Genomic DNA, 72,089 nt, shown 5'->3' with positions numbered 1-72,089 from the left:
TCGCTAACAAAATTTCTGGTATCTGTGTTATTTCTTTTCCACATTATATTTGATTATATAATTGAAATATCACAGGTTGTGCGTTAAGTTCAATCAGTTATTGAATTCGGCCTTTGGGTTGTTGATTGAATTGATTGACACTTGGATATTGGTTTGTGATTCCGTCCAAGTTATTTCTCTTATTCAATCGGGCTCGCAAATGCCTATTTGTTTGATTGCGGATTTAATTGATAAATTGAGATATAACTCTTTGATATACTTTTCTAAAGATTGAGTATGAATGTCTAGTCGATTCTCTTGAAAGTATATTGGAGTTTGTTCATACAGATTTCCAAAACAAAATATTGGGTGTGGTTGTTAGACCCACACTTTTTCAATTGGTATCAGGCGGGCAAACACGTTTAAGACCTCAAAATATGTGTTTGTAGCAATCTGACTCTATGGACAGAAGTTTTATCTCTATAAACGTACCACCAGTCTTCGATGGCTCAAATTACTTGTTGGGGAAAATTGCTATGCATGCCTTTATTTAAGCGTGTGATTTTCAATCATGGGTTTGGGTTGTTAATGGCTATGATCCTCCCTTAGTTATGGTGGATGGTGTGACTACTCCAAATTATATTGGTGAGTATGATCCTTTAGAAGTTCTTGCTGCAAAGAAAAATTCTGACAGATTAAATGCTATCATCCATGCCATTACCCTAGATCTCCAGCATCATGTGACTACTTGCACGAAGTCTAAAGATTCTTGGGATATCTTAGAAACCGTATTTGAAGGGAATACCTGTGAAAAACAAGCTAGGCTTCAAAACCTAAATTATGATTGGGAAAACCTTCGTATGACAGATAAAGATACATTTGATGAGTTTAACCATAAAGTTTCTGAAATTTTTAATGCATCTGTTGCGTTGGTTAAGACTATTCCTGAAAAGGACATTGTGATGAAAATTCTCAGATCGTTCCCATCAAGATACGATTCTAAGAAGCATGTCATCGTTGAGGGAAATAACCTTGATACACTTTCTAGAAATACTCTTGTTGGAAAGCTAAAGATTTTTTTATCTTGAACTGAGTACAAGAGAGAAACGTCACTTGTTAGAAAACTCGGTTTCTACATCTGATAAAAAATCTCGACGTCCTAAAGTGATTGATACAAGGGATGAGAATTGCTTTAATTCAACTCTTTCACTGTTGTGTTCAACAGTTAAAAAAAAATCTTAGACAAAGTAAAAGAAAGTCTCAAAAGAAAGCGCATTCAATCAATAAAAAGGATGGAGAAGTTCAGAAAAACTATGATAATAGAACTTGTTCTAAGTGCTATAAAAGTGTCCATAATACTTTCAAAAAATCTGTTGAGGAGGTTAGTGAGTTAACTAAAGCATGGATGACAACTCTTGACTATTGTCTAGAGGAAGATGTTTGAGAAAGTTCTCTTAACTACTTTGCTGATAATCATACTTGTCCTTCTAATAGCTCTGATCATTCCATGATATACAATCTTACTTCTCCAGAAGAGTTTCAACTGGAAAATGAAGCCTTGATTAAAAGGATTGAATGTTTGGAATGTCAAATGCTTAATCTAAGACAAGAAATTGCTATCTCTCGCAATTGTGATCCTAATAAGAAATGTCGAACTTCTTCGATAAACTCTTTTAAGTACTATCAGCAGGTTACTCCTGAAACTATGTCATTATCAAATCACTCTGACAAAAAGGATGATATAGAAAAAACACATGGACATACCAAATGGTTCGTCTCTCGTGTGTGAAAATCAGGATCATCTAGGAACAATGTGCACAAAGGATCAAGAAAATTTCTCTTATGTTAAACCATGTTGTCAGAAGATGAAAAGGAAATCTCTTAAGAATCCTTCATCAAAAGAGATTTCCAAAGCCATTCATAGTTTGTGAAAATCGATAAACAAGATATTATGAGTTGTGCTGGAAAGGAAGGTTGTTATTCGTGATCCTTTGTCCATGAAGAAAAATCAGAAACAATGAATAACAAATACTTCATCCCTTCGTAAGAAACCACCCCGTCCTGTTTTGGTTTGGAGAAAATACAATATGTAGTAAGGTTTAAGATTGTTCTTGTGTTTTCCTTGAGCAAGAACAATAATCTTCAAGAGGGTTGTGATAAAATATCTCTGTTGTTTTTTTAATTTGTTTCTATTTTTTTGGTGCACGATTTTGATTATTGTGCCAAGAGCCGATTCTGTACATGAACGGTTTTTCTAATAAGACTTTTTTCTAGGGATATCCAAATTCTGTTAGGGTTTTTGGTCAAAGGTCTTTTTGGAAATTTATCCCCTATCTTCCTTCTTTTTAAGATGAAGATTAGCATTTCATTTATCTCTTATATCATGTCCTCATCTAGTCTTTCAAGCAAATAAAGTAATGTCTGGAATGTCCTTTTTCCCTCTAAGAAGGTTCGTTTCAATTCTTCTGAGAATGAGATGTGCTCCGACAAACATGATTCCTCCCTTGATGGGAATCCTTCTGCTTCTCATTTTGATAAGCTCTCTTTAACCATAAATCCCGTCTTGGAACAAGTTCATGCATTGAAGAGTGAACTTGAATATTCTTCCAAAAGACTTGAAGAAAACATGGGTAATCTTGAATCCAGGATTGATTTAATCTAAAATGAGCTTGATGGATATAGGGAATATGAGAAGAGTATTCAAAGTAAGTGAAATGTTCTTTAGGAGTTGTCTTTTTTTTTAATTTTCTAGGAAACTTCTTATGAGAATTATTCTTTTGTTTTTTTACGAAGGAAAACTAGGGTTTGGAATAACAATTATTGTGAGTACACATAGCTATTGCCAACGGTTTTCATCTTGCAATGTTTTTATATTTATTTATTTAAATAATAAGTTATTTGGAAGAAATTTTTTGCAGTATTAATCTTAATGATTTTATATATTTCAACCTGTTATGGGATATGTGTGTTTGTGTCCGTGAACTATGATTTTCCCATATATGCTCAAAAGTTAAGTCTATTATATGTCATTATGCAAATATTGATAAAAGATAGATTGAAATTTTGACAACAAAAGTTAAGCCTATTATGTCATTATGCGAATATTTATGGAATATTTGATGAACTTTTGTTTACAAAGATTAAGTCTATTACATGTCTCTATGCAAATATTGATGAAAGATAAAATGAATCTTTGTTTATTCCGCAGTATTGGTCTTTCCCTGATCCACGTCTTTGTGAAAGTACTGTGTTGCTGCATAAGTTTCTTATTTTTTCATGGCCAATTGAATTGATCATTTCCTTTGTGGTTAATTCATTTGATATTTTTGGATACAAGTTCATGTTTCATGTGATTTGATTATGTCCAAAGAAATCCTTCTTTTCTTGTAAAAATAAGGTCGCTCTTGTTGTTCTTTAGGGAATGACATTTTATGGGGGAGAGTTCTTAATTGAACTTGTGCTTAATTGCCAAATCTTTGTGGGGAGTGCGGTTGTGGAATATTCTAGGATTTTTCTTGTATTTTTATAAACTCCTTGATGAATACACTAAGTTTCGACTATGTGAAATCATCGAAACAAAGTGGATATGTTCTCTTTTGGTCATGAAGTATCTCAATGAAAATTTGATAAGGATCTCACTAGTTTTCGTACCTTAGCCAAATTATATTGACAAAATGGGGAAGAGTTAATATGACACTACAAATACATATGGTTTACAGATCATTATGTAAGGGGGAGTGGTTTTCCTTGTGAGTTAAAGTATTGACTAAAGGGGAGTGATACATATCACCATAGTATTGTTGTCAAAGTTGTGATAGAATTGAAATTTGATGCTGTGTAATAATACTATGACACTGTATAACAATGATTGAGAGCAACTGTTTTCTCATTGTTATGGTTACGGATCTTCGAAAACTATGATACTGAGTTGGACACGTTCAGAATCACTGGAGTACTTGGAAGTGACGAAGATTTCGAGTAATGTTGAAGAACCAAGGAGATCAAGCATTTGGATGAGAAGCTATAATGTTTATTTGTTTTGTAATCCATATGTATTGATAGTTTTGTCACTAAAATTGACAAAGAGGGAGATTGTTAGAGCACTGCTCAGTCAAACTCGCAAGCGTTGCTATCTCAAGCTTGTTTGTCAAGTTTAGTGATCAAAACTATAAGTCTTGATTTCTAGTCTACTTGTAGCTATGTCTCGGACTAGGATAGATTGTGCAGTCGAGCTTTAGACTTCATGGCGTTCATCAATTCAAGACGAAGAAATACTAAGGAGAGCTTGTGGAACTTCATCAACAAAAGGTATATGGAGACTTAAACTCATATATCACTCGTAAAGTCTTTTTCTACTCTATCTCCTATATTGAGACAAAAAGTCTTATATCTATATAGTATTCAATTATGCACATTTGATATTTCGAGCGGAGTTTAACTCGCTCACATATTTCTCGAAATATGTGTTGGTAAGCTTTCACTTTAACCAAGTTCATCTTATATTCTTGACGAAAGTCAAAATATGATCATGTGAAAATCTCCTGGTAACATCTCACATGATTTGTGTGAGACAGTCATTTGATGTAGACCTGAAATGTTTCGTATTGATTATTTCAATAACTTGAAAATTGCTTTGATGCTAATATTTTATGAAAACAACTATTGTCATCCTCTAAGAATTTTTCAATAATTGAAATAGAGTTTAGAACACTTAACCATAATTGGATTATTGACATAGTATGCGTACTTGCATATATGTTGATCCAAGAACGATTTAGTATGCATACCCGTATGCATACTGGCGAGGTCAGGTAAAGTCCAAGAGCCTTGGTATGCGTACCCATACGCGTACCAGCGAACTCAGTTGAAGTCCGGGAACTATTGTATGCATACTCGTACGCGTACTAAATGCAACTGATATTTTGGATGTGTGATAGTATGCGTACCCGTTCGCATACTGTCGGACACAGTCCAAGTTCGGCTACTTAAGTATGCGTACTCGTTTTCATACTTGAATGAGTTATGTTCTAGAATCGGTTGTTCCATGGACAAATACATTTATATAATAAGGAATGCAATCTTTTGCAAACCGTGGCTTTAATGTTCATGAATTGATTCGAGTGAATCAAAACGATTTTGTTTCAACGGTGTTCTTGTATACTTCTATGAGAATATAACAATTGAACAACTCTATAATTAGTTTCATTTGAGTCATTTGAACTAGTTGTGGTTAATATGAATGAGGTTGATATGAAAGTGTTCATATGGCTAACTTCGGTTAATTATTGTTAAACCAACCTAGTGCACACGTTTAGGTACGGTTACCCATATCTAAATGAAGTTAGATTTCATTTGTGTGTAACTGATAGACACATTTTTGTGTCTAATTTGTCCTCAATGTTCTGTATTGTTGGTACTCGATTTCGTACTTATTATGGTATTTTATGTGTTTGTAGGTATTTTTGGGAAATAAACATTTTTGGAAAATTCGGCTCCAAAAGTTGCTCGGGGCACCTCCGCAAAAGTACTAAAGGCACCCTCATTTTGGATAAGGGCCACCCCATGGCACGCCTGCTTTTAAAGGCGCCCCTGTTCTGGATAGGGGCACCCTTTCTTCTTCATTTGAAAATCATTTTCGGCGGGAAATATTTCATCACCATTGCACGAGATTTTGGGAAAGATTTCTGGGATATTTTCATGGATATTATGCTGCGATCATGTTGTCACTTAATCAATAGGTCGCAGGACGTGTTTTTGGAAGGAAAACAAGGAATAAAATCTTCCCATGAATGGTTGTTGCGTTAAACAGGGTAGCAAATATTCTCGGATTACGCTTGAGTTATAAGAGCATATTACGTGGGATTTAAGAGGATATATTCTCTGAAAATTTGTTTCTATCTAATCCAGAGAGAGTTTGAAAAGTTTCGGACAACTCAGACATGTATAATAGAGGAAAAGAGAATAAAATCTCCTAAACTTTAATACGATATTTTCTGGTATTTACTCGAGAGATTGATGGTCATGTGGTGTATTTATAGATGAGTTTGGAGTCAGATAAGGGGATGGAGCGTTAGGGGGAAGAACAGAATGGAGAGAAATCAAGTTTGAGAAACCTGCTGTTGCTGCCATTGATGGACACGAAGAACATAATACGCCTTTAGACAGTCGTTCATGCTACAGTGACAGTGACACATTAGTTGTATCGTTCGTTGTAACAGTTAGTTTGTAACATGCATAATTATTGTTACAAACCCGGTTTTTCATCATTTCTCCCCTTTTCATCATTTGTAAACCATTTTTGAGCATAAATAAATTCTTTGAGAGGGTTTTCAACATGATGAGCTAGACCCCATCGCTGGGACGACGGACGAAGCTGAATTTCATCATGTGGTAAATTTAATTAATTCCTTATTTACTTTTTGCACCGATTATAAATGATTTATGATTTCTATTAATCAATTGTTATCTTGTTTGATAGTACATGCTTAGTCTTAGGTGCTTTTGATACACTATGATTGTAATTTACAATTGATGTTTTACGAAATCTATTTTGGCAAAGAATAAAGTTAATATTTCTTGTGTTTGGAGCTATAATTGCCTAGGGTTAATTTCTGAACCACTTGAATATGAAAAACAATGAAATCCCGAGTCCCAGTGAATTCTTCATCCCGTGACATATTTTGTATATAATTGCTTATTTTTATATTTAAGCCTAGAATCAATCTCAACTAAGTCCGAGTGAACGACAACTCTATTTACCACTATCAAAAATACCATCAGTAACAAGCTAAGTTCGTCTAACGGTGGAGAGATATTGCTATGGTTTCAATCAAACTTATCTTGGCTCTTAGATCAGGTTTTACCTAACGGTGAATATTGATTGCTTTGTTCCAAAGCTATCAAACCCTGATTTAAAAGTCTATATAACGGATAACTCTAGCAACTGGGAAACCTAATCCCCACACCTCCTGTGTGATACTAGTTGCGACTAGAGTCGGCTCTCCTTTAACCTTAGGTTTATTCCAAAATCCTGTAGGTTAACGACTTTAAGACTTCATTGGGATTGTAAAGCCAGACCCAAGTGTTCTGATCTTACTTATACTATGTTGATTGAGTATTATATTTTCTAATATTTGCTTGAGATTTATCTCCGATAGGTAAGATTAAAAGAAGTCACAAACATCTTCGTCTCATCGTTTGTGATTCTATAATATCTTGTTTCGCTTCCATACGATGAGATTATTGTGAGGTGGTTGATAATACTTGGTTGTTCTTCGGGAATATAAGTCTGGTTTATCAATTGGTGCATGTGCACCTTGATTTCTCATAAGAAGGAACAAAGCTCATAGGTATTTCTGTGGGATACAAATTTATCTATCTCAATAGACTTTTTTGTGTGAGACAGATTTGTTCATCAATTCTTCGACTTTTAGTCGTAGCAACTCTTAGTTGTGGGTGATATTATCTAAGGGAATCAAGTACGTAGAATCCTGTTGTGTTTCAAAGACGTAAGGAGAGAAATTGTACCTTGATCAGTGTGAGATTGGTTACGGCTCAACTACATTCCAGTCCGAAGTTCATTGGTAGTAGGCCAGTGTCTGTAGCAGCTTAATACAGTGTGGTGTTCAAAGCTAGACTAGGTCCCGAGGTTTTTCTGCATTTGCAGTTTTCTTGTTAATAAAATTTCTGGTGTCTGTGTTATTTCTTTTCCGCATTATATTTGATTATATAATTAAAATATCATAGGTTGTGCTTTAAGTTCAATCATCTCTTGAATCCGTCCTTTGGGTTGTTGATTGAATTGATTGACACTTGAATATTGGTTTGTGATACCGTCCAAGTTATTTATCTTATTCAATCAGGCTCGCAAATTCCTATTTGTTTGATTGCGGATTGAATTGAGAAATTGAGATATAACTCTTTGATATACTTTTCTAAAGATTGAATCTGACTGTCTAGTTGATTCTCTTGAAAGTATATTGAAGTTTGTTCATACAGATTGCCAAAATGAAATATTGGGTGTGGTTGTTGGACCCCCATTTATTCAGTAAGGTCGCTCTTGTTGGTCTTTCGGAAATAACATATTATAGGGAAGAGTTCTTAATTAAACATGTGCTTAATTACCAAATATTTGTGGGGAGTGCGGACGTGGAATATTGTAGGAGTTATCTTGTATCTTTGTAAACTCCTTGATGAATACAATAAGTTTCGACTATGTGAAATCATCGAAACAAAGTTGATATGTTCTCTTTAAGTCATGAATAATCTCTTTGAGAATTTCATTATGATCCCGCTAGTTTTCGTACCTTTGCCAATTTATATTGACTAAAATGGGGAGAATTATTTTGTAGTTCACACTAGATACATATGGTTATGGATCATTATGTAAGGGGGGAGTGGTTTTCATTGTGAGATGAAGTATTGACTAGGGGGGAGAGATACATATCACCGTAGTATTAATGTCAAAGTTGTGATACAATTGAACTATGATGTTGTGTAATAATAATATGACATTGTATAACAATAATTGAGAACATCTGTTTTCTTATTGTTATGGCTACGAATCTTCAACAACAATGATTCTGAGTTGAACACGTTCAGAATCACTGGAGTACTTGGAGTGATGAATAATTCAAAGAATATTGAAGAACCAAGGAAATCAAGCATGTTAGAGCATTGCTCGGTCGAACTCGCATGTGTTGCTATCTCAAGCATGTTTGTCAATGTTAGTGATCAAAACTATAAGTCTTGATTTCTAGTCTATTATAGCTAAGTTTCAGACTAGGATAGAAAGTGTAGTTGAGCTCAAGGACTTCATGGCGATTCATCATACAAGTAGAAGAACTACTCAAGGAACCGGTGGAACTTCTCGAGAAAAAGGTATGTGAAGACTTGAACTTATCTATCACTCAAAAGTCTATCTACTCTATCTCCTACTCTTTGAGACAAGAAGTCGTATGCTATATATATAGACTTGGATTATATACAGTTGGTATTTCGAGACGAGTATACCTCGCCTATCTATATCTCGAAATATGTGTTGGTAATCTTTTCGCTTCGATCAAGTTTATCTTTACCATGTGACGAAAGTCATGATATGTTTCAATCATCTTGAAAATTGCTTTGACGAGAAATGGTGTAACAACTATATAACGTCCTCTAAGAATGTTTCAATGATTGAAATGAGAGTTTAGATTACATAGCCAATGGTGGACATATGCATTTGTGTCTCATTGTTTGTGATTCTGAAACATCTTGTTTCGCTACCATACGATTAAGATTATTGTGAGGTGATTGATAACTCTAGGATGTTCTTCGGGAATATAAGATCGGATTATCAATTGGTTCCTGTTCACCTTGATTATTATCAAAAGACGGAACAAAAGCTTTAGGGTTTATGTGTGGGAGACAGATTGATCCTTTGATAGACTTGTCTGTGTGAGACAGATTTGTTTATTGTCAAAGCCGGTGATTTTGGGTCGTAGCAACTCTTAGTTGTGGGTGAGATCAGCTAAGGGAATCAAATGCGCAGTATCCTGCTGGGATCAGAGGCGTAGGGAGTAAAATTGTACCTTGTATCGGTGGGACACTGATTGGGGTTCAACTACAGTCCAATCCGAAGTTAACTTGGAGTAGGTTAGTGTCTGTAGAGGCTTAATACAGTGTGTGTTTAATCTGGACTAGGTCCCGATGTTTTTCTACATTTGCGGTTTCCTCGTTAGCAAAATTTCTGGTGTCTTGTTACTTATATTTCCGCATTATATTGTTTTATCTTTATTACTGAAATAATACAGGTTGTGCGTTAGATCATCAATTAGAGTAATCCAACCTTTAGTTGCTGATTGTCATTGATTGATCCTTGGATATTGTTCTTTGGTACCATCCAAGTTATTCCTTGTGTTTGATTGAAGACTCGCTGATTTCTATTAGCTTGAGTAAATCAAAGCAATAGAGAGATATTAACTCCTTGAGGTACTTTTACCTAGATTTAGTATGACTGTCTAGTTGATTCTCTAGAAAGTATTTCGGAGTTAGTCCATAGAGATTGCTAAGCGAAATATTGGGTGGTATTGTTAGACCCCCGCTTTTTCAATTGGTATCAGAGCAGGCAAACACGTTTAAGACCTTACAAGTCTGTGTTTTTAGCGATCTGACTCTATGGACAAGAGTATTATCTTTGATAAACGCTTTACCATAAATAAATTTTATCTCGTCTAACTCTATTAAAGAGAAGGGTTCTACAATCTCAAATATAGATGAACCTTCTGTACTGACGAGACTGACTAACACTGACATGTGTACTTCCGATTACCCTTCAAATGTGATCCTCTCCATTAATGAACGGGATTCAGCTGAAGAGAGTGAATTGATTCTAAATCTTTTTAGAATCCAAGCTGATAGAGTCAATCGGTTGAAGCACCATGTCAATGTTCTACTTGGTGTAATAAGAAATTGCAAACCCAAAGGTAATACTGAAGATCATTCTTCGTGTACATCTCTTGAAGCTAGCCTTAGAAGAGATGCCTTGGAAATTGAACATCACTTGAGTAAGCTCTCTATTCAAGGATGCTCAAAGCAATCTAATCTGCCAAGTACTTCTGACACAAATAAAGATGGTCCATGCTCACAAGTAAAAACAGAAGCCCCTTCTAGTAAAACATATTTGCCTGAAGTCACCATCACTCAAGGATGTTGCACATCAAATGGAGGGAAGAAATATTTTAACGATCATATTAAGACTGTACTATCTAATCATTCTGATGATCAGAAAGTATGTCTTGTCTGTGAGACAAAAAGATCTGTTACGAAAGGGAACCTCTAGGTTGAAGAAAAACTCCTTGGTTCAACTTCAACACACCTTAGATTTAATTCTTAAAGGTGTAACTGACATTCGTATGACTAAAACAATTGGTTTTTGTACCTACCCTGTGTATGTTACCAGGAAATTCAGTTCAATGAGTTCCTCGAACACTCAAGAGAAAAACCGACGTCTTAATAAACATCGTCCAAAGGAAGATCGTGTCGTGTTCTATGGAAATAACGCTTCTCCTGTTGAGAAAGGAAGTTTAGAAGAAAGAAGAACAATTGATGAGATAAGAGATAATATGAAAAATATAATTGAAGGGTATAAAGAATTCGTCAACAGGTTGTCCTCCTCCTCAAACAAAAATTCTTCTGGTAAAAACTCACACTATGTCTCGTATTTTGAGGACAGTAAGTGTTATGATAATTTCTCACATAAAAAGTCACTCTCTAGATTCAGGAGGAAAAAGAGACTTGATCATAAACACAAATCTCTTGATGAGCTTGTGGCTCATACTTGTGCTAATTAATCACAAGGGTTGAAGAGCTTACTCATAAAAACCCTATTGAGTAAGATGTGTTAATATTCAGGTATACTTTTGGCATTTGCGTCTGTTAAGTTGAGCTATCTTATTATCATCCATAGCTAAGCTTTTTGATTTTAGACTCACTGTCTTAAAATATTGTTTGTAAAGTGTCATTAGGAAGTCTTCTTCTGAATCTTGTTTCTTGCTTCAACTATGCTCAAAAATTGTCTTCCTGAGTTATGGAATTTTTCGAGTCTTTTCTTGCAAAAGTCCCTTTTGGGCTTTATTTTTTTGGGGGGTCATGTTGTACTCGAACGGATATCCGTGTTCTGGGACGAGTCAACTGTTTAAGAAAACCCTAGAATCCCTTCCCTAAGAGACCCTTAAATATCAACCTATTAAGTTAAGAAAGTCACGTACTCATACTCTTCATCTTGCTATGGTGGTTTTGCAAGAGGATTCCTTGACAAAGGTTGTGTTGTTGAGTCCAAGAAGAAAATAACCCTTGTAGATAAAGATCATCCTAATGCTTCATGTTATTTTTCCTATGTTCATGAGGATGCTGAAAAGGATGATATGATTTCTGTTGAAGTTGTTCATGACTTTCTTAAGTACTTTGGGGAAGCAAAACAAGAGCTCATTGTGACTCTGAAAAATCTTGATGCATTGAAAATTGAGTTGGAAAAGGTTATTGTTGACCTTGGTCTCAAAAGACTTACATCAATGATCTTCGCAAAGAGAATCACCTCTCCGGTGTTGCAATGAATGATGTTGATTACAAGCTCAAAGACCCTTTGTCTCATGAGGATTCTGAACCGTCCGTATGATATTCGTTCGTGTTCGGAATAGGATTGGAGTCTTATTTCCTTTAGCTTGTTTTATTTGTTGCCTAGTATGACTTCTTTTTGGTTTAGTTGGAAAAATAACTAGTGCTTTGAATAGCAATGATTGTGACTACACATAGCTATTATTTTTCATCTTCTTGTTATTTTTTTTAGGTTTATTGGTTTAAATTCTAAAAATATATGGAGGATGATGTTTTGCAGTATTTAATATTTTATGATTTGTTATATTTCAATTTGTTATGGGATTGGTGTTTACGTCCGTGAACTATGGTGGTCTCATACTTTGTCAAAAGTAAAGTCGTTCGTGGTCGGTATTCACGTACTGGTAAAAGAATGAATGGACTTTTGACAAATACAAAAGTTAAGCCTATATTATCAATTACTTGATGCAAGATAGGTTAAAATCTTTTGTTTTCAAGGATTATGTCTATTAATATCGTTATGCAAATAGTGACGGGAAGATAGAATGAATGCTTGTGTATTCCACAGTATTGATCATCCCTAATCCATATTTTATGTATTACTGTGAGGCTCCGTAATGTATCTTATGTTGAGCACTATAAAACCAAGTTGATTTTTTTAGCTTAGTTGGTGTTCCGTGAGGTATGTTATGTCGAGCATATTGAACTAAATTAATCAACTTGTTGGGTTATTTAGTTACTGCTCCGTAAGTTTTCTTATGTCGAGCAAAATGACAATTAAATTGATTACTTTTGTAATTAGTTTGGTTGTGTATTCCAATTAGATTAATTATGTGTTCTCTTGTAATCAATCTAGTTGAGTATTTTTGTGTCTCCATAAGTTCTCTTATGTTGAGCACAATCAATTGAATTGATCACTTTTTGTGTTTAATTTGATTGTGTATTCCGATTAAATTAATCATGGGTTTACTTGTGATTAATTTAATTGAGTTTTTTGGATATAGAAAATCATTCTTATGGTTTTTGGTGTACAATAAAAATCATTTTTTTCTTTTGAAATTAAGGTCGCTCTTGTGGTTCTTTCGGGAATGATATCAAATGGGGGAGAGTTCTTTTGAACTTGTGCTTAATGGTCATATCATTAGGGGTGTGCGGCTGTGGAATTTTAAAGGGGTTATCTTGTATCTTTAAACTCCTTGATGAATGCATTTAGCTTCGGATTTATGATTGCATCTAAATTAGTTGGTATGTATTTTTTCCTTTTGTCATGAAATGTCTCTCTCGGAAATTTCATTATGATCCCGTTCTTGTACCTTTGCCAATTTTATTGACAAAAAGGGGGAGAATTAATATGTAGTTCACACTACAAATACATATGGTTTTCGGATCATTGTGTAAGGGGGAGTGGTTTCCATGTGAGATAGAGTATTGACTAAGGGGGAGTGATACATATCACCACGGTATTATTGTTGAAGTTGTGATACAATTGAACTTTGACGTTGTGTAATAATACTATGACACTGTATAACAATGATCAAGAACTATGTTTTCTCATTGTTATAGCTACGGATCTTCAACAGCGATGATGCTAAACTTACAACCTTTGGGATCATTGGTGTACTTGGAAATGACGAAGATTTCGAGGAATGTTGAAGATTAGACATGTGGAATAGGAGCTACTAAAGTTTCTTTATTTTTTTTGTATTCCATATGTATTGATAGTTTTGTCACTAATATTGACAAAGGGGGAGATTGTTAGAGCATTGCTCGGTCGAACTCGCATGCGCTCTATCTCAAGCATGTTCGTCAATGTTAGTGATCAAAACTATAAGTCTTGATTTTTAGTCTATTATAGCTAAGTCTCAGACTAGGATAGAAAGTTCAGTTGAGCTCAAGGACTTCATGGAGATTCATCATACAAGTAGAAGAACTACTCAAGGAACCGGTGGAACTTCTCGACAAAAAGGTATGTGAAGACTTGAACTTATCTATCACTCAAAAGTATATCTACTCTATATCCTATTCTTTGAGACAAGAAGTCGTATACTATATATATAGACTTGGGTTATACACATTTGACATTTCGAGCCGAGTATACCTCGCCTATCAATATCTCGAAATATGTGTTGGTAAGCTTTTCGCTTCGATCAATTTTATCTTTACCATGTGACAAAAGTCATGATATGTTTCAATCATCTTGAAAATTGCTTTGACGAGAAATGGTGTAACAACTGTATAACGTCCTCTAAGAATGTTTCAATGATTGAAATGAGAGTTTATATTACATAACCAATGGTGGACATAAGCATTGTTGTGGAAACACATTTATGTATAAGTCCTATTCCTTGAACCAAAGTTGGCGAACTTTGTTGATCAAGAGAACCGGAAGAATGGCGTGAGCCAAGTCCGCGGACTCATTCCGCGAACTGCCGAAGTTCTCAAACCCGAGAATTTTCTGCTGGAATTGACAAACTGCTTGTGTAAAGTTAAGTCCTCTAACTCATTCCGCGAACCCAGTCCGCGAACCGGCGAAGTTCTCATTCCCGAGAATTTCTGCTGGAGTTTGTAAACTCTGCCCGGTAATTTAAGTCCGCGAACCTAGTCTGCGAACTTGAGAAGGTTATATATCTGAAGATGATTTCTGAACTTAAACTTAAAAAAACTAAGGAATGCAGTTTGCAAACCGTGGCTATAAAAGTTCATGAACCGATTCAAGTGAATCAAATCATCTTTGCTTCAATTGTGTCTTGTGTAGTACATAATTTTCTCTTGCAATTGAACAACTCTCTAACTAGTTCATCTTGAAGTCATTTGAACTAGTTATGGTAAAGAAGAACATGGTTGATATGAAATGCTCATATGGCTAACCTTTTGGTTAACTATTGTTAAACCAACAAACTACATACGTTTGGGTACGGTTAACAAACCTAGAAATGTGCATTGTCAAGTGTGTGTAACAAGCTAAGTTTTCGATCTAACGGTTGAGAAATATTAGCTTGAATCTAAATCAGGTTTTCATCTAATCGTGGATATTGATTGCTTTGTTACCAAGGTAACTTAATTGCAAACCCTGATTTGAAAGACTATATAAAGTAGACATCTAGTATTGTGCAAAACTAATTCCCGCACCTTACGTGTGATACTAGTTTGCGTGCTAGAGTCGTTTCTCCTTTAACCTTTGGTTTTCTTCTTCTAAAACCAGGTTACCGACTTAAACACTTCATTGGGATTGTGAATCCAGACCTATACTACTTCTATCGTAGTTGTGTGATCTGATCTTGCATCTTCTATCGTACGAGTACAATCAAATTTATTGGCTTGAGATTGATATCTCCGATAGGCAAGATATAAAAAGTAGTCACAAACATCTTTGTCTCATTGTTTGTGATTCCGCAACATCTTGTTTCGCTACCATACGATTAAGATTGTTGTGAGGTGATTGATAACTCTAGGTTGTTCTTCGGAAATATAAGACCGGATTATCAATTGGTTCCTGTTCACCTTGATTATTATCAAAAGACGGAAAAAAAAACCTTTAGGGTTTATCTGTGGGAGACAGATTGATCCTTTGATAGACTTGTCTATGTGAGACAGATTTGTTTATTGTCAAAGACGACGATTTTGGGTCGCAGCAACTCTTAGTTGTGGGTGAGATCAGCTAAGGAAATCAAATGCGCAGTATCCTGCTGGGATAAGAGGCGTAGGGAGTACAATTGTACCTTTGATCGGTGGGAGACTGATTGGGGTTCAACTACAGTCCAGTCCGAAGTTAACTTGGAGTAGGCCAGTGTCTGTAGCGGCTTAATACAGTGTGTGTTCAAACTGGACTAGGTCCCGGGGTTTTTCTGCATTTGCGGTTTCCTTGTTAGCAAAATTTCTGGTGTCTGTGTTATTTCAATTTCCGCATTATATTATTTTATCTTTATAACTGAAATAATACAGGTTGTGCGTTAGATCATCAATTAGAGTAATCCAACCTTTAGTTGTTGATTTTCATTGATAGATCCTTGGATATTGTTCTTTGGTACCATCCAAGTTATTCCTTGTGTTTGATTGAAGACTCGCTGATTTTTATTAGCTTGAGTAAATCAAAGAAATAGAGAGATATTAACTCCTTGAGGTACTATTACCTAGATTGAGTATGACTGTCTAGTTGATTCTCTAGAAAGTATTTCTTAGTTAGTCCATACAGATTTCTAAGCGAAATATTGGGTGGTATTGTTAGAGCCCCGCTTTTTAAATTGGTATCAGAGCAGGCAAACACGTTTAAGACCTTACAAGTCTGTGTTTGTAGTGATCTGACTCTATGGACAAGAGTATTATCTTTGATAAACGCTTTACCATAAATAAAAGTTCTATCTAGTCTAACTCTATTAAAGAGAAGGGTTCTACAATTTCAAATATAGATGAACCTTCTGTACTGACGAGACTGACTAACACTGACATGTGTACTTCCGATTACCCTTCAAATGTGAGCCTCTCCATAATGAACGGGATTCAGCTGAACAGAGTGAATTGATTCTAAATCTTGTTAGAATCCAAGCTGATAGATTCAATCGGTTGAAGCACCATGTCAATGTTCTACTTGGTGTAATAAGAAATTGCAAACCCAAAGGTAATACTGAAGCTCATTCTTCGTGTACGTCTCTTGAAGCTAGCCTTAGAAGAGATGCCTTGGAAATTGAACATCACTTGAGTAAGCTCTCTATTCAAGGATGCTCAAAGCAATCTAATCTTCCAAGTACTTCTGTTACAACTAAAGATGGTTCATGCTCACAAGTAAAAACATAAGCTCCTTCTAGTAAAACATTTGTGCCTGAAGTCACCATCACTCAAGGATGTTGCACATCAAATGGAGGGAAGAAATATTTTAACGATGATATTAAGACTGTACTATCTAATCATTCTGATGATCAGAAAGTATGTCTTGTCTGTGAGACAAAGAGTTCTGTTAAACGAAAAGGAACCTCTAGGTTGAAGAAAAACTCCTTGGTTCAACTTCAACACACCTTAGATTTAATTCTTAAAGGTGTAACTGACATTCGTATGACTAAAACAATTGGTTTTTGTACCTACCATGTGTATGTTACCAGGAAATTCAGTTCAATGAGTTCCTCGAACACTCAAGAGAAAAACCGACGTCTTAATAAACATCGTCCAAAGGAAGATCGTGTCGTATTCTATGGAAATAACGCTTCTCCTGTTGAGAAAGGAAGTTCAGAAGAAAGAATAAAAATTGATGAAATGAGAGATAATCTGAAAAAGATAATTGAAGGGTATAAAGAATTCGTCAACAGGTTGTCCTCCTCCTCGAACCAATATTCTTCTGGTAAGAACTCACACTATGTCTTGTATTTTGATGACAGTAAGTTTTATGATAATTTCTCACATAAAAAGGAGTCACTCTCTAGATTTAGGAGGAAAAAGAAACTTGACCATAAACACAAATCTCTTGATGAGCTTGTGGCTCATACTTGTGCTAATTAATCATAAGGGTTGAAGAGCTTACTCATAAAAACCCTGTTGAGTAAGATGTGTTAATATTCAGGTATACTTTTGGCATTTGCGTCTGTTAAGTTGAGCTATGTTGTTATCGTCCATAGCTAAGCTTTTTCATTGCAGACTCACTGTGCTTAAAGTATTGTTTGTAAAGTGTCATTAGGAAGTCTTCTTCTGAATCTTGTTTCTTGCTTCAAATATGCTCAAAAATTGCCTTCCTGAGTTATGGAATTTTTCGAGTCTTTTCTTGCAAAAGTCCCTTTTGGGCTTTATTTTTTTGGGGGGTCATGTTGTACTCGAACGGATATCCGTGTTCTGGGACGAGTCAAATGTTTAAGAAAACCCTAGAATCCCTTCCCTAATAGACCCTTAAATATCAACCTATTAAGTTACGAAAGTCACGTACGCATACTCTTCATCTTGCTATGGTGGTTTTGCAAGAGGATTCCTTGACAAAGATTGTGTTTTTGAGTCCAAGAAGAAAAGAACCCTTGTAGATGAAGATCATCCTAATGCTTCATGTTATTTTGCCTACGTTCATGAGGATGCTGAAAAGGATGATATGATTTCTGCTGAAGTTGTTCATGACTTTCTTAAGTACTTTGGGGAAGCAAAACAAGAGCTCATTGTGACTCTGAAAAATCTTGATGCATTGAAAATTGAGTTGTAAAAGGTTACTGTCGACCTTGGTCTCAAAAGTCTTACATCAATGATCTTCGCAAAGAGAATCACCTCTCCGATGTTGCAATGAATGATGTTGATTACAATCTCAAAGACCCTTTGTCTTATGAGGATTCTGAACCGTCCATATGATATTAGTTCGTGTTAGGAATAGGATTGGAGTCTTATTTCCTTTAGCTTGTTTTATTTGTTTCCTAGTATGACTTCTTTTTGGTTTAGTTGGAAAAATAACTAGTGCTTTGAATAGCAATGATTGTGACTACACATAGCTATTATTTTTCATCTTCTTGTTACTTTTTTTAGGTTTATTGGTTTAAATTCTAAAAATATTTGGAGGATGATGTTTTGCAGTATTTAATCTTTATGATTTGTTATATTTCAATTTGTTATGGGATTGGTGTTTACGTCTGTGATCTATGGTTGTCTCATACTTTGTCAAAAGTAAAGTCGTTCGTGGTCGGTATTCACGTACTGGTAAAAGAATGAATGGACTTTTGACAAATACAAAAGTTAAGCCTATATTATCAATTACTTGATGCAAGATAGGTTAAAATCTTTTGTTTTCAAGGATTATGTCTATTAATATCGTTATGCAAATAGTGACGGGAAGATAGAATGAATGCTTGTGTATTCCACAGTATTGATCATCCCTAATCCATATTTTATGTATTACTGTGAGGCTCCGTAATGTATCTTATGTTGAGTACTATACAACCAAGTTTATTTTTTTTTAGCTTAGTTGGTGTTCCGTGAGGTATGTTATGTCGAGCATATTGAACTAAATTAATCAACTTGCTTGGTTATTTAGTTATTGCTCCGTAAGTTTTCTTATGTCGAGTAAAATGACAATTAAATTGATTACTTTTGTAATTACTTTGGTTGTGTATTCCAATTAGATTAATTATGGGTTCTCTTGTAATTAATCTAGTTGAGTATTTTCGTGTCTCCATAAGTTCTCTTATGTTGAGCAGAATCAATTGAATTGATCACTTTTTGTGTTTAATTTGATTGTGTATTCCGATTAAATTAATCATGGGTTTACTTGTGATTAATTTGATTGAGTTTTTTGGATATAGAAAATCATTCTTATGGTTTTTGGTGTACAATAAAAATCCTTCTTTTCTTTTGAAATTAAGGTCGCTTTTGTGGTTCTTTCGGGAATGATATCAAATGGGGGAGAGTTCTTTTGAACTTGTGCTTAATGATCATATCATTAGGGGTGTGCAGCTGTGGAATTTTAAAGGGGTTATCTTGTATCTTTAAACTCCTTGATGAATGCATTTAGCTTCGGCTTTATGATTGCATCTAATTAGTTGGTATGTATTTTTTCCTTTTGTCATGAAATGTCTCTCTCGGAAATTTTACTATCATCCCGTTCTTATACCTTTGCCAATTTTATTGACAAAAAAGGGGAGAATTAATATGTAGTTTACACTACAAATACATATGGTTTTCGGATAATTGTGTAAGGGGGAGTGGTTTCCATGTGAGATGGAGTATTGACTAAGGGAGTGATACATATCACCAGAGTATTATTGTTGAAGTTGTGATACAATTGAACTTTGATGTTGTGTAATAATACTATGACACGGTATAACAATGATCGAGAACTATGTTTTTTCATTGTTATAGCTACGGATCTTCAACATCGGTGATGCTAAACTTACAACCTTTGGTATCATTGGAGTACTTGGAAGTGACGAAGATTTCGAGGAATGTTGAAGATTAGACATGTGGAGTAGGAGCTACTAAAGTTTCTTTATCTTTTTTGTATTCCATATGTATTGATAGTTGGTAGGCCTCGAAAAGGGTATTAGAAATTATCCCCGGCCAAAAACTTGGTGGGCCCGGAGATATGTATAAAAATGAGCGCAATAAAAACGGGGGCCTACAGTAATACCGCAAGTGCACGGTCGTCGGTTGTAGCTCGTGCAAGTACGGGTCGATCCACAGAGATCGGGTGTGTTTCGGAAATGTGTTTTAGCTAATTGGGTTCCTGAATTTGCTTTGGGCTTAGAAGCCCTTTGGAAGTGTTGGGCTTAATGTACTATTGGGTTTGTTCTCAATAAAAGGAACTGAGCTTGGGCTCAGTTGGTCTTTGAAAAGCAAATTGGGCTTGGCTATTTGAACTAGGCCTTTGGTCTTAACTATGGAATGGGCCTTAGTGAATTTGGGCTTTGGTCTTTAACAAATGGGCTTTGGTTAAGCCCACAGATGACTGAATTGGGCTTCAGTTTGAAGTGTGACTTGGGCTTTTGGAAGTGAGCTTTGGAGAGCAAAGCAATCAGCAGCAATGCAACAGAAGAATTGGCTTGGCTGCAGGAGAAGAAGGGGCAGGGCAGCAGCAGGAGCAAGAGCTGCACAGCAAGGCCAACTGCACTGCAGCAGAACAAGCAACAGCAGCTACAGCAGCAGTGCAGCAGAAGTGGCAGCAGAGTTGTAGCAAGAACTAACAGGACTGCACAACAGAAGAGCAGCTGCAGGAGAAGCAAGAGCTGCACAGCAAAATGGAAGCAACAGCAGCACTGCACAGGAGAAGCAGCAGCAGTGCTGCAGGGCAGCAGAGGAGGAGCTGCACAGCAGTGCAGCAGCAAGCCAAGTGCAGTAACAAGAAAAGAAGTAACAGCAGCACAAGGCCAAGAGAAAAAAAAAGGAAGCAATTAACAGGAAAAGAAATAGCAGCAGGGGAAACAAACAATGCAAAACAAAGATGAACAACAGCAACAGAAAACAACACAAGATGAACCAAGGCCTAAGCCAAGGGCAGGGGTGATAATGGAACTGAAATGAAGCAATACTAAGGCAAGAATACAGGCATTCCTATAGAATGGGAAGAGAACTAGCTTGCTATAAGCACTAGTTTCTCCCAATACTCAATCAATACAATGCACCTGAGCATACAAAGGGAATGGCAAGAAAATCAGCTTGCTTTAAGCACTGATTTCTTCCATTGCACAATCAGCACATTGCTTCACAGATACCTAGCCTAGCATTCCTTCAAATGTAACAATACATTAAACACAACAGGAACATTTAACTGACACTGAACATTTAACAGTGAATAAAAAGTCTAACATGAACATAAACAAAATGAAACTGAGCAGAAATTAACAAATGAACTGAAATTAACATGTGAATACACATAAACATCTAACACATTAACAGGAGACAAATAACAATTATAACATGAACATAAGCATAAGACAAGCAATTAACAGAACACAGCAACTACTAGCACATTTAACTGAAACATGAAAATTAACAATTTAACAGGACATGAGAGTCCTGGATGTTGGCTAACCCAAACATCAAGTTTTCCACAACACCCCAGCGCTCAATTTATAGTTTTACACATTTTCCCCCAATTTCCCCCAAAACAGTTGAGGCTAGGGTTTGAGATTACTCACCCAATTTGACACAACAACTCCCGTTTGATGTCGACCCATGCTTTGTATGGCTCTCCTGCTCCTTTCCATGCCTTCAATTTCTCATTCTCATCAACCTATTTCACCTACTTCACACCTAGGGCAGTGGCGTGAGAGGAGAAGAAATTGGTTGTTGATGGAGAAGTATAACTCGATAATGATGATGGGTTTAGCTGTGTAGGGGTGGTTAGGTGGTTAGGGAGTAGGTGGTGACAGAGGTGGAGAAGGTGGTGGTACGGTGGCGGACATGGTTTGCAGCAGGGTGATGGTTCTGCAGAGGGGTGGGTGGTGGTGGAGATGGGTGCGATAGAATGGGAGAAGGGTCCGTTTGGTTGGGGTGTAGGTGCTCGGTCGCTAGGGTGTTAGATGGGTTCATCGAATTTGATGTTCTGCAACGCTGAGTCATTGGATGCGAAGCTGGTAGGTAGATCGGACGGTGATGTGGAGGCAAGCGATGAGCGACCGTTGGATTATATGATACAACAAAATGAACGGTACTTGATGGAGTTAGGTACTGTAGTGTTAGGCGGGTATATCAAACTTCGATGCGCAGCAAGGGAGCGACCGTTGGATTCAACTACCATCTAATCTGAAGGCTTGGAATTTCAGCGCTGTGGTGCTTGGCAGAGACATCAGATTTTGATGCTCTATGAAGGAGCGACCGTCGGATGCTTCTGAGAAATGATCTGATGGCTGAGGACGGAGGCGCTTTTGTGTGTAGAAAATGAGGTTGTGCGCACCATTCTTCGCGGTTTCCTTGCGTAATTTCTCCCGGCTTTTCACTACTTTTCTGCTCTTTTCGCTCCGCGACTCATCCGAACTTTATTTATTACCTAAAAATGCAAAATTAATTAATAAAAATATTTATTCTTGAAAACAATGAAAATACAGAATATGGGATAAAATGTAGAATTAATGCGCAAAAGATGAGTTAAAATGCCAACAAAAAGGGATAAATATATACAATATTTGACACTCATCAATAGTTTTGTCACTAAAAATTGAAAAAGGGGGAGATTGTTAGAGCATTGATCGGTCGAACTCGCATGCGTTTCTATCTCAAGCATGTTTGTCAATGTTAGTGATCAAAACTATAAGTCTTGTTTTTAGTCTATTATAGCTATGTCTCGGACTAGGATAGAAAGTGTAGTTAAGATCAAGGACTTCATGGCGATTCATCATACAAGTAGAAGAACTACTCAAGGAACCAGTGGAACTTCTCGACAAAAAGGTATGTGAAGTCTTGAACTTATCTATCACTCAAAAGTATATCTACTCTATCTCCTATTCTTTGAGACAAGAAGTCGTATACTATATATATAGACTTGGATTATACACATTTGGCATTTCGAGCCGAGTATTCCTTGTGTTTGATTGAAGACTCGTTGATTTCTATTATCTTGAGTAAATCAAAACAAGAGAGAGATATTAACTCCTTAAGATACTTTTACCTAGATTGGGTCTGACTGTCTAGTTGATTCTCTAGAAAGTACTTCGGAGTTAGTCCATACAGATTGCTAAACGAAATATTGGGTGGTATTGTTAGACCCCCTCTTTTTCAAAGCATGTTGGACGAGAAGATACAAATTTTCTTTATTTTGTAATCCATATGTATTGATAGTTTTGTCATTAAAATTGACAAAGGGGGAGATTGTTATAGCACTGCTCGGTCGAACTCGCGAGCGTTGCTATGTCAAGTTTGTTTGTCAAGTTTAGGTGATCAAAACTATAAGTCTTGATTTCTAGTCTACTTATAGTTATGTCTCGGATTAAGATAAAGTGTGTAGTGAGCTTTAGACTTCACAGCGTTCATCGATTGAAGATGAAGAGCTACTGAGGAGAGCTTGGAGTAACATCATCAAAAAAATGTACGTGGAGACTAAAAGTTATCTATCACTCAGAAGTCTATTATATTATATTTCCTAATGAGACTAAGTCATATAGCTATATAGACTTTTACATTATACATATTTGATATTTCGAGATGTTTTTAACTCACTTATATCTTTCTCGAAATATGTGTTGGAAAGCTTATTGATTTATCTACTTTCATCATTTATTTGTTGCAAACTAAATAATGAGTCAAAAGATGATCATGTGAAAATTACCTTGAAACATCTTACATGATTTGTGTGAGACAGTCATTTGATGTACACTTGGAATGTCTCGTATTGATCATTTGATCACTTGAAAATTGCTTATAAGTTAATAGTTTGTGTGAGACAGTTATTGTCGTCTTCTAAGGATGTCAATGATTGAAATGGGAGTTTAAAACAAATAACCATTGTCTGGATATAGCACAATATGCATACCAGTATGTAAAATGTTGTAGTATGATTCAGTTCCGGGAACCAAGTTTGCATACCAGTGCGCGAACGGTTTTAACTGTCATAGTCCGGGAGCCAATTTTGCATACCAATATGCAAACGGTTTCACCTGAGTTTGGTCCGAAACGATAGTATGCATACCGGTTTGCGGACTGTCGGACGTGACCAAAGTCCGGAACTTAAATTTGCATACATATTTACAAACTGAGTTTTTTAAAGTTCTAAAATCGATTAAGTATGATTTCATACTCATGAACAAATATATTTATAAATTAAGGAATGCAATCTTTGCAAACCGTGGCTAAATGTTCATGAATTGATTCTCTTGAATCAAACCCGATTTTGTTTCAATTGTGTCTTGTATACTTCTATGAGAATATAAACAATTGAACAACTCAATGAGTAACACAATTAGATTCATTTGATTATCATTTGATCCAGAAGTATTAGATGAGTGTGGTTAATACAAAAGTGTTCATATGGCTAGCTTCGGTTAACTATTGTTGAGTCAACTCAATATACACATTTAGGTACGGTTACTCATATCTAAATGAAGGTATATTTCATTTGTGTGTAACAAGATTAGACCATCTAACGATGGAGAGATATTGTTTGGTTTTAAGCAAACTTAGCTTGAATCTTAAAAATCAGGATTTCATCTAACGGTGAATATTGATATTGATTGCTTTGTTTCAAAGCTATCAAACCCTGATTTGAAGACTATATAAGGGAGAAGTCTAGCAATTGGAAAAACTAATCCCCACACCTCATGTGCGATACTAGTTGCGTACTAGAGTCTATTCTCTTTTAACCTAGGTTTTTCCCAAAACCATTATAGGTTAACGACTTAAAGACTTCATTGGGATTCTGAAGCCAGACCCAACTATTTTCTCTGTAGTTGCGTGTTCTGATCTTACTTGTTCTATCGTGTTGAGTACTATCTTCTCTAAGATTTGATCGAGATTTATTTCCGATAGGTAAGATATAAAAAGTAATCACAAAGCTCTTCGTCTTATTCTTTTTGATTCCACAATAACTTGTTCTACTACCATATAATTAAGTTATTGTGAGGTGATTGATATTTCTAGGATGTTCTTCGGAAATATAAGATCGAACTATCAATTGGTTCCTGTTCACCTTGATTTATCAATAGACGGAACAAAACTTCATAGGCATTTCTGTGGGAGACAGATTTATCTATAAGAATAGACTTTTCTATGGGAGACAAATTTGTTTATAAAGTCTTCGACTTTAGGTCGTAGCAACTCTTAGTTTTGGGTGAGATCAGCTAAGGGAATCAAGTGCGTAGAGTCCTGCTGGGATTTAGAGACGTAAGGAACGCGACTGTACCTTAATCGGTGTGAGACTTGGTTAGGGCTCAACTGCATTCCATTCCGAAGTTAACTCGCAGTAGGATAGTGTCTGTAGCGGCTTAATACAGTGTGGTTTTCAAATCTGGACTAGGTCCCGGGGTTTTTCTACATTTGCAGCTTCCTCGTTAACAAAACTTCTGGTGTCTGTGTTATTTATTTTCCGCATTCTATTTGTTTATATAATTGAAATATCAGAGGTTGTGCGTAGTTCAATCAATTGGTAAATCCAACCTTTGGTTGCTAATTGAATTGATTGACACTTGAACATTGGTATTTGTTACCGATCAAGTTATTTCTCATATCAATCAGGCTCATAGATCTCTATCTGTTCGATTGCAGATTGTATTGAGAAAATGAGATGTAACTCTTGGATATATTTCCTTGATTGAATATGACTGTCTAGTTGATTCTCTTGGAATTATATTGGAATTAGTCCATATAGATTGCCGAACGAAATATTGGGTGTGGTTGTTAGACCCCCGCTTTTTCAACATGTTCAAGCAAATATGGGTTGAGGATGAAACTTTTGATATTAGTACCCATCCTACATGTATTCTCGGTTTATTTGACCAGGTGATATTGTATTGGTTTGACAGGGGATGTTTTATATTCTACAATTTGTGAATGAAACATTATAATGTAGTAAAAGGAAACCGCTCCTGTATTGAGCAAAATCGTGATATTTTTGAAGCCAAGATGATAGGGATCACCCAGACACAGAGCCTGAGATTGGTGGTTATGATCTTGATATCCTTTTTCCTGAAGATGATTATGGTGATATTCATTGCCCCATACATTGATTATCAACTGCACACACAAGTGGAAAACATCATTTCGCTGAAAACCTTCGTTCTTGAAGGAGGTGAAGTTGGTGAATTCGACTGTTACGATGAATTTCAACGGTTTGTAACAGTCACAAGAAGAAGAAAAAACAATATGGTATGATTCTCGTGTAGGTCGTTTAATCCTATTTAAGTTATATCGCATGTTATTTTTATTTCATTAAGTTTTTTGCGTAAATCGAATAGATAATGAAAGTTACTAGATGGTATGCTCAAACCTGTTTTGAATCTATTCTCATCGATTAGTTATTTTGAAGAAAATGTTCACAGTGTTCAGCTTTCTTGGAGCTCAACTTGTAGAATTCATGTCTTTCTAACTTAAAGGTTGAAGCAATATTAACATATGGAATGTGTTCATTTACAGACTTAAGAGTCTTGGAAACTGAAATTTATGATATCCCAGTCATAATGTATTAAAGGGAGGAATCACATCTAATCATAGTCCTTACGTTTGGGATCTACTATGTAGTCTGTGTTTAAATCACGACAAGTTGGTGGCGTCATGGTTGTGATGCATAACACTAAGTAAGTTGCATTTTGCATTTCTGTGTTATTTGGTAAAGCTAATGGTCTGTTACTGTAGAAGACAGTAGCAGCCATTTCACAGGTCATGAGTCCTAAATTACGATTATATCTGTGTGTACATATTCTTGATGACCTAATCAGCTTTGCCGCTAGCAGTTTTATGTTTTAGTTATAATTATAATTGACCAATACAATAGAAAACAGTTACACTTCAGATGCTGGATTTTTTTACCCAAAACTTAGTCATACCAATTGTGGATTTTTACTTTTATTTGAATGTTTTCACCAGAAGTGAAAAACAGAAAGTATCTATTTCAATTTGTCAAGGACTCAAAGGTGTATCGAGTGTCAAAACTTGATGACCATGTCTGATAAACGATTTTCGAAGTTGGAAAATGTGCATCAATCCCGGTTCCGTATCGACCCTGGTTAACTTGACTTCGACAATTACCAATTTGATACATTAATTTGACGGTATTGTTTGAGTGCCATAAGTGCCAAACAAAGTACTAATTGGAAGCAGAAGTTAAAGTTCAATATAAAATCTAATTCAGAAAATCATTTTCCGGGGAATAAAACTGCCATGCAAACCTGCAGTGTGACATTACGAAGTATGATTTTATCAGTAATCAAACACGGTAAAACCACTTAGAACTAACTTTTACTGAATGGCCTGTGGTATGTGGAGGCAGGTCAGGTATCCCTGTGGAGGCTGGTCTCCCGTCAAATCCTGATTCTTGAACCTTCCAATGAAAGCTTACTTGATCAGCTGAGATGGCAAATTCCGAGGTTCCACACAACTCCGAGTCCAAATCTCATTCTTCACTCGATAGTGCCACGTGTATTCTGAATCGACAGCGGCCAATGACGACTAATTCACGAAATTTTCATTTTACTTTCGTCTATAAATAGCAGTGAAGCAACACTTTCTCTCAGTTTTATCCCGCCATTTCTCTCTCTACTCATTTTCAGATTTCAAATTTCGAATTTCAAACTTTACCTCATTACGCAAAAATGGTGAAACCCTAGAAACTTTTTTTTCTGTGTTTTTTCTTCATCTTCGTTCAGTTCTTCTTCTTCTTCTTCATCGATCTGCTAATTCGATCTCTGAACTAATTTTTTTATGTAGGTTATAGCACAGAAACTCAAGGAAGCAGAAATTACAGAACAAGATTCTCTATTACTGGTAATATTTTGCGATTTATATTACGTTTCTTTGAGCTAATTTCTCAGGAAGGAAGTTTTTCTAGCTGAAATCGTTGTGAAAACATGATTATATGTTCCATTTTTGCTATTATTAAGTATTATTTTAGGTCAAGATTGAAGATCTAGAATCGGTGAAGTGATTACAGTGTTTTTTCCTACGATGTTTAAGATATTATTATTCGAATTTTATTTGATCAGATCTAGTTAGGTTTTTAGCTCTTTTTCGTTTATGTGAAATCGAATAGAAATCTATGAAGAATTGCTTCATTGATTCTAAGATATACGATTTTTTTATCGGTTTTCTGCTCGAATTCCTTGTTTATTAGATATTTTAGGGTGATAATTTCTTTTTGTTGTTTATTAATTTTGATTTGAATCGCCCTAAACAGACGAGAAACCTGCTTCGTATTGCGATATTCAACATCAGCTACATCAAGGAGCTTTTCCCTGAAAATTATTTCAATGATAAATCAGTTCCTGCTTTAAGTAAATTATAGCTTCTTGTCGGATCTACTTCAAACTCTCAGAATTTCTTTGCAAATAACTTTTAGTATTTTATTTCTTTTTGAATATGTCTTTTACATGTATGTGATGAACTTAGTTATTGTGGTTTGTAATAGAGATGAAAAATCAAGAAGCTCAAGCCTATAGATGTTGAATCCAGAAGACTTATTGACTGGATGGAAAAAGGTATAAGGTCTCACTTAGAACACACACAAGAGATTTGTACAAATACCTTAATTGCAAGCAAGATTACCTAAAATTAGATTATTTACTTTTGTGTTCTTTCAGGAGTTTATGATGCATTACAGAAGAAATACCTTAAGATGCTTCTGTTCTGCATATCTGAAGCTATTGATGGACCTATGGTAGAAGAATATGCTTGTATGTTAAATCTCACTTCTTCTTGCATTTGATAAGCTAGATTTTGTCATTGATAAGTTGGAGTTTACTTTGTGTACTCTTAAAGTAGCTTTGAATTCTGGATGGAGATTGATAAATGAAGTTAGTACTCATACATGAATGGATTGTGTTGTGCAGTTTCATTTAGCTATTCGAATTCTGACAGTGAAGAGGTGATGATGAACATAAGTCGTACTGGAAATAAGAAACAAGGAGCAACATTCAAGTCTAATGGCAATACAGACATTACACCAAACCAAATGAGGTATAGTAGCGAGCATTTGAGGTTGTTAGATTTGGTTTTGTTTTTTGTTCTTTGTGGTTTGAAATCCAGTGGGTTAGTTTGCTGACTGCCTGACTGTGTTTAAACACTTTTTACTTGGTTTTGGCAGGAGTTCTGGTTGTAAAATGGTCCGAACTCTGGTTCAATTGATGCGAACACTGGACCGTAAGCCAGAAGAGGTACACAAATTCATTAAGATCTTCATATGGAAGTTTTATTAGGTGATCAATATGTTGCATGTCTATAAGTTCATTTTTTCTTATGTGTTTCAGCGTACAATCTTGATGATGCTTCTTTATTACGAGGATGTCACTGTGAGTTTCTTTGGCCTTGTTTACATCCGGCTGTTGATTCTTTTTGTTTGACTTTACCTGGTTTTGTCTTAATATTGTTTCTAGCCCGTTTTTGCACCATTGTAGAACGATATCAGTGATCAGTGTCCAATTGAAGTAAAATTTCACAATTTATGGCCTAATATATGCAAAGAACTGCACAAAAGTGTGGTAGAGTAAAATTGGGCTAGATTATCTATGTTCTGCTGTAACTAAATTTTTACAGATGCCTTCTGAAACTGAATTCCCCCTGATTATCTTCGTCCAACTCTTATATGTATTTTTTTCTCATCCCGAGTCTGTCCCCAGGGGTCTTGGATGCATGAACAAAAGTATTTGTACTGTTAATATACTTGTTCATTAGATTAATAGCTTGTAAAAGTTTTGAATCTTGAATGGAAATACTGTCCTAACATTCAAGTTATATTTTGGAAAACTTGCAGCCTATAGACTATGAGCCTCCATTCTTCAGAGGCTGCTCAGAACAAGAAGCTAACCGTCCATGGTTGAAGAACCCTCTCAAAATGGAAATCGGAAATGTTAACAGCAAGCATTTCGTACTAGCTCTCAAGGTAAATTGGTAATACCGAATTATGCATGAGTGAAACCTGAGGTTTAGGTTTTTTTGATCTTTCGAATTCAATTTGAGTAAGATTGAAACTGCGCAGGTCAAAAGCATCCTGGATCCTTGTCAAGATGAGAACAATGACATGGAAGATGATGAGGAAATCAGCTTGGGTGTTGATTCAACGCCAACAACTGATCCTTCAGATTCAGATAGTGAGGTACACTTATAGCGTAACTTATTTGTCATGTTACAGCCTCTATTTTCGTTCAAATTGTTGGGAAACATCGTTGAAGCTTGAGAATAGAATTTGAAAAACTCTGAAATGTTTTGTCAGATGAGCCATTCAGCAAATGATGATGATAGGTACATTGTAGCTCCCGTGGGTAATTATCTCCCACTTCAGCCTTTTCCTCATCCCTTTTCTCTTCCATTTCATTTTCGCCACTTTAAAACCTAATAATTATAATTGTGATGACAGATAAAGCCCGATCACGTGGAAACAATGGCATGGCGGATCATGAAGGTAGCTTAGATATTTTGAATGACTAACAGAAAAGGCCTAATATAGTCACAGTAGCTCAACTTTAGTCAAAATTCACCTTGACTTAATGGTTTAAATCTATTACAGATGATACACAGGATGCAGAAGAGGACGAACATCTGTTAACACGTGTAAGAGACTGGATTAGCTCTCGCCACATTGACAATGTTGAACTGACTGATGTTCTCTCTATCTTCCCGGACATATCAGTGGTAAGTAGTAGAATCAACTCATCTAAGTGCACGGCGTGGTTGCTAAGTTAGAAAATGTCATATTCATCCAAGTGACTTTATGGAGTCGGATTTTGCAGCGAGCAAGCCGAAGTTGTGGCACCTTTAGCCACAACTTTGACAATTGTAGCAAATCGCAGTCATATTTAACAATCTTGATTTCTAGTACAATAACAAAGCTGTAAACGAACACTGTTCTAAGTGGGATTGTTCCAGTGATTAGGAAATGTTAATTCTCTGTCCGATTCTCCAGTAATTTGGTGTAAAGGACTAATTCAAGGGTTTCAACTTGTTCTCATTTTGCAGGCTCTGACTGAAGGTGAGCAAAGAACTTGAATCAGTATGTACAGTTGAAGCATTGGCAGAAAGCAGTTTTAATTCTTTTTATTTCCCCAGAAATCATGGATAAACTTGTAAACCAAAATATACTGTCAAGAACGGGAAAGGATTCTTACTCCATCAGCAAGCTGAAGGTCAATTCTCTTTCAGTTCATATTTGCCTCCAATATCTAATTGTCATGGTCATCATCATTGTCTATAGCCTATGTGATCACTAACCAAACTACCTCAAAAACCCAATCAGGCAATTGTTGTGAAGGAAAAGATGGATGTACAAGCAAACTAAGTTGATGAGAAGGTTCAGCGACGGGATGATGAAGACTACTTGTACTTAAAGGTGAGTTGGCTTCCTGTGTAAATCAAAGGTACCTCATCATAGTAACTTAGTAGTTTATCTATCAAGTTAGATAAGGCATAGTTTAAATCCCAAGCCATCCCCCTTAATCCTTCTACTGTGATGTCTAATCTTATTGTATTTCAAATATAGGCTCTGTATCATGTCCTTCCACTGGATTATGTTACAATATCTAAACTTCAAAGTAAGCTGGAAGGAGAGGCAAATCAGGCAACTGTGCGTAAACTGCTCGATAGGATGGCTTGTGATGGATATGTGGAAGCCAAGAGCAAACCAAGATTAGGTAACATAATCAACTTCTTGAATCAGGATTACTCAGTTTTCTCAATTAAGCATGTAAGTGTGAAGTGAAGTACTGACAATGCAAGTTTCACTATGATGATCATATACTTCTCCCCAGGTAAACGTGTCATTCGATCTGAATTGACTGACAAGAAGCTACTTGAGGTCAAGAATGTTTTGGAGATCAAGTTATCGGTAATAATAAGTCATATTACGATTTTGCTTTGTTCTTGATTCTGTGGTTGAATTAGACATTTCATAACGTATTTTCTTGAATTAAACAGGCAATGGAGATAAGTGAACCTCAAAACATATCAACCTGCGGCGGTCTCCACTCTGTTGGTTCTGATCTTACTAGAACTCGAGAAAGATCAGTTGATACTCAGCAGAATGCATCGTCTAGAACTCAGGAGCAACTTGGAAACAACACACCCATTCGCAGAAATGAGGTTTAACTCCTCCTCTGCCTGTTTCCTGTTATATATATTATAGCTCTTCTTGTACAAACACCTTTCTAACTTTATGTGTCCTATGTTCTGATATGCAGCCTGCAGCATCAAGGGAGAGTGGCATACCAGGGAGCGATATGCGAAATGGTGTTGATGGGAGAGGGTTCACTAACTGTCGTGAGGGTGATGATACCTTCCGTTGTCGTCCCAGTCAGGAAAAGCGCTCCAGGAAAACTAGCATGGTATATATTCTATCCTAATCTAATAAACCCTCATTGTTTAGGATATTAAATTCCCTGGTTTTTCATTTTAAGGTCTTTGTTGGTTTGTTAAACAATTGTGTTAACTAATTAAAATCCTATTGAGCCTGGTTCTATTTTCTGTTTCATTTCTGTAATTATACTTATTCCGTCGTAATGGTGGTTGCAGGTGAAAGAGCCCATCCACCAAAACATGAAGCGTCAGAAATCTCAAAGTGGTGGCGCGTTGGAGTAATAGATTATTGAAATCAAAAAGAGGGAAGAGCACAGAAAGTTCTGGTGAATAAAAATGACCTGATAACTAAGTTGTATATCTGCTTATTAGACGATTTATATAGAATTTTTGCATCATGGGTATTACTAGTACTTCTTACAGTTTGATAATGTAATGTAATGCATACATTACATTTATCTATATAATTGCCTGTTTAAGTAAATGAAATATCTGGCCGCTTAGTAGTGAAGATGTGAATCTGTTTGAAACCCCAGGATTGGTTTCAGCTTACAAAATCAGCTAGACGAGTGGCACGGGCACCCATTTGCAGCTGAACTTGTAATAGCTGAGTTTTTCCTTAAAATGGTTGTCTAGAAACGTAGCATTCAATTTTTGTTGCTGAATGATCTAAAGGAAGCTTGGCTGGAGCTGGAAGCGTTGTCTATTGCAGAAGTCAGAAATTCTGATTTTCCCGTAAAAACATTTCACCAAGATAGACAAATTTGCAAAGATATTACAACAAGATTATTTGTGACAGACCCACGGATCCAAACTGTACAGTCTGATCCTGTGTGAACCTAAATAACAAGCCTTTCTGTTTTTAGACAGCTACAAACTAAGGATAAAAAACTGACTATGCCATAGTGCATCCCAGCGGCTATGCCTCGTGGGAAACCTCTCACCAGTGTTGCATTAAGGGTGAATTTGGTTAGGGACCTTCTGACCATTTTGGTCGTGATCACAATCCATATATTTCTTCCAAAACCAATGCTGCTTCCAAACTCTTTCATTCATATCATCAATCGGCACATTTTTTGTCTCTGGCAAGAAAAACACAACAAAAAGTCCCATGGCGAGAATCCAAGCGGCGAAGAAGAAGAAGATAGTGGCACGCATATGACACATCATTGATAAGAATGCCTGGGCTATGACGAAGGTGAAGAACATGTTTGAACTAACTGCAAATGCAAAACCCGTCGTTCTTGTCTCAAGAGGAAATGTTTCACTTGGAATCAACCAACCCAATGGCCCCCATGACCACGCAAAGCTCATCACGAACAAACAAACCAGCAAAACTACAACTATCGCTTCTACACGGCCTAGCGATCCAGTCGTCTTCAAATCCGCTAGCAGAATTATCCCTATTACACTTTGGGTGATGAACATTTGACAACAAGCTTGAAGAAGCAGTGCTCTTCTACCAAATTTGTCAACGGTTTTGATTGAGACCAATGTACTGAAGACATTTACAAGGCCTATAATAACCGAGGATAGCAGCGAAGCGTCATTCTTAAAGCCAACGGTCTGGAATAGAACTGGAGCGTAGAACATAATAGCGTTGATTCCGGTAAACTGTTGGAATACTTGCATCAGCATACCAATAACTAGAGGTGGTCTACTGGAAGGTTGCGCGAGTTTCTTGAAGGGGTTCTTGACTTGATGAGCTAATTCACTAGCATGTACTATTTGATTGTATTCATTGTCAATTTCTTCAGTTCGTCGGATTTTTTTGAAGAATTGTTCTTCCATTTTGCAATTGACCACGCTCGATTAAGCTTGTAGGCGTGTCAGGGATAATAAAAGAACCAAGAAAGAGCATGAAAGCAGGAACCCCGGCTAAACCCAAAGCTAGTCTCCAACCCCAAGGATGGAACTTGGACACGAAGAAGTTTACAAGATTTGCGCACAAAATCCCAATGGTCAGAAATAGCTGGAAAAGAATGTTGACAGCTCCTCGATAATTAAGTGGTGCAATTTCTGATAAAAACACTGGAACTGCCTCATTTCCAAAACCAACACCGAATCCAAGCAAAATTCTTCCGACTATCAGCATAATAAGATTGTTGGCTGCAGCATTCAAGGCTACTCCTATAAAGTAGAACCCAGAAGCTACTAGCATTGTTTGCTTTCGACCATATTTCGTGCAAACCTTTGACGCAAAAAATCTCGAGACAAGTGCAGCGAGGTACAATGAAGAAGTGAACAATTGAACACGTTGATCGTCAAATTTGCAGTAGTTGTCTTCTCTTGCAAATCGTTTCTTAGCATATACAGCCGGGAAAAACTGCAACAAGAAATCATCCATTGCTGTCACTCCACCCGAAATTCCAATGTCATAACCAAACATAAGACCTCCTACTGCTGCAATTAACCAACAGAAAACTATGAAAGGTTTTGAATAAAACTGCTTATCGTCTGCCATGCTTTCACCGCAGCGTTTCTTAGTCAGAAACAAATCAAGGCAAGAGCAGCCTGTAGGTAGTATAGAGAGGGTATCTGAGAGGATTGTAGAGATGTTTGAATAGAAAATTATTCAATGCTATTATTTATAAAGAGATTAAAGGATTGAAAATAGATGGATAATCGAAAACTCGAATTACACCAATTTTTAACAAGATTTTGTTAGAAATTATCTCTATTTTTGGTAAAGGTAATATGGATTAAGATGCATATCTGGATCTGGATAACTAAACTAAACAAATTTCATTACACCATTGAAAAAGAAAGAAAATAATTACTACAAATTGAATGCATAAGATGAGTTTAAGCAACAACATTCATCGTTTCAGAATGTTCCTCGAGTCTGTCATTGTTCTTTTTAGCTTTCTTTGTTTTGGTCTGACATTCTGACATTGTTCCGGAATGCTGCTTGAGTAGTTTGTTTTTCTGTTTTTTTGTTTCGATCAGGCCGCCTTCTGTGATTGCTTCGGAATGCTTGTTGAGTAGTTTGAAAACAAAGAAATTAGACTTAGAATTCCAAAACATTCCGATCTCATCACCAACTTGTAAATTCATGGCCTTCCAGAGTTCAGACCATCCACCCTGAAATACATAGGAATTATTACTTCCCCACTTCCTGAATCTTAGTTTATGAGCCCTGCAAGTTTCAAATTCTCTGACTTCAACCGGGACACCATACCCTTTCCCAGATTTGAACCTCTGCACAAGTCTGACATCCCAATATGAGAATATGAAGTTCTCAACATCTTTATGAGGCACAAGAAGTCTGCACAAACCATTAAGATCACTCCTCTCAAGTTTTTTCTTGATTTCCCATGGACCATCATCTTTAACGAGCAGTACCAGTAATTTTGGTACTCGATCATCATGATTATATCTGTGGTCAAGAATGGGTACCATAGTTTTACATTCTTCAATATTTTCTTGCTCTTCTGGATCAAATTTGTTAAGTAAGAATTGTCCGTAAACAAGAGGTTTACTGAAAGTTGATGCCATCACTGGTAATTCTGGTCTACTGAAAGATGATGCCATCGCTGGTACTAATTCTAATGCTGCTGAAGTTGATGCCATCGCTGGTACTAATTCTAATGCTGCTGAAGTTGATGCCGTCGCTAGTTTTAATTCTAATGCTGCTGATGCTGCCATTTGAAAGAAGAAATAAAATCTTGCAAGAATTTATGTAAAGAAAGCTTAAAGGAAGTTTTGCAGAGAGAAGTGAGAATAGATTATGATGAATGGTATGGTATGGCCAGGGAGGGTTGAGTTTATATATAGCTCTATGCGCTCGTCATATGTTCAGAAAAGGAAACCGGTTTCTATTCTTCAGCTTCTATATCTAGTTTCGGGTTTTTGATTTTATGTCATTCGGGTCAGTTCCGGTTCTAGTAAAACCCTAGAATCGGGCTCCATTTGGTTCAATTTGCCGATTTGTTCCTCTAATCCGATTGAGAGTTTGATGCGATTCATAAATAGAAATGTCTACTTCATCATTAATATCAAACCTAAACAGCCAAAGCAATTTGAGTTGCCTGGTTTGACAAAGACGGATGTAAAAGCTTGGCCAGAGGAAATTGGTGGTGGTGGTGAAGTTGTGAAAGTGAAAATGAAGAAAGGAAAATGTATTCATCAAGGTTTGATTACCGAATCACTTCCTAATGGTATGTTCCGGATGAGAATTGAAGATGTGATTTTAGGTTACATAATTGAGGATATTTTAGCTCCTTGGAGTTCTCCAGGACCTAATGGGTTCCCGGATGGTTTCTTTAAGGATAACTGGGACATTGTCCAGGATGAAGGTATCTCTCATGTGCAGAGTTTCTTCAAAAATAAGTTTCTCCTTAAGCAGTCGAATTTTACTTTTATAACTTTAATTCCCCAGGTTAAGAATCCTTCCTCCCCTCATGATTTCAGACCCATTAGTTTATCTAATTCTATGTACAAAATCATTTCTAAAATATTAACCAATCGTTTGAAACCAATCTTAGACACTTTGATATCTCCTTATCAGCTGACATTTGTTGCCAACAGACGGATTCATGATAACATAATCATCACCCATGAAATTCTACATTCTTTTAAAAAGAAAAAGAAAAAAAAAAATAATCATATTGCTATAAAGCTTGATCTTTCTAGAGCCTTTGATAGACTAGAATGGTCTTTCATTCTTTCCGTTTTCAAAAAGTTAGATTTTTCAGATGACTGGTGTCAAATGATATATCAATGCATTAGTACGGTTTCTTATTCAGTTCTGGTTAGTGGTACTCCTGGTGAAACTTTCCTTCCTTCTAGGAGTATTAGGCAGGGTGGTTGTCTTTCGCCTTATATTTTAATTCTTTGCATGGAAGTTCTGTCTCAATTACTTCTGAAAGCTGAAGAGAAAAATTTGATTCAGGGCTTCAAATTCAAGAAGAATAGTCCCTCTATTTCTCATCTTTTTTTCGCCGATGATTGTGTGTTGTTTGCCAAAGCTTCTGTCACTTATGCTAGAAATATTTTAAAGATTATAAATGTCTTTGCTAAAGCCTCGGGTCAGGCGATTAATTTTGATAAGTCAGATTTCATTACTAGTGATAAAATGCATCATAGGCATATTAAAATCTTATCCAAAACTCTTAAAATGAAATTTCTTAATAGTTCTGAAAAATACTTAGGTACTCCGTTGTTTATTGGGAAAGATAAAACAAAATCTTTCAAGTTTCTCATTGACAATTTTTACTCTAGGTTAAGTTCTTCTAAGAAGACAAATCTCAATGTTGCTGGAAGAACAGTTGTCACTAAGCATGTGTTATCTTCCTTAGTTATTTATCATATGGCATGTTTTCCTCTTCCTAAGTCTGTCACTTCTAAAGTTGATACCATTCAGAGAACATTTTGGTGGTCTAAAAAAAATCCTAAACACGCGTCATATTTTCGTTCTTGGGGGATATAGGTAAATCTAAATTGAGTGGTGGTTTAGGTATTAGGAATACTCATGCTACTAACAGAGTCTTCATATGTAAACTTGGCTGGAGAATCTTGAAAAACCCGAATATTTTACTTGCTTCCTTTCTTACAGATAAATACTTTCCAAATCAGAATTTGTTGGAGATAGACATGGCTGCTGACTCTTCTTCCTGGATCTGGAAAGGTATTGTAAATGGGTTACGATTCATCAAGGCTAACTCTGTTGTAAAAATTAGTAATGGTGATTCTATCAATATTTGGAATTCAATCTGGATTCCAGGTTATAGTAACCCTCCGTCGTCTTCTCATCCTTCTTACAGTAATTATACGTATGTTAATGAACTAATTGACTCTCATAATAACTGCTGGAATTATAACCTTCTTTCTACTCTTTTTCCGCAAGAGTTGGTTACTATAATTAGATCTATTAGATTAAATCCTAGTCATAGTGATTCTTTAATGTGGGCTCAAACAAAGAATGTCAAGTTTACAGTTAAATCAGCTTATAGAATATTTGTGAATGATATAGTTTCGTCTGAGGTTTCAGGAATTTGGAGAAAGGTTTGGGGTATTAATTGTTTACCGAAAATCAAGTTCTTTTTGTGGAAAATATTTTCTCATATGCTCCATGTGAATACATTGCTTCAGTTGTATAACCAGGAGATTGATGTCTTGTGTCCTTTATGTCATAATAAAGAAGAAACAATTATGCACTTGTTTATTGAATGCCATATTGCTGCTCATGTTTGGTTTGGAATATCTTTACAATACCTGATTTTAACTGATATGGAATGGATTGATGATTTATTTTTGTATTGGCATAGTCCTGGTCTTGCTGCTTCTCCTTATAAAGTTTCATGGCCTTCTGTTGGTGCTATAGTGATGTGGTGTATTTGGAAGTTGAGGTGTGATGTGCTCTTTAGGCAGAAATCGATTGACTTTCCCCGTGTTATTTTGGATACTAAGCGAATGATTTACTCTTATATTTCTCCCTAGCACTGTCCCTCTCTTATTTGTAGAGATATTAAAATCCCGACTGCTGAAGTGGATCATTTCTTTTTTTTTGATGGTTCTTTAAATATTTTAAGATGGGAATGGGTGTCATCTGGTGTGATTGTGCAGGTAATGTAAGAATTTCGAGAGCTGACTTTGGATTGATTTCAGATGCGGTAGGTGCTGAATCTACTGCTCTAATTTTGGCAATCTCTTGGGCAGAGGAGATGAATCTCTCCAAAGTTGTTCTTGTTAGTGACTGTCTCCAACTGGTGCATTTTGTTAATGGAGTCAGATGTAATATAGAGTGGCAGAGTGGTGATCTTCTTGAACAATGTCCATGTTTATTATCTAAGTCTATTTCTTTCAAAACTGTGTATGTTAAGCGTCTAAATATTTGTTTAGCGGATCGACTTGCACGTCGAGCTAGAACAAATAGTCTAAAAGGTCTTTGGGTCTCCATCACTTCCTTCTTAAACTCTTTGATAAGGAAGGTGAACCTGTCTGATGTTTGTAATTCTCTTCTTTGTTAATGCAATGGTGTGTTTCTTAGCAAAAAAAATTTAGGTTACATATCAACAAAAATCAGAGATAATAAGAGGATGATATTAGTTGGCGATAGATTTGAATTTGAAAAAGAAATTAGAGATGGAGTACTACTATTATTATTTATTTTTTATTTAATGACTGACCAGAATAATTGATGTTATGCTAGTTTTGTACTACTATTACTATTTTTGTTTTTATTTGGTCCTTGCGAGTTTCAAACTCAGGCCACTAATATCACCACTCGGTAACTTTACTGCTATAATACTGTGATACTGGCTAGTTTTATATTATTGGCACTAGTATAGCACGCATGCGTGATGCGTCTGCCGATACATTCGTTTCGTAATTATGTTGTCTTAGTGCAGTAATCAACGGTCAAAATCAACACTCGATGATGATCAATGTCAAATGGTAAAAATCATTTCATGTTAATGTGCAAAAGTAATCACAACTGAACTTGAATTTTTTATTTAATACTTTTCCAATCATAAATTTCCTTTTACATCAAGAATGAACTATGATGTTGCTTGTCTCAAGCATTCTCTGCTGCATTGAATTCTCGACGTGCTAGATCGAGTAGTCTAGGACTTCGACAAACATCAGGCTTCTTCCCCTCCATGGATAGGTCTGCAATAAAAACACAAATCAACTAATAAAAATGTATGAATTATCATTTCCGTACAAGACAAACACATATAGAGAGAAAATTGTCATCCAATTTTATAGGTAGGGAACAGCTTCTCCAATTCAACCTAAAACAAAAAATTTGTTTCCTCATTTTCTGATTCCTCCTCAATACATATGATAGGTAACCTAAAATGTAACTGGAGATGACCAAGTTTCTAATTATCTCAATGCATAAAAAAAAGAATTCAACCTAAAACACAAAATCCTTGTCTCTATTTTATGTTTCTCCCTCAAAATTCGTAAGTGCAATAGAACAAATCTGTATTTTTTTAACCTCTATATTTTTTTAAATTTAAAATAGATACCAGTTTAATGGTGTATACTTACAGTTAACTCATTTTCTTTATCCTTCTTCTTTGGGTTCTCTTACTTATCTTTTTCTTCACATCAGTGTTATCAGTCTTACAAACTGGGAAAACTGTTATATGTCTGAAGTTGTATTACATGCATTCGTATACATAGCGGAGTATCTATATATCGACTTTCATATATGTGTGATGCACATATTCATATGCACATTATGGGAAAATATGTTTGTTTCGTGATCCGGATAGGTACTTATGTTCACATACAAATCATTGTGGAACTGTGGTAAGGGAACCGGGTTAAAGTATTCAAACCAGTAAGTGAGCCAATACAGTTCTATGTTCTAGACTCAGTTAGTACCCAAACCGGTACGCAAACTGAAAATATTCTATGAACTCCAGAAACGGTAAAAGTCTTAAGTTTGCAAACCGGTACATGAACTAAAATTTTTTTGGCAGAATTAACTGAATGTATTCGTTCTCATACACCCAATCCGAAGACGAAGAAAAATATTATACCTTCACCTGAAGTTTCGGAAGAAGAGGATGAGGATGAGGAAGAAGAAGAAGAAGAAGAAGATAAGGACGAAAAGAAGAAAAGTAAGTTTCTCAAAAGTTCTACCTCGACTAAACTTCATGGTAAGAATCTGAAAATTGATTTCCGTGTTGATATTCCACTTTTTGATGGAAGTGTCAATGTAGAGAAACTGGATGATTGGATTGAACGTCTACAGATGTATTTTTCTTTCTTTGAATATGGTTCAAAAGAAAAGATTGCTTTCGCGGCATTGAAGCTACAAAAGCATGCTCTAACCTGGTGGAAAGCTTATCAAAGACAAAACTAAGGTAAGGGAGTATTGTCGTGGAAAAGATTCAAGGCAGTTGTAAGGAAACAATTTTATTCGGTTGGCTACCTTGAGGAGAGATGGTTCAAGTGGTACAACTTGAAGCAGTCATACAACCAAACCGTACAAGAATATACTTCATAATTTCAGAATCAAGCTATGATTTTGGATTTGGACTTGGAAGATCATACTATCTATATGAAGTATATTTCTGGGTTCCATGAGTATATACGGAAGGAGTTGAAGATGTTTTCAGTAGATACTATTGTTGAAGCAAGTATAAAAGCTAATGCCATTGAGGGCAGGCTTAAGAAGTCTGATTCAAAGGGAAATACTAAGGTGAAATCTGTAGGTACCACTATGAAAGGAGGTGAAAGGAGCAAAGAAGAAAGGAAGTCTAATTACAAGGAAGGTTTGTATTGCACCCATTGCAAGAAAACATGTCATGTTGTCGACAAGTATTGGGTTAAGAACCTGTTTGAAGGTGAAAACAGTTTCTGCTGATTTCGGTAATTTCGTGTGTGGGTGAGAAACGAGTCTAAACCTTAAATAATGTACTGCATGGGAGTACTTTATATTCGAGAGATCAATCTGTACAAATCCGGCCTAAACCAAGAAATGGTCGTTCTAGACTTGCTTCGGTCACAAAAGTGAAGGAGAAGAGTTGGTCTTAGGGAGGGAAGCGAAGAGAGTGTTGAAGGCAGAATAGTTGATTCTGGAAGAGTGGTTGTATTACGACTCGTATCAGAAGGTGAAACGCTAGTAATGTGGAAAGCTAACAGGTGATTTCTGAGTGTTGTATTCTCCTGACCAAAACGTGTGTTTTGTGGAAATAGGTGAGACCTATTTATACAAGTCACAATAAAACGTACCCTGGCCTCGTAAGAAGTGGAAGCGATTGCGTGGTGGAAGAACAATGGTAACGGGTAACGCCTGGAATTGATGTTTCCATAATGAGGGTACGTTTCACCATTATTTCTTGCCATTACTAACCGCCTCTCTCTTATGACACTTTCTTGTAAAAAGCGTTTTGCACGCCGCACGCTGTAAACCGCCAGACCAATACCCTGACGAGCACCCCCCAGTTTGTGACATGTTTTGATGTCTTTAGTGTTTTCATGGAAAACGTATAGCGTGTTGTTATGTGTGGAAAGTGAAGATTGAGAGGCTTGTCCGTTTAGTGGAGACCTTCGACGGCCGAGATTTATATCTCAAGAGGAAGGGTAGCCGTTGATTATGGCTACCTTTCGTTGGCAGCAACCAGCGTTGTATCCGCGGCATAGCTTGCACATGCTCTTGGCGTGGAAAATTAGGGTTTGGTGTCGTGACCAAAGAATTGGCACCATAGCCAAGTGTGTGTCGTGGCCATAGAATTGGCAACGTAGCCAAATTAGGGTTTGGCGGCACGGTGGCGAACTTGTACGGTTGATATCTGCATATCAGGATGAAGGTAGCCGTTGATCGTGGCTACCTTTCTTTTGGAGGCCAGCAGCATGGTGGCATGGACGGTATGGCTCGTATACTTTAGGCGCGCCCAAATTAGGGTTTTGACATAAACCATGGAATTTGGCATTGCGACCAAAAGTTGCCACAAGTTTGGTGGAGAACTTGTACGGATGAGATCTGCATCTCAGGAGGAGGGGTAGCCGCTGATCGTGGCTACCTTTCGTTTGGCGGCCAACAACATGGTGGCATGGCCGGCATGGATCGCATACTTTAGGCGCGGCCAAATTAGGGTTTTGGCATAAACCGTGGAATTTTGCTTTGCGACCAAAAGTTGCCATACGTTTGGTGGCGAAATTGTACGGCTGAGATCTGTATCTCAGGAGTAAGGGTAGCCGTTGATCGTGGCTACCTTCTATTTGGCAGCCAGCGTCATGGTGGCATGGACGGCATGGATTTGGCGTGAGATGGAGCTGCACGCATCGTGCAGAGTTGTTGGCTCGGCTTAGAGATGCTGGCGTGGTGCGGCTTGGAAGGAGCCGCTGGCGTGGTGCGATTTGGACAGAGCCGCTGGCATTCCTTTAGCACAGTGGTGTGGCTGGCATGCCTTTGGCACGGTGGCGTGGATGGCATGGCTGGCATGCCTTTTCCGCGGTGGCGTGGCTGGAATGGCTGGCATGCCTTTTCCACGGTGGCGTGGCTGGCATGCCTTTGGCACGGTGGCGTGGCTGGCATGCCTGGCATGCCTTTGGAACGGTGGCGTGGCTGGCATTGCTGGCATGCCTTTGGCACGGTGGCGTGGATGGCATGCCTGGCATGCCTTTGGCACGGTGGCATGGCTGGCATGGTTGGCGTGGCTGGCATGGTTGGCATGCCGGCACAGTGGCGTGGCTGGCATGGCTGGCATGCCCTTGGTACGGGCGTCTGGCATGAGCGAAGATGATGTCAGCCAATACTAAGGGTTCTGACGCGGAACGTAGTATGTATATAAAAAAAAGGTACCCAATGAGTCTTGTACTGGCAAGGTGCCGAAATTTATAGTATATTTGGGACGGTTGTCGCACCCGTGAGTCTGGGTATATTTCACGTAGACATATTGAGCGGTTCAATAAATTTGCTAGTGGGGATATTGGTATTCACGGCTTCGTTTCCTTACGGAGTGACGTCTTGTCAGACTAAGGTTTTACGATTTTGACCCTAAGCTAAAAACCACCATCGACATTAAGCCCCATGCTTAGATCAGAACAGTGGTATTGTTGCGAGGTAAGCATGAGATGGTGACAGACGAGGATAAAATCGAAACGGCGAATCACGAAGAGATGGTCAGGAGGATCTGGCTAACTTTTTTCAGAAGGTAAAGAGAATCCGCGATTCTTTCATTAGCGGATTTGCGCAAATTCGGCTTGGCCATGGGATGTTGGCGTCGGTGTTGCGTCTTCAGCTACTGGTCGACAGAGGCAGCATTGCAATTTGGTCTGTGAGACGGTGCTCTGGCTGGCTATGGAATGAGATTATAGTGCTTCTAGCTAAGCCGCGGAGTGGTAGAGATGGTTGATGGCTGGGACGCAGACTGTTGGAACCGGCTTGGCCGCGATGCTATTGGCACCGGCTTGGATGGGGGCTAACTCGGCATGGGCGTGGAGCCATTGGCATCGGATTGACATGGATCTTATTGGCTCGGCTTGGCTCGGACTGAGTAGTTGGCGTTGGCTTGAATTGGGACGCAGAGTTGTTGTCTCGGCTTGGTTTGGAGAGCCGTTGGCATTGCTGGCTCGGCTTGGCTTGGATGTGCGCCATCTTGGCTTGGCTTTGAAGTGGAGATAGTTTGAGTTCCGTGGAAGGATGACGACTAGCTTCAGTTACGTGGAATGATGGCAGCTGGCTTCAGTTCCGTGGAAAGATGGAAACTGGCTTAAGTTCCGTGGAAGGATGACGACCGGCTTCAATTTCGTGGAAGGATGACGACTGGCTTCAGTTCTGTGGAAGGATGACGACTGGCTTCAGTTCCGTGGAATGATGGCAACTTTGTCTAATTGGCATGCCGAAACCCTAATTAGCGCCCTTACTAAAATCGTTGTAGAAATATCGTACGAACTCAGATTTTGACGGTCCGCTCCTCCATTCTGATCGGAAAAGAATTTCATATCTTCCTTCGAGGGAATATTTAGGTTTTGAGTTCGTTTAAGAGGTGAAAACAGTCCGACAGTAAAACTCAGGAAGAATTCAGGAGGGATGCTGCGGGCCCGAGGTGGCATAGTCGCGCCCAGTCATCTATTCCCGTTCATGGAGCAAGAAGGAATCTTTATTCTGTTCAAACTCTAGAAACTCTATCCGCATGAAAAGAGGTATCGACCCTCTTCTGTTTTATGTTGCTCGTCCGGATCCGTGCTTTCATCTGTAGTGTCTCTCCAGTGGATTCCAAAATTTCCCAAACTCCATCGCATTCTTAGGACGGATGGATGAAATATATGCTCGGCAACGATCATGTCAGGGGTAATCTTGGAGATTGTGGTTGCATTGTCGGTCGAAATCTTCCGGAGCCAATGAATGAAATAGATGGGTTGGGAGACGTTCTGTTGCCGATGTGCTGCTATCAAGTCTTCAAGGACTTTGTTTCAAGAGACATCCTTCGAACCATCTTTTGAATCTTGGACTATTGTATGGAATGGGATGCGGTGAGCAGTCCCCAGTTATATTTGTGTTAGATCCGATGGCATGGACGAACATGTGAATGTATCTCTGTGGCGTGCTTTTGGAGTCTTTGATGCACATGTACGACTTCATGTTGAGAAATTCCTGCGGCCCGTAAAACTTCGAAAGTGATGATGTCGAAATCAGAAATAACCTGCTTGATGGGAGTGAAAGCGTCCCATGATGGTAGTCCCCATGTGTAGCCTACTTTCATTGCATCGCCTTGAATCCACGTCTACGGGATTTGATACAAGCTTATTGTACTCTTCTGGATGTCACGCTGGGATGCTCAGAATATCACATGGAAGAAATATTTTGGACAACGAAGAGGTAGAAATGAGAGAGTTATGTTGTTTATCGTGACTCCCTCTGTTTCTGCAAGAAAATATTTCAGCCGCATCTCTGGAGTTAACTCATGAATCTGTGATGGTCGTCGGGATGGACTGTGATGAGCAGTCCCCAGTCGCACTTTTCTTTAGTTTCGTAAGTTGTTTCCTCTGAGCAGGCTTGGGATCCACCGCGACCTCATAAAGTGTTGCAGGCGTCCTCTAGACAGAGAGATGATGATATTCTTACGCTACACCCTTGAAGAGTAGATGACCTTGTCGTGGCTATGACCTTTCAGTTGACGTGTCTTCTGAGCTTTGACAGTGAAGGGATTCTGTGTAGATCCTCAGTCCCCAAATGCGGTTTACGGGTTTTCATCTTGTATGGTCGGTGGGTTGACCATGACAAAGATATCACCATCACGCGTTCGTACTGGTGATTTTTTTACTTCTTCCACGTGAAACTAAAATATGGAGGAGTACGGGTTACCTTTGTAGTGATTGTTGCTATGGTGAAGCCCTGGATGGTATCAACGAACGAGCGGTAACAGTTCCTGGCAACAGATGTGATCAGAAGAGACTACATTGTCGTGGGAACAAAGTAGGTTGGATGGAATTGTATGGGAGTCCATGGAAGTAAAGGGATTAACTAGATGCGTCAGCGAGCAAACTGTCCATGACCACGAGCTTTAGCGGGATGGATCAAAAGGTGGCCACGAATACGAAAATTGGATGGCTGCAATCATGATCCTTGACATGGGGAGTGTGGTGGCACGACCCTTGGAAAGAAGGAGTGGCGGCTACGGCACGATCCTCGGAGAGGAAGAGCGGTGGCTTTGACATGATCCTTTGAAAGGAGGAGTGGCGGCTAAGACACGATCCTTAGAAAGAAGGAGTGGCGCCTACTACACGATCCTCGGCAGGAGGGAGCGGCGGCCACATGCACGAACCTTGGCAGGAAGGAGGCGTTGAAGCGACTTCGGCTCTTGGAGACGACGTTGAAACTTATGGACAAAAATGCTGAAGCTTCTACTTCGGATCATGGAGCAGCTTATGGAGAGAATGCTGAAGCGGAGCGGCTGCTGGAGCGAACATTGAAGCGGAGCGGCTGCTGGAGCAAATGCTGAAGCGGAGCCGCTGCTAGAGAACGTTGAAGCAGAACGGTTGCTGGAGCGAATATTGAAGCGGAGCCGCTGCTGGAGAACGTTGAAGCGGAGCGACTTCTGGAGAGAGCGTTGAATCGGTTCCTGGAGAAAACTCCAGTGAGGGCGCTATTAACCCTTGACTTCGAAAAACGACTTGATACGATATGGCATATGGGAAGACGGCACGAATAGTGCTGGTCGGAAAGTCTACACTTCTTCTGTTTGATTTTCCCTTGTAACTCTCAGAGCCTCGAGGGTTAGAATGTTGAAGTCGGAGGCCGCGTCAATCATCGTGCTGTCAAACTCGACATCCTTCAAGTGAACACTAGTTAAGAGTCCCAGTTCCATGTATCAATTGTGTTTCCCAGGAGCGGTTGGGGTATGGGAACGTCTTCCCTGGATGGAAACAGCTGCTTTCCTGATGTAGTGCAGTTGAGGGCTGCAAATATGTCTTGACGTTGCGTCTTGGAGAAATATAGAATCTCACATAAATCTTTCATCATAGACTGCACTATTTTGTGGGCGAAGTCCCCAGAAATCATGCAGCTCCTGGTGGGAAGAGGGTCTCTGTGAACTCAGGAGGGTTGTTGATTTTCTTTGCCTCGATTTTGGAGAGGCCGTTCCTGATCTTCACGTGTGATGAAATTTGGTTGTTGATTCTCTTCTACCGGGCGTTCAAGAGCAACGCGGGCCTCTTCATCTATAAACGTGCGTCCTGCAGAAGTGCCTGCACCGGCTGTTAAAAGTATACCTTGTCAGCTCCATCTAGGGTTGACGTGACTCTTGTGGTGGCCGCTCCGTTAGTGTCTTGAGGGAAATAGATATCTCTTTCTGAGTTGTATCCATGTCTTTCTGAGCCTTACGAGTTCCTTTTGTCTTACCATCAAATCAACAGTGGTAAGAGGAGGTCGGCTTCTTCTGGATCCCCCAGTCTCTCGTCCTGATGGTGGAGTAGCAGCGTCTCTGGTGACGGTGGTGTAACACCTGAAGGAACGCTTTCCGTTCCGTTGGTGTTGGTAGGTGGCGTATTAATGCCGCTGGAAGGAGTGTTAGTACCAGGATGACTTCAGCGCTGGTGTTCTCAGGGTTTGTTGCTGATCCGGACCTGAGTTCTACCATCTTGAGATCGGACTGAAGAATGAAATCGGAAATTGGAAATTGATATTGTAACTGAGAGATTAATCTCCCACTGTGGTCGCCAATTGTTTGAGGGTGAAAACAGTTTCTGCTGATTTCGGTAATTTCGTGTGTGGGTGAGAAACGAGTATAAACCCTAAACAATGTACTGCGCGGGAGTAATTTAGATTCGAGAGGTCAATCTGTACAAATCCGGCCTAAACCAAGAAATAGCCGTTCCAGACTTGTTTCGGTCACAAAAGTGAAGGAGAAGGGTTGGTCTTAGGGAGGGAAGCAAAGAGAGTGTTGAAGCCAGAATAGTTGATTCTACAAGAGTGATTGTATTACGACTCGTATCAGAAGGTGAAACGCTAGCAATGTGGAAAGCTAACAGGTGATTTCTGAGTGTTGTATTCTCCTGACCAAAACGTGTGTTTGGTGGAAATAGGTGAGACCTATTTGTACAAGTCGCAATAAAACGTACCCTGGCCTCGTAAGAAGTGGAAGCCATTGAGTGGTGGAAGAAAAATGGTAACGGTTAACGCCTGGAATTGATGTTTCCATAATGAGGATACGTTTCACCATTATTTCTTGCCATTACTAACCGCCTCACTATTATGACACTTTCTTGTAATGGGCGTTTTGCACGCCGCACGCTGTAAACCGCCAGACCAATACCCTGATGAGCATCCCCCAGTTTGTGACATGTTTTGATGTCTTGAGTGTTTTCATGGAAAACGTGTAGCGTGTTTCTATGTGTGGCAAGTGAAGATTGAGAGGCTTTCCGGTTCGGTGGCGACCTTCGATGGCCGAGATTTGTATCTCAAGAGGAAGGGTAGCCGTTGATTGTGGCTACCTTTCGTTGGCAGCCAGCGTTGTATCCGCGTCATATCTTACGGATGCTCTTGGCGTGGCCAATTAAGGTTTGGTGTCGTGACCAAAGAATTGGCACCGTACCCAAGTATGTGTCGTGGCCAAAGAATTGGCAGGGTAGCCAAAGGGTTTGGCGGCACGGTGGCGAACTTGTACGGCTGAGATCTTCATCTCAGGAGGAAGGGTAGCCGTTGATCGTGGCTACCTTTCATTTGGCGGCCAGCGACATGGTGGCATGGACGGCATGGCTCACATACATTAGGCGCGGCCAAATTAGGGTTTTGGCATAAACCGTGGAATTTGGCATTGCGACCAAAAGTTGCCACAAGTTTGGTGGCGAACTTGTACGGCTGAAATCTGCATCTCAGGAGGAGGGGTAGCCGTTGATCGTGGCTACCTTTCGTTTGGCAGCCTGATGGGATTTCAAGTTGTTGTTATTAATAGGTTCGTTGAGACTTGTGAAAGCAAAATATTTTAGATTTAATGAAATTTAAAAACAAACAAAACTTAATTCAAGATTATTAGGAATAACCAAGACACTGATTCCACTATCACACATGAATAAATTATGGCAAATAATCCAAAACTCTAATTATCTTTTAAGTCTCTTATTTCTTAATTCACAAATAATCAAACATATTCTCAAATATTAATTGTATTCCCCAAGCATAGACTATCAATTGATTAAAAAAAGTATAATCTATCAAATTGAATCACAAGTAATTAAGAAAATTATGTAAACATTTAAAAACTCTACAAAAGCAGTGATTGAATGAATTATAATTAAAAATTAGAGAAAATGAAGTAGTTACCCATTATTCATGCGTGAATAGCTTCCTCATTGCCTTGGTTGTGGGAGAATTAACTCATCATCATGTTGGAAACACACTCAAAATTCATTTTTATTGCTCAAAGGGTGTTTACAAAGATGAAATGGAGAAAAACTATTAAACTGGGTTTTGTAACAGTTATATTTGTTACAAACTGAAAAGAACGATAGAACAGTACTGTCGCTGATTATGTAGCTCTCGACCCACGCATGTGTGTCATTTCCACTATTGAGAAACGACTGATGTTGCGCGCCTTATGTTCTTGGTGTTAGTCACAGCAGCAGAAATGGTGATTCTTCTGCAACTCGACTTTCACAGCTCTGTAATCTCCCAAACTCTCCGTCTCCCTTCTATGATATCCCAGCACCTATTTATAAACCAGCAACAGCAAAGTCTCACGTAATAACTTCATATAATTCTCCATTATTCTTCACGACCAGTTTAGAAAATAACTCATATTTTTTATCTCTACACGCGTTCTGAAGCTTCCAAATTGCCATATTTAACTCCTTCACACTCCAAATAGTTGTTAGGGTCTTACAAACACGTGCAAACTCCTCTGCTGCTCGCGCAAATCCCATGATTATCTCAACTGCACACGTACTCCCCTGTTTTCTTCCCAACGATTATCCAGCCCAAATAAACTCATTTGAACACCTATACCAGCATTGTTTGGGAATATCATGTTCATCCCAATCGAAATCAGTTGTTGAATCACACTATAACCCCTCCAAATCACGAACTGAAAATCTGTTAGTGGTGTGAAAATTTTCCCGCCATTTTTCTTAATTCAAACGAAGAAGGAGGTTATCCCTTATCCAACGTCTTAGGTGCCAAATAACCAGTGGGTGCTATAGACAAATGGGATACACATAGCCGTGGGTGCTCCTTAGCAAAAGTGGGGGTCCGTATAGAAAATGACCTCCGGGGGTGCTTCGAGTGATTTTTCGAGCCGAATTTTCCAACAATATTTATTTCCAAAAAATATCTACAAACACATAAAACACCATAATAAGTACGAAAACAAGTACTAACAATACGAAACTTTGAGGAAAAATTAGACATAAAAATGTGTCTATCAAATACCCCCAAACCTATTATTTGCTAGTCCTCGAGAAAAACAAATAAAAATAAAAGCCTAACTCACTAGGTGGCCCTATTGACCGAGATATAGTCTCGGGAGGGTTTACCAGAGGTGTACCCACAAAACCATGACTTCTAATTGGTCACAAGTATCCAAAGATATATGAGGACATACAGATTCTCAACCTATCTCCAAGTAACTAGAATGCCTGAGAAATTAAAGGTGCCACCTCTAAAGCTGAAAAAAGAATAGGGGAGACACATCCGCAACACTGCTAGATAAACAGATATCCGCTACACAGTTAGATAAACATTGTAAGATACGTCCGCTTTACAGCTGGATAAGATTAGAAGAGAGATAAAAATGAGAGGAACATCTGCTACGCAGCCGGACTAATTACGTGTGATGAGTTGAACCAGTGCTAGAAAGATCTTGTGCCAGATGGAAAGCGTACTAAAAAAGCAACCAATATAAATCTCTCCTCGACTCTCTCATAGTGCTCAGTAGAAACAACGTCTTCTTCGGTCTTCAACTGTTGATGATAAACTCTCGATCTTCGTAGAACCTTGACAATTAATTCTTCTCTTCGATTTCTTGCTTGAAACTTCCTTATAGATTTCTAATTCCTTATGGACTTATTAAACAAAATTTAAATGTACTTTTTTTTTTGAAACAAAAATAACAAGACAACAATTTACATGGCCATTAGAAAAGGACTTTAGAACTTGGATCTTCACAACTTGTAATGTCTTGGTATCATGAACTTCAACAACGTATATCGTTTTATTTTCTTTGCTCTTGTAACTCAATCTTCAACTTTGATTTTTTGAATTATTGTTTTCTATTGTTGCTTCTAAACCTTAAACGTCTTCAACTTTCTTCATAGATTTTTATGTCGCTCCGCTTGTTGATGATGATAAGTTTTTACTGAGAGAGAGTCGTAATCTAGTAACTAAGACTACATTGTGAGGTTGCTTTGTCTTTCTGGCATTTCCTTCTGACCTACTTGCATTTCCATCATAGATGGTTAGGTCCATCACGGTTACCCTCCAAAAGGAACAAGTTCTCTCCTGAATCTCAAAGATCTCAATGTCTTTTTCTCTAATGTCTCAGAAGAATGTTATCCCTAGCAATTCCAGTTTCCATCTTTTCGGTGAGAAATCGCATGTAAACTTAGTTAACCGGATATTATGTGACGCTAGAAGTTTCAAAAATGCAACTAAAAAGTTCTTCCCCACCCCCAAACTAAAATCTAACATTGTCCTCAATGTTTATAATGAAAGAGAAGTACCAAAAGTAAAATAACACGAGGAGAAGTTGGAAAGATAGTACCTGGATGAAGAGAGAAATCAAAAACTAATATACGACATACAATCGCCTCGATGGTCAATCAAGGGTAAACAGGGTCCTCCAGAGGGACCTCCTCAACATCACCTGTAGGAAAGGGCTCTAAAAAGGGTTTCAATCTCTGACCGTTAACCTTTGAAGAACTACTACCATCCGGTGTCTCAATCTCAACAGCTCCATGAGGAAAGACAGTGCGAACAATAAAAGGACCCGTCCACCGAGAAAGTAACTTCCCAGGGAAAAGATGCAAGCGGATATCATACAGAAGAACTTTTTGTCCTGGAGAAAATGTCTTTCTTAAAATATTCTTATCATGCACAAGTTTCATTTTGTTCTTATACTCCTTAGCACTATCGTATGCATCTCTACGAATCTCTTCCAACTCATTGAGCTGGAGTTTCCTATGGGCTCCTGCCTTGTCTAGTGAAAAATTTAGCTGCTTAACAGCCCAATATGCTCTATGTTCTAACTCAACAGGTAAGTGACATGCCTTGCCATATACAAGTCGACAAGGTGACATTCCAATGGGGATTTTAAACATAGTACGGTAAGCCCATAAGGCATTAATAAGCCTAGACGACCAGTCTTTCCGATTTGGATTAAGTGTTTTCTTTGATATACGCTTTATCTCCCTATTGGAAACCTCTATTTGACCACTAGTCTGTGGATGATACGGGGTAGCTACCTTATGTGTAATACCGTATTTCTTCATCAAAAGCCTAAAAGGTCCATTACAAAAGTGAGACCCTCCATCACTAATTATAGCTCGCGGTGTACCAAAACGTGTAAGTATATTATTTTTCAAGAACTCAATCACAACCCTATGGTCATTGGTTTTACACGCAACCGCCTCAATCCACTTAGAGACATAGTCTACAGCGACAAGGATGTATAAGTTACCAAAAGAATTAGGAAACAGACACATAAAGTCAATACCCCACACATCAAAGACCTCAACAACTAAAATAGGGTTCAAGGGTATCATGTTCCTACGGGAAATGGTTCCTAACTTCTGGCAACGCTCACAAGTAACCCAGTGACTATGGGAGTCTTTAAACAACGAAGGCCAATAGAACTCACACTACAATATCTTAGCAGCAGTCTTCTTAGCACTAAAGTGACCCTCACAAGCATGATCATGAGAAAAGGAAATAATACTGGACTGGTCACTCTCAGGTATACATCTCCTAATAATCTGGTCGGGACAATACTTAAATAAATAAGGATCATCCCAAAAGAAATGCTTAACCTCGGCTAAAAACCTAGAACGATCTTGTTTACCCCAATGATGGGTCATTCGACCAGTAACAAGATAATTCACTATATTCGCATACCAAGGTAATTGGGTAACAAATAACAGTTGTTCATCAGGAAACTAACAACTATATTCCCTTATAGGAAGGGAATCACTAGGGGAACTAAAAACTAGCCTAGACAAGTGGTCTGCTACTACATTTTCAGCACCGTTTTTGTCTCTAATGTCTGGATAAAACTCTTGCAACAAAAGGATCCACCTAATCAATCTAGGTTTCTTATCCTTCTTAGACAGAAGATACTTCAAAGCAGCATGATCAGTATATATTAAGATCTTAGAACCTAAGAGATAGGGTCTAAACTTGTTTAAGGCAAACACAATGGATAATAGTTCCTTCTCCGTAGTGGTATAGTTAAACTGGGCATCATTCAGAGTTTTTCTAGCATAGTAAATCACATGAAGTAACTTATTTTCTCGCTGACCTAGCACAACACCAATAGCATAATCTGAAGCATCACACATGATCTCAAAGGGTAGGTTCCAGTTGGGTGCCTGGACTATGGGGGCGGTAGTGAGTAAATTATTAAGCTTCTTAAAAGCCTCTAAACAAGCATCATCAAAGACGAACTTAACGTCTTTTGCAAGCAAATTGCTAAGAGGTCTAGAAATCAAGCTAAAATCCTTAATGAATCGACGATAAAAACCTGCATTCCCTAAGAATGACCAAATATCTCTTACGGTTTTTGGGACCTGTAAAGTTTTAATAAGGTCAATTTTGGCTTTATCTACCTCTATACCCTTCGAAGATACGATATGCCCTAGAACAATTTCTGAACGAACCATGAAGTGACATTTCTCCCAATTAAGCACTAAATTCTTTTCCTTACACCTAGTCAAAACTAATGACAAATGATGCAAGCACTCATCGAAAGACGAACCAAACACTGAAAAATCATCCATAAAGACATGGTGGCATGGACAGCATGGCATTGGTGTGAGATGGAGCCGCAAGCATCGTGCGGAGTTGTTGGCTCGGCTTGGAGCCGCTAGCATGGTGCGGCTTGGGCGGATCTGCTAGCGTGGTGCGGCTTGGACGAAGCCGCTGGCATGCCTTTGGCACAGTGGTGTGGCTGGCATGGTTGGCATGCCTTTGACACAGTGGCGCGGCTGGCACGGTTGGCATGCCTTTGGCACAGTGGCGCGGCTGGAATGGTTGGCATGCCTTTGGCATAGTGGTGCGGCTGGCATGGCTGGCATGCCTTTGGCACAGTGGCGTGGCTGGCATGGGTGGCGTGGATGGCATGGCTGGCATGCCTTTGGCACGGTGGCGTGGATGGCATGGCTGGCATGCCTTTGGCACGGTGGCGTGGCTGGCATGCCTGGCATGCCTTTGGCACGGTGGTGTGGCTGGCATGCCTTTGGCACGATGGCGTGGTTGGCATGCCTTTGGAACGGTGGCGTGTCTGGCATGGTTGGCATGCCTTTGGCACAGTGGCGTGGCTGGCATGCCTTTGGTACAGTGGCGTGGCTGGCATGGCTGGCATGCCCTTGGCACGGGCGTTTGGCATGAGCAAAGATGATGCCAGCCAATACTAAGGGTTTCGCCGCGGAATGTAGTATGTATATAAAAAAAAGGTACCCAGTGAGTCTTGTACTGGCAAGGTGCCGAAATTTATAGTGTATTTGGGGCGGTTGTTGCATCCGTGAGTCTGGGTATATTTCACGTAGACATATTGAGCGGCTCAATAAATGTGCTAGTGGGGATATTGGTATTCACGGCTTCGTTTCCTTACGGAGTGACGTCATGTCAGACTAAGGTTTTACGATTTTGACCCTAAGCTAAAAACCACCATCAACAGAACCCTCATCTAAAACCTAAAAGGTTGCGGAGGAAAGAAGCCAAGAAGGCAGCACTAGTCACTTAAACTCCAAAAGAAGTCCATGGACTAACGGAACCCAATTCGAAGCTTTCTCTTATGACAGGGGCAAAAGAAAGACCTTCAAAAGATGATCTTAGGGAGAAACTCTTCACAGTGAAGATGCAAGTCAAAACTTCATTAGTTGATGCTGTTATTGATCCGGGAAGTCATAAGAATTTACTTTCAAATTCTTTGGTGCAGAAGTTAGGATTGAAGACTATCAAACATCCAAAACCATACCCTTTTGGATGGCTTTAAAAGAAAGGAGGCTTACAAGTTTCACAGCAGTGCACGTTCAAATTTGCTCTGTATGAATCATATATTGACGAAGTTACATGCGACGTAGTTCCTTTGGATGTCTACCAAGTAGTACTAGGTAGACCTTACCTATGGGATAGAGATGCAACTCTACATAGGAGGGAGCAAAAGTACACCTTTGCCAAAGATGGAGAAAGTTTTGTGATTCGGGCTATATAATATCCTCTGGAGGGAGCAAGCTTAATCACAGACACTCAGGCTAAGCGGTTGGTGAATGCTAGCACGAAGTTCATTCTCCTTGTGATCCGTTTTCTTGAAGAGAAGCCGAGTAGAGTATGTTTAGCAGCTTTGACTGCTCAACAATAAGGCGACCTAGAAAGGTTGAAGTTGAAATACAAGGATTTATTTTCTGATGTCACAGGGTTACCGCTAAAAAGGAGTGTGGAGCATGAAATCATGTTGACCGGGGAGAGTTCTCTACCTAATGTAGGTCTTTATCGCATGACTATCGAGGAATCTGATGAGATCAAGAAACAAGTCCAGGAACTCCTAGAATTAGGAATGATAGTGCCAAGTGCTTCACCTTGTGGATCAGCGGTATTGTTGGTACCAAAGAAAGATGGAGGCTGGCGTATGTGTATTGATTATAGAGCATTGAACAAGATCACTATCAAGAATCGTTATCCTCTACCTAGGATAGACGACATGATGGATCAATTGGAAAAAGCTCGAGTCTTTACAAAGTTGGATTTCAAATTCGGATACCACCGAATGAGAGTCCGAGAAGATGATACATGGAAGACTTCCTTCAAAACCAAACAAGGCTTGTTTGAATGGTTGGTGATGCCTTTTGGTTTGTGTAACGCTCCAGCGATATTTATGCGTTTGATGAATGATTTGTTACGACCTTTTATAGAAGATTTTGTGATTGTTTACTTGTATGATATCCTAATATACATCAGAACTTGGGAAGAGCATCTCGTTCACGTTGAGAAGGTGTTTAAAGTGTTACATGAAGGCCAGCTGAAGTTGAACGTAAAGAAGTGTGAATTTGGGAAGGAGGACTTGGTGTATCTCAATTTCATTGTTGGTGGTGGATAACGGAAGATTGATCCAAGGAAGGTTGAAGTGATCACTAAGTGTCCTAGACCTAGTATCGTAACGGAAATCAGAAGTTTCTTAGGGGCTCGTACCTACTTGCGTAAGTTTATCCGACATTTTTCAAATATTGCAGGACCATTGCATGGTTTGACGGGAGCTATGGAAAAGTTTGTATGGAAGAAAACCCATGAAGACGCTTTTCAGTTACTAAAAAGGAAGATTTCAGAAGCACCAGTATTGGCATTGCCTAACTTACAGTGTACTTTTGAAGTTGAGACCGAAGCTTCTAACTATGCATTAGGAGGAGTGTTGTTACAAGATGGTAAACCAGTGGATTACCATTCAGAATTGTTCTCAGGTGCTATTAAGAACTACGCACCTTATGACAAAGAATTTTATGCTTTATATCAATGTATCAAGCATTGGCAAGTGTATCTTTTAGGTAAAGAAGTAGTGGTACATTCAGATCGCAAACCATTGGAGTATCTACATACACAGAAGAAGCTACAACAAGCCCGGCACATGAATTGGATGTCTTACTTGATGACTTTCAATATTCTCATTAAGTACAAGAAGGGAGTAATAAACAAGTTGTCAGATACGTTATCTCGACCTCTAGTTCGAGCATTAATGGTGGCCATGAGAATTCAGCCAGTTGTTCCTCAAGAGTATGCAGAGTCATACACATCCAGCAAAGACTTCAAGAAGGTGTTAGAAGGTGTAAAGAGTGGTTTGAAAAGCGATTATGAACTCGAGATGGATTGTTATACAAAGGTCAATTGTTTTGCATACCAGAAGATGGAGATCGTTTACATTGGTTGAGAGAGGCACACACTTCCCGAGTTGTTGGACACTTTGGGATGAACAAAACTCTACTTAACCTCCATCTCTATGTATTTTGGTCGAAGATGCAATATGATGTGGCTAAGTTGGTTAGAGGGTGTAAGTTGTGCAGCACATATAAACCTTCCAACAGAAAACGTGGGTTATATCTACCGTTACCAGTACCATCAAGACCTTGGGAGAGTATTTCTATGGATTTTCTTGTTGGATTACCAAAGACAAAGTCTGGTTATGATTACTTGTTCGTTGTGGTCGACCGATTCAGTAACATGATTGCATTAATTCCATGTACAAAGAAGGTAACGGGAGCCGGTGCAGCAAAGCTCTTCTTTGAGCATGTGTGGAAACATTTTGGTTTACCTTCTTCGATTATTTCTGATAGGGATAGTCGATTCCTTAGTCACTTTTGGAATTATTTATGGAAGATGATGGACACTAGGTTGAAGAAGAGTACAACTTTTCATCCACAAATAAACGGACAAACAGAAGTGGTCAACAGGACTATGGTTCACATGTTAAGGGGATATAATTCTAAGCATGCCAAAACTTGGTATGAGAGTTTACCATATCTACAATTTGCTTGCAATAGAGAAGTTCACAGTTCTTCGGGAAAATCTCCTTTTGAGACGTGCTATGGTTACTTACCACCTAGCCCTTTTGATCTAGTATTTTCCAGTGACACATATATGGGAGGGAAGGAAGGAAGTGAACGACAAAAGGCAAAAAAGTTCTTGGAGAATATATCTCAGATTCATGTAATTGTTGAAGCACGTACAATTAAATAAGTCACAAGCCAGATACAAAGCAAAGCATGACAAGCATCTTGTGCCTTGTAATTTCGGTGTTGGTGAGTTGGTATGGTTAAAGTTAGGTAAGGAACGACTGAAGGGGGAAGGTAAGAAGTTGAAGCCATTGAGGTATGGACCGTTTTGTATTCTCGACCATATTGGTGGTAATGCCTTTCGTCTAGATATGCCACCTTATCTAGGAATGTACTCGGTTATAAATGTCGAATACTTGAAGTTGTTTGAACCACCATTACTTGATGATGACGGCGACGACACTAATATCTTACCAAGAGTAGAAGACTTATGGTTTGATAGAGAGGAACCACTCAAGGAAGACTGCATATTGGAGCGAAGAGTGACTAAAACACGACAAGGAGAGAAAGAAGCTTTTCTAATTGGATGTAAAGTTCAAGTTCCTAGCAAGGCCAAGTGGTTTAACAAGGAAAAAGGGACTCTCGAGTTCCCTAACCTTCATATTTAACTTCCACAGGAGTTCAAGTTCTTAAAAAGAGGACCCATGATACAGGTGTATCCGTACTCCTTTAGGGAACTTAGTTTACCTCAAGCTAATTTGAGGGAAGAATTCTATTCTAGGCAGGAATCCTTGTTTAGGCAGAATTCCTAGTTAGGGAAGAGTTCTATTTTAAGCAATACTCTTAGCTTAGGAAATATATTCCTAATAGAAGTCCTTGGTCGGCTGAGTACGATGAAGGCTATAAATAAATGGCTTTGGCTAATAGCTAAGGACACGGATACTAGATACAGAAAACCTAGCAAACAGTTTAAGGTTGATCCACTGTTTAGAAGATTGTGAGCGTAACAAAGAGAGAATTGTAATCATTTTCTTGTTCATAATCTAGAGAAGATATTTTTCTTCACATTACTTTCTTGTATCTCTGTTTTCTAAGTCTTTTCGTATATTATTATTCTGAATTCCGCCTCTATAATAGTAGTCACCAAGGTAAAGAGATAAAAACGTATCAAAAAATTTAAGACTAAGGCAAAAAAAAAAAGTAAAAGTTGATGTGAAAATTAAATTAGAGAGACGGGGACTAGGGATTTCACTATTTATCAATTCCAAAGTGATACTAATTATAACCATGCAATTTCACACGTTCAATTTGATTCTCAACTTTTGCAAAAGTAGATTTTTAGAAACAACAAATGTTAATCCAAAGCATGGGATATCAAAACCCTAGTCTAAGCATGTTCCATCAATAGAAAATACAATTGTTTAACAAAAATCGTAAAATCTATTTTCAATCTAGGCAATTAATCATAAATCATAAATAAAAATTGCATAAATTAAATAATTAAGAATTACCACTTTTTTCATTGGAAAAATAGCTTCCTCCGTCGCCCCGGAGATTGGGTTTAGCTCCTTATTATGGAAACACTCTCAAAATATGATTTCATTGCTCAAAATGTGTTTACAAGGATGGAAATAAGAGAAAATGGTGAAAACCGGGTTTGTAACAACTATATGTGTTACAAACTCAACTATTACAGAGAACGATAAAAGTAAATTGTTGATGTCACTGTAGCTTTACGACTGACTTAAAGCATCTTATGTTCTTCATGTTCTTCACAGCAGCAGAAAAGTATTCTCTGCAACTCGATCAAACCTCTCGGTTATTGCTCTAAACTCTACCCATATCTCTCTGTCCCCCACAATGATTACCTTACAGCCTTTATATAGTCACAGAACCAAGAATATCTTCGTAATAACTCTCAAATCTTCTCGTTGTCAAACCATAAACTCGAGAATATTTTCTTCCCTGATTTATCTTCCCATGCGCCTGATTGATGCTAACACACTCCAAACACGCAAAAAACTCTTCTAAGACTGATTCCAACTCGTCGATATAAATATGTATATCCACATAACTTCCATAAGCAAAACTCAGAGAATCTCGTGACTTCTCACAACTCTGTTTTCCTTAATTGCACGTATTCATCCCATTTTGTCGAAACTAAGCCCATTACCAAGCCTATCTTGGTCAAATAGGTAGGTACCAACTGATTCCCATGAAACTCTCTAACTGAATCTCGTGAAAAATCAACGCAGGTTAAAGATATACTTTCCCGCTAAAAACTAGTATTTGAACGATGAAGAAGGGCTACCATGTTTTTGCTTCCACACGGTTTTCCAGCCAAATCCAGCTGATTATGAAGACCATACCACTCATGTTAGTCTGATTCAGTTTCAGCCATTGAATCTCCTTGAAACACACCCATATCACGAACCCTAATTTTTTGTTCTTCTACTACAAGAAATTCCGGCCAAAACTGGAAATTCAAATGAAGAAGAATGTCAGCCCTTATCCAACAGCTGGGGGTGCGAATTTCAGGTGTGTGCCCCTTAGTAATTGGGTGGGGGTCCGTTTAGGAACTTTTCTCCGGGGCGCAAAAGACCGCTTTTCGAGCAACTTTTTTCACATGAATTTATTTCCCAAAAAATACCTACAAACACATAAAACACCATAATAAGTACAAAAATCGAGTACCAACAATACAGAAAATGGAAGAGTAAGACATTGTTCACACCAACACAACTTGATTGTGTTGTAAGTGCATCCTCATCAAGGAATTCCCTGCTATATTTACGGTTAGGGAAGCACGAGAATTGGGGCACATAGATTATGTTCGGTAAGGCTATAGAATTCGACTGGATTCTTCTAAAAAGATTTGAGAATAGTAGTTCGGGATGTTTGGACTTCATGGTACACCTACCAGGTATGCATAAAATCATTTAAAATGAAAATACAAGGGTTTAAGTACGCATACCCGTTTGCATACTCCCCCAGGTCATGAAAATTCGTTTACAAACTAGTATGCATACTTAACGTCGATATTAGGTAAACTTGTCTTGGCCGTAACTTCTTCGTCTGAACTCGGATCGACCTCATTATTTTTGCATTCTCTTCCTCTTTGAGTTCTCTTCAAAATAGAGATGAGAATTCCTGAATTTGGATGAGTTAAGAATGGTCCTTGTCCCGTCTCTTGTTTTTGAGTGTTTTGCTCCGTTTCGTCGCACTTGTTCCATTTCTATTGGACTTGGGCACTTGGATTATTGGAGTACCTCTCTTCTAAGCTCTTTTGTAACTTTACAAGAATGTTGTTGGTGAATCACAAATAAGGAATTTCAAGAATGGGCAGTAGCACGCATTGCTATGGGATTCTTGAATGTTCACAACCATCTTATGTGAACTATGGTGCATGGTTGTTAATGACTTTGTATGTTTTTACTTGTTAAGAAAATCTTTTTATATGCCTTTGGTATCTATTCTTGGTGTAAATTCGTGCGAAAAAGATTGATTCTACCTTCTAAGGACAAAGGTTAAATTTTGCAGTATTAATCTTTATAATTTCATATATTGCAATTTTTTATGGGATACATGTGTTTGCATCCGTGAACTATGATTGTCACATACGTGGTCAAAAGTTAAATCTTTCATATGTCGATATGAATGTATTGATAAAATATAGAATAAACTTTTGACATTACAAAAGTTAAAGCCTTTTATGTCATATAGAAGAAAGGATAAAACTTTTGTTTACAAGGTTTAAGTCTATTGTATGTCATTGTGCAAATAGTGATGGAAAATAGAATGAATCCTTGTGTATTCCGCAATATTGGTCGATCTCCGATCCACATTTTTGTGCATATACTGTGTTGCTCCGTAAGGTTCCTTATGTTTGAGCATAATCGACTGAATTGATCATTCTCTTGTGGTTAATTTAGTTGTTGCTCTGTAAGTTATCTTATGACGAGCATGACCAATTGAATTGATCATGCTCTTGTAGTTAATTTAGTTGTGTTTTTCGAGGATTTAACTCAGACCATGGCTGAATCCTGAATGGTAAGCTCTTGGGAAAGTGACGACGAACTCCCAACATTCTACACCAATCTAATTTTGAAGGTAAATTATCAAATCAAGCATAACACAAATCTAACGTACACCAAGAATGTAGTCTTCTTTCCAACGGTAGTAGAAGTGACTATCAATGTCATTTACAATTAAATTCACTATAAAGCAGTATCCTACTGGAATCAATAGTTAAAATAAGATCAAAGAGGCTTATGTTAATGTGATACATTATTCTTCCTCCTTGTGTTGACGTTGTAATTTAAATCCTTTTTGGTAACATATTGGCAGTATCCTTCTCTATACAAATTTACCATGCCTCTTTTCACCTTCAAATCCAAACAACCAAAAAATTATCATAATTAAACCAAAATAACTATATTAAAAACATCAAGAAATTTGGATTTTGTTTTGTTTATACCAAGAACATTTGAGTACTCGTAACAAAGTAACTATCTTCGGCAAGTTCTGTTGTCAATACACATAACCCAAAATAAGAATTTTTGACAATACATTCACAAAATTCATATACAATTTCGCATTATTGAAGAAAGTTAAAAAAAACTGAATTAATTACCTCATCGTTTCCATTAAGTTGTTTCTAAAACCAATTAATAGTCAACACATACAAAGAAAAATAACAAGGATCAACCTACATATACAAATCTAGGGTTTCAAAATTCAAAAAAAAATCTAATGGAAGATACAGATAAAGATGAATATACTTGGACTTCAAATGACAGTCTAATTTACTGATCATATCCACTATGAACATTGTCATTCAAAACAATCCCAGATGACATCAATAGCTCACCAAAAAGTTGTCATCAATAGATCCCCGTGCCCACCATGCTGATAATAACTCATTTCAAATCTACAAATTTTTTTTCTCAAAAGAATAACTCATTTCTTGATTCAATTTGGAACATGGAGACTAATAACTAAGCAAACTGTAAGCAAAACGAACATTATTATCAGAGCGAACATGAACATTATTTTGATTCTCAGAATTGTAACTCATTTATTATTTTCAAAACCAAATTTTAGTTTTATATAAACTTTGTTCTCAAAACGAACATCATTCTGAAATCATACCTTATTACCCCCCCCCCCCCCCCCCCCCCGATTTTGTAGGAGAAATTTTGAAATTTGCTCGTCCCATTAGATAGGTGGAATAGATGAATATTTCCACACATACCCTTATTTGTGAGGGTACATAGATAATTGTGTTATCAATTGGACAAGGGGTAAAACATGAAAAACTTAGAAATTTATGAATTCAATGTGTGTTAGAGCATTGCTCGGTCGAACTCGCATGTGTTGCTATCTCAAGCATGTTTGTCAATGTTAATGATCAAAACTATAAGTCTTGATTTCTAGCCTATTTATAGATGTCCCGGACTAGGATATAGATAGTGTAGTTGATCTTAGATCTCTCGGCGTTCATCTCTTGAAGACGAAGAACTACTAAGGGGATCTTGTGGAACCTCTTCGACAAAAGGTATGTGGAGACTTGAACTCATCTATCACTTGGAAAGTTTGTTTCTAATATCTCCTATATTGAGACATAAATCGTGTTACGATATAGTTTTCTCTATACACATGTGAGATTTCGAGCTGAGTATATCTCGCTTACATATTTCTCGAAATATGTGCTGGTAAGATTTCGCTTCGACCAAGTTCATCTTATATCATGAGAAAAATGCCGAGTAACATCTTACATGATTTGTGTGATACAATCACTTGATCTAGGCTTGGAATGTTTCGATAATGACTATTTCAATATGTTAAAAATTGTTTTTATGCTAATAGTGTGTGAAAACGGCTATTGTCATTATAGAAGAATGTTTAAATGATTGAAATAAAGAGTTTATGATGTAACCATCTTTGGATATAAGCATATATAGTGTGTTCGCACATTAGTGTATAAATCCATAAACCGGGAACCAAGAGTATGCATATGTGTGTATACGAAATTGATGAAAGAGACAAGATAAGTATGCGTACCCGTAAGCATACTGGCGGAAGTTTTAGAACCGAAAATATCTGCTGAGTTTGGGAATTACAAACTCCTAAACTAGTCACCTTAAGTATGTGTACCCGTACGCATATTGGCGGAAGTTTTTGAACCGAAAATTTCTGCTGAGTCTGGAAACTTAACAAATTCAAAATATGGTTGCTTAAGTACGCATACCCGTACGCATACTTAAGCTGGTTACTTTGTCAAATCGGTCAGTTCATGAACTTAAACATTTAAATCATAAGGAATGCAATCTTTCAAACCATGGCTATAATGTTGATGATTGATTCAAGTGAATCAAACCGATTTGGTTTCGATTGTATTTCCTACAATTGAACAACTCTTTAACTAGTTTCATTTGAGTCATTTGAACTAGTTATGGTTAAGATGAATAAGGTTGATATGAGAGTAATCATATGACTAACCTCGGTTAATTATTTGTGAACCAACCTGGTGTACATGTTTAGGTACGGTTACATAAACCTAAATGAGGGTACATTTCATTTGTATGTAAGAATCTAAGTTCGATCTAACGGTTGAAAGATATTAGCTTGGTTGAATCAGGTTCTTCATCTAACGGTGAATATTGAATGTTTGTTACCAAGGTAAATTGGATTGCGAACCCTGATTTGAAAACTATATAAAGGAGAACTCTAGCAACTGGGAAACCTAATCCCCACACCTCATGTGTGTTACTAGTTGCATAACTAGAGTCGATTCTCCTTTAACCTTAGGTTTCTTCTCGAGACCCTGTAGGTTAACGACTTGAAGACTTCATTGGGATTGTGAAGCCAGACACAACTATTATCTTTGTAGTTGCGTGATCTGATCTTGATGTTTTTTTCGTGTTGAGTGCAATTGAAATAATTGGCTCGAGATTTTATATCTCCGATAGGTAAGATAGAAAAGTAATCACAAACAAACTTCGTCTCATCGTTTGTGATTCCACAATAACTTGTTTCGCTAGTCGATTAACTTTATTGTGAGGTGATTGATACTAGAATGTTCTTAGGGAATATAAGTCTGGGTTATCAATTGGTTCCTGTTCACCTTGATTTATCAAAAAACGGAACAAAAACTCTTGGGTATTTCTGTGGGAGACAGATATATTCATTCCTATAGACTTTTATGTGTGAGACAGATTTGTCTATCAAGTCTTCGACTTTGGGTCGTAGCAACTCTTGGTTGTGGGTGAGATCAGCTAAGGGAATCAAGTGCGTAGTATCCTACTGGGATCAGAGACGTAAGGAGCATAACTATACCTTGAATCAGTGTGAGATTGATTATGGTTCAACTGCAGTCCAGTCCGAAGTTAATTGGTAGTAGGCTAGTGTATGTAGCGGCTTAATACAGTGTGATGTTCAATCTGGATTAGATTCCGGGGTTTTTCTGCATTTGCAGTTTCCTCGTTAACAAAATTCTGGTGTTTGTGTTATTTCTTTTCCGCATTATATTTTGTTATATAATTGAAATATCACAGGTTGTGCGTTTAGATCAATCAATTGAAATATCACAGGTTGTGCATTTAGATCAATCACAGATTTACATTTATTGACACTTGAACATTGGTCTTTGGTACCATTCAAGTTCCTTCTCTTATTCAATCGGGCTCGCAGATTTCTATTTGTTGATTGCGGATTGAATTAAGAGTAAGAGACATTAAACTCTTTGATATACTTTATTTTTAGATTGAGTCTGACTGTTTAGTTGATTCTCTAGAAAGTGTATTGGAGTAAGTCCTCTCATATTGCCAAACGAATTGTTGGGTGTGGTTGTTAGACCCCCGCATTTTCAATGTGTTTTTCTCAATCTAAGAAAATTGACCCCCTCCGCCTATATATGTGATACGGAAGGAGTAATACATATTATCACGATGATTTATCTGTGATCATAAAAAATTTCTTCAGCACTCATCTTCCTCTGAATCTCTCCTTAGCTTTGACGTCGTCAATGGTATCGGAGCTCTCTACCTCAAGTTATAATCCAAGCATGCTCCTGAACATAAGTTTTTTGGCTTATTCATGAACTGTACAACTGTTACCAGCCTCATGTCCATCCTTGTGAATCCTTTCGTTGTTTTTTTCCTTTTACGAGAGTGATGCGAGCTAATTTTAATTTCTTGGTCTCCACATTGAAATCAACAACAAGATACTAGTTACTTCCTCTTTTTTCCGTCTCTTTTGATTGACCTTCCTGTCTTACTTTATCTCTCTTGCCCCCTTATAAAAGCGGATTGAGGTCCTGGATATTAAGAAGAGGAGATAGTACGGGGTAGGGGAAATTTACTGTAGCGCCCCCTAAGCTAGCAGCTAACTAAACCAACATATTAAACTAAATAAAGAGGCACTATGAATCTAAATCATTTGCTTAAACATTCAATTAAGAAATATGCTACAAAACTTAACCCAAAACTAACCCCGCTCAGAAATATATATATACAAGAACTCCTTTCAAATGATACATATACGATAGTCATTTTGGTTTGCAAATAAAATTTACAACATAATAAACATAGCAATATTTAACTAATTAACGGAGTCAACTTCTCGAAGCTTTCGTTGTGCGACTCTGATCTGTCTTTGAAACTGAAAGTGGAAAAGGGTGAGCACAGAGTGCCCATTAGGAATAACATGTAACTTTAAAGAAATCATGAGCAAGATTTGGAAAACAATTAATGTTTTTCCAAACATCAGTGATTAAGTCACTGGAATGCACAAACATGTATATGGATAAACTCCTTCGTCAAAAAATGTATAATATGGTTGTGCAATTCCGAACTCGCAAATCCACACCTAATCGTACATATGGATGTCGACAATTCCGAACTCGCAAACTGTCGAGTGATATAAGTATAAAAGCTGAATTCATGTAGATATAAATGTGAAGGACCGTACCCTATATACCACATGTGGGAATTCTCATTTCCCATAACAATTCATAATGACATACCTTACAAGTACTTTCCATTTCATGGAAAGATTCAAAGAATCGACAGAATTATCATAATGCAGTTTATATAAAGCATGGAATGCATGACAGACAATGTATGAGTTGATAAACATAAACTTTTGTAAAAGAAAACAACAATGGTTTCAAAAGAGTTAAAGTATTCCCACCTCTTTTGATGACAAGCCTCGCCTACCTCAAGATGTACAATCCACTGGTTCGTCTTTTAAATAGATCGTTGTTAATAAAGAGTAACTGTTAATCACAGAATCACTCTAAGAGATTAGCCAAAAGGCTCACACAAGACTCATAACATAATACCATACAAGTCTCCAACTTCGGGTTAAGTCAAATAACTAATGATCCTAATTTTATCAATGGTTGTATAACTTAGTAATAAGTAATTTGGGCATTAAATAATATCTTCTTATCCAAATAAGGTGAAATTAGGTATCATCGGAAAGCCCTCGAAAAACCTACAACTTTGTAGAAGGAGCCAAAAGCTAATTCGGACCATAAAGGGTCCAAATCATCAAATTACTGAATCTGGCTCTAAATCTAACCCACTGGGCCTCACCCTGTCCGGCCCATTAACCTATTTGACTGACCCATTGGGTCGACCCACGACCCGGTCCGTTACCCACTTGGTCTGACTTGCCTGAGTCATATATCTGACTCATCTTACTCGCTGACTCACTGAGTCGACTCGGATAATTTTACAAACACCTGATGTGCATAAAGACTACTTGTATACAGCACAAGCACCAACCTTTCGGAGTCTATAAATATCTCAATTGTTATCCAAATGAAGCTCCTAATATCTCGTTAGAAAGATGATAGTCTCCTCTATAACTTTTCAGTTATGACTAGAAACAAATAACGATCTGAACATACCTAGAAAATTCCATTAACATGCTCACTCACCGTTGTGTCCATATTTTCAGTTGCAATGGGTGATCTTTTAAAATTCGTATTTAATTCCATGATGATACAAATTGAGAAAACTAACGATCTATAAAAAGGTGAAAGAATAATCTATATTATCATTTTGTAAACCACGTCCAAATAACAATCTTAATCATGCGAGAACATAGGACAGAGAACTTCATATAATAACATAATTTCATATACTAAGAACATATTTGTTTCTATGCTATTTTCATATATAACAACTATATAACAACTACCCAATTCTTCAAAAACATTGTAGAGTAGACTAAAAACGTTACCTTTGTTTCTTAGACATGTTTCCATCACTCCAACGAAAAGCATCATCATCACCATAACAATTATCATCACCACTAATTAACTCTAGCTTTGCTTCTCCTTTCTCCATCGTACCATAACTCAAACTTACTCATTCATGAATCCACTGATTACAGTTGATTCTACTTCTATTTTGGATGATCATATTAACTCATATATCTCACTCAAGCTCTCTACAACTCTCAATAACAACAACGTAAACACACTATGTCTTCCCAACTTCTATGCCATCACTTAATAGCTCTCTCTCTCTCTCTCTTATTTTCTCAACTAAAACTCTTAATCTCAACATTTAAATTCCTTTTCCATCTTATCACCACCTAATCAACTCTCTGTATCCTCCATAACATCCCACCACCACCTTCTTTCACGAGGAGGAGATGACTCTCCTGTTTCCAAATTTTTAATTGAAGTTTTACTATTACTAACCTTAGAGTAATGTTAAGGAATAACCGTATTTAACATTTTAAAATAATACCATGTTTACACCTGAACTACACCTCATACGATTAGTTTAAACCTAAATATAATTAATTAGTAGAATAAAGTTTATTAATAATTTGGTCAATTCCCGCGGTCAAACCAGATTGACTTAAGTCGAACTTCTATATGTAAATTTTCCTTTGTCATATCTCCCTCTTCCGGTATCAGAATGTTGCGATCTTGTAGTCCATTTTGCATAACTTTTCGATACCTATTCAACGATTCTAGTTTCATATCCATATCGTTGTTAGATTAATTTATATTAATTAACGTTCGTGTTAAACTAATCAAGTTATTAGCGGTGAAGACGTCTCTTGACTGTTCTAATAGCGTTGACGAGCTTGAGGGTCCTTACATTTACATTCGTTTTTCCTAACAATAAATAATTAGTCAATTGAAGTGTAACAAAAAAACAAACAATGGTATATATACTTGTAGAATACTGGAATGTGGACTTTTTTTTTCATAAAACCATTTCCCGTAGACAGACACTTCTCTTTTGAAATTTGCTATGGTCTATGGGCGATCTGTTTCCTAAGTTCTTTTTATTTTTTTTTAAAAAAGAAAGAAAATAAAGATGGTTTAACAATTTATTAAATTACCTCATTAAAATAGAGGTTTGAAGGACACAGTGGTGGAGAATTGTCATTCCATCGATTGGCATCATGATAACATGATAGTTCGAGTACATCATAATGATCACATAAAAAAAAATTGTATCCCAATTTATAAATACAACAATTGTATAGAATAGTTGATCAAAGAGATAGAGGATGTAATCCAAATAATGGTATTCTCATTAAACTGCAACCATTTAAAAACTTCTTCTTCATTAGGATATAATCCTTCATAATTAAAAGGAATAATCTTCTCCAAATATCATCGTAATTACGATCCATTCCAGTATCCATTGATCAACTTTGTAAAAATCTTGATAATCGTCACGCCGGATTTGGTCATATCCGAAAATATACTTGAATCTATCATCAGACTCCATAAGAAAACCCAAATGCCAGTAATAAATCGCTGCAATAGCGATTTGAAGCATCATCTGACAAAGAATTGTCATAGAAATATTATTTATTTAAAACGTAAAGGATTACCGAAAACCATAACCTAATTTCCCAAAAAGATGTGATTTTATTTATTGAAACAAGATATAGTGAATAATATTATATAGATTTGCTCGGAAGATATGTAATCCATATCTAAAACCGAGTAAATATAGATTCAAGGTGAAGAAGATGGAGAAAAAATATAATTCGTTTTATGGAAAAAAACGGTTTTGGCATAGAGAAGAAAGAAGGATGCACCCGCTAGGCCACCTGCCTCAGTGATTCGTTTATATGCTACGGTCATGTCCCATAACAATTTTCTGAAACAGAAACACTATCATATATGAAACCGACCTAAAATAATTATTTTATTTTCTTGGTTCATTCCGTAACAATTTATGTATTGGTAACCATACATGGCAGAATTGAATTAACTTACAATTGAGGGTTGTTAACTTGTATATATCCTGGTATACAACTTAACTAGACTATTTCTTGCAATGTTTTCTTGGGAGTATACTTAGATGTTGGAATTATAAATTCTATAATTAATCAGATATAATTCTCCAAAATGCCCTTACAAGTAGTTAACTAAAGAAAAAAAAGTGAAAAACATGAAGTTTAAGAGGGAAAAAGATTTCTGAATTTATTCCATAATTATCTCTAAATATGGTTAGTTTGTTAAAACTTCGCTTAAATTTAATTTTCACTAAATAACGTGAAGTTACATGACCAAAATATCAAATGGAAAACAATTTGAAGACTGTTTTTTTTTTTTTGATAAACAAAGGATTCATTTTCATTAATGGCTAATTAGGGTTATATCATCAAGATACCCAAGAGAAACATACAGTAAAAGATACAGACCAAAAGTTCCAACAAGAGAAAGAGAACGAACATCAGTTAATATCAAATACATGTACGAGAAAAGAACCGACCAACTCGGAGAGACAATGATTTTCGGCACACACGCAGCCATTTTGTATGATTATAATCTTCTGCAGTAAGATGTACTCCTTTATTAGAGATTAGAGCACTGCTCGGTCGAACTCACAAGCGTCGCTATCTCAAGCTTTTTGTCAAGTTTAGTTAATCAAAACTATATACTTGATTTCTAGTATACTTATATTTTTGTCTTGGATTAGGATAGAAGTGTGTAGTTAAGCTTTAGACTTCATGGCGTTCACCAATTGAAGAACAAGATTTACTCAATAGCTCGGAGGAACTTCATCAATAAAAGGTATGTGGAAACTAAAACTTATCATCACTCGGAAGTCTATTTTATTCTATCTTCTAATGCGACTAAGTCGTATAGCTATATAGACTTTTACATTATACACATTTGGTATTTCAAGCCGAGTTTATCTCGTATATATATTTCTCGAAACACGTGTTGGAAGATTTTACCTTTAACTAAGTTCATCGTGTACTTGACGAGTTTAGTTGAAAATAATTTATTTGTTGGGAAACAAATATTAAGTCAAAGATTATCATGTGAAAATTACCTTGAACATCTCATAAGATTTGTGTGAGACAATCTTTTGATTGTAAGCAACCCTAATTTGTAAGACTATATAAGGGAGAATTCTAGCATCTTGGAAAACTAATCTCGACACTTCCATGTGTCCTAGTTCCAAACTTGAGTCGATTCTCCTTTAACCTAGGTTTTCCAAAATCATTATTAGGTTAACGACTTGAAGACGTCATTTGGGATTCGTGAAGCTAGATCCAACTATTTTCTATGTAGTTGCTTATTCTGATCTTACTTGTTCTATCTTATTGAGTTTTATCTTCTCTAAGATTACTCAAGATTTATCTCCGATAGGTAAGATATAAAAAAATAATCACAACAGTTCTTCGTCTCAAACTCTTGTGGTTCCATAATAACTTTTCTGTTAATCAGTTGGGTTATTGTGAGGTGATTAATATTTATAGGATGCTCTTCAAGAGTATAAGTCTGGGGTATTAGTTGAGTTTCTTGTTCACCTTCATTTATCTAAATACGGAAACAACAACCAGAATAGACTTATCTGTGGAAGACAGATTTGTTTATAAGTCTTCGACTTTGGGTCGTAGCAACTCTTAGTTGTGGGTAAGATCAGCTAAGGGAATCACGAGCGTAGATTCTTGTTTGGATTCAAGAGGCGTAAGGAACGTGA

At 37.5% G+C, this 72,089-nt stretch overlaps 1 long non-coding RNA gene and 2 pseudogenes across 1 annotated transcript; 2 read left to right on the top strand and 1 right to left on the bottom strand.

The window, feature by feature from the left end:
- Positions 1 to 27,709: 27,709 nt before the first annotated feature.
- LOC113353689 lies at positions 27,710 to 28,381 on the top strand. The gene is made up of 3 exons (XR_003361462.1): positions 27,710 to 27,764; positions 27,877 to 27,933; positions 28,343 to 28,381. It is a non-coding gene; the product is annotated as an uncharacterized LOC113353689 (long non-coding RNA).
- Positions 28,382 to 28,582: 201 nt separating this feature from the next.
- Positions 28,583 to 32,925, top strand: LOC113353688 (annotated as a pseudogene).
- A 477-nt stretch (positions 32,926 to 33,402) lies between these two features.
- LOC113351584 lies at positions 33,403 to 34,912 on the bottom strand (annotated as a pseudogene).
- Between the last annotated feature and the right edge of the window lie 37,177 nt (positions 34,913 to 72,089).

Source organism: Papaver somniferum, chromosome 2 (genome assembly GCF_003573695.1).
Source record: "Papaver somniferum cultivar HN1 chromosome 2, ASM357369v1, whole genome shotgun sequence".
Lineage (NCBI taxonomy): Eukaryota > Viridiplantae > Streptophyta > Magnoliopsida > Ranunculales > Papaveraceae > Papaver > Papaver somniferum.
Note: the sequence above shows the minus strand (reverse complement) of the source record. Positions and strands in the feature narration are given on the sequence as shown.